Below are 71,939 nucleotides of genomic sequence, written 5' to 3'. Positions count from 1 at the left end.
TTTTTTTTTTTTAATTAAAGATTCAACTCAAGTGCTGTTGTAAGAAGAAATTGCCTTGCTTATTTTTCTTAATTGAGACTAAAGTAATTCCTGCCATTTAGTGGATGTTGCTTCTAATAGACTGGATTTATAAATTTTAAAAAGTGGCATTACAGAAATGGCATAAACAGTGTTCCGTTCCTTAAGAATTGCTTTTACTGACAAGAGAGCCTACTTTCAGCATACTGAAATTTAGAGTTTAAAAGATCCACCAAAAGGAGAATAGTTACTATTGTTTGGGTCATTCTTGTTCATCTTTAGACAGTGTGGCTCAGTCATATGTATAATATTTGCCTATTAAAAGAAAAAAAAAATCTCATTTCACTTCCAAGCTTACTTGAAATCTCTTGAACTGCTGGTGCATGATATGGGTGTTTTAGTGCCAAAGGTAATAAATTCTGTGGTCCTTATGACATGTTTGGGAATAGCTTTAGCATTGGAGACAGAAGGGCTGAGCTGGGCTCTTGTCTCTACTAGGATGATCAGTTAATAAAACTGAAGAAATTCAGTCAGTTTGCTATTATTTTCTGGATACCCTGAATCTCAGCCAGTCTTCACTGATTAAGCAGAGTACTTGTCAAGGCAAACTCTAAGTTAAAGGCTATGCACAAATCCAGTTTGCTTAATGCAAATTGGAAGAAAACACAGGAAAGAAGGAAGACTATGCTCTTTTCAGTGTCATTTAACTTAGGCAGGACACTTAGCATAACTTTAAACTGTTGATTTGAAACCACTTGATTAGCTTACTGCAGAAAACAGTATTCTGTCATCAGTGAACTTAGCAATGACTGACTAGGGATCACTGTATATAGATTTTCTATTTTATTTAAGAATAAAATAATATTTAGATGGATGGATTAATTTGGAACACTGTTGCTTCATCTTTATCTCTAATTGAGATACTACCATGGATTGTAAGGCTCTGGAGTATAATGATTTGTCAGCACAGGACAAAGAGTGGACCAATTTAATAGTTGCTGGAGGGGTTAGGATTCCAACAGCCTTTGATGAAATCTTTTTTAGGTCAGTAACATTTAGAGATATAGAAAAAAAATCAAGTAATTGGAGAGAAACCAGATGGTTTGTGGCTAATTTGGAAAAGTACAGATTATATTGTTGTGCAGCATCTTATTCATTAAATGAAAAGGTTTTAGGATTTTATAAGGGATAGATTAATATTGATAACATGTTATGATTCACACTGTTTAGTGTGCAAACATCAGCCATCCTTTATTTTTTTCTGCACATGCTCAGTGCTATCATTGAAACCACTGTTTCAGGAATTACCATGGTGAGTCAGTAGATGACAGCCTTGTATGTATATTTCTCATTTATGTTTTCCACTGCAGAAAAAACATTTGCATGTCTGTAAAACATGAATTCAAGTATTACAGACGTAGCCAAGTTTATGCATATCATGGAAATAATATGGGTGATTGAAGTTTCATAAACATAAGCTGATCTCTCTGCATTCCCTACCATTTTTCAGAGGATCTTTATTTGTATAGGCTCCTATTCATTACAATTACATCTGTTAAATATATGTTCATTTTTTAAGTTTCTTTACTGTTACATTCTGAGTGAATATAGACACATTAGTTAAGAATTGAGCTGTGTGTTTACTTCAAGATGATAAAGGTAAAATAATTATTCGTCTCTAACTGGGTAAATATTATTCATGTTTATTACAGGGGCTCTGAATGAAATTTCTGAACATTTCATAGATACTGCAAGGGGCAACTTTTGCCTCACACAATTTGTAGCAAAAATAAGCAAGGCAGACTACAGAGTGCATACAGACTGGGAAGTGACTGGCTTAGAGTGACTATATAAGGGAGAGGTAGAACGCAGAGTAGCACCATGTCTGCTGACTGAGCTGTGAGATCATGGTATCTTAGACAAGAAAGTGCTACACTTCCCAACAGTCTTATACAGTGTCATAAAATATAACACATATTTAATACATTAATATATTTTATATTAATGTATTGATCTATATCTGTGTATAATTTTGCGGGTATTTCAAGATGTCATTAGAAATTGTTACTAGTACATTGCAACTAGTATAGGGGATTTTTTTTGGCTCCAATTAGCTTAGTGTTCTTAAGGCCTTAACCTTCTGTTATGGGATGAAGAGATTTAAACTTCACAGCATCTTGCTGTCGCTTGCTGGCATACTTGAGAATATTGTCGGAGATTTTTGGAGAATCCTTTCCATTTGGCAGAGATGTTTGGATACGCTTGTTAGGAACTGAACACTACAAAATAGATGGTCAGCTCTGGAGGGGATCCTTCAATGAGGGAAAAGCTGTAGGAAAACAGTGCCAAACAAGTAACATTTTGCTGAGAGGTTTTCAGAATAACATTCTTGACTTAGAGCCCATTATCTAACAGATGTGTATTGATTTAATAAGCCTCCCTACTGTTTCACTGTAAGCACTTAGTTCTCTCATCTTCAATGTAGAACGTGGAGCAGGAATCTATTAATAAAACGTCTCTCATTCCAGCAAAACATGTTGGTGCCCATATTTGCCAAGGACAGTTAAGTATTTCAGAGCTAATTAAAGCTTCATTTTTTGATTGGGATGCTGCAGGCAAGCCCCTTAGCTGGATATAGTACCTGGTATATGTATTGATATCCTTTTGCATGACCAAAGAATAATATTATAGACTATTTAGTATACTCTAATTTTCCCCCAGTGTACCCCAAAATGATCCTACAAAATAATATGTCTTTCTGTGGCTACAGAATTAAGGAATTGACACCTTGCTACTGTCAAGCTGTTACTTCATTCTCATTTCTTTCTCTAGGTGATGTAATTACTAACTGTATTGGACTCTGCTCCTCCTTTATGTTATTTTTAACATCACAGGCTTCATTTGCCATCTAACAGTAATAATAGTAAAGTTCAAGTCAAAACAAAAATATGAATACATAAGGCAAATCCCTCTGCATTTGGAGTAAAAATGACAGGACAGAATGACATCAGTGCATGAATACAAAGTCTCTGTCTTTCCTGGACTTTAGATGCACTTTCTCTAACACTAAGGCTGGTTGTAGGCTCTGTCTAGATTGACATAAATACTCATATGCAGCTGACAGTGAAGCTGAATATGCTCAGTCCACAACCCAATGTATCTACTACTCCAGAACTGCAACAGATATGACAACGGCTTACCTCTGCTATGTCTCTCTTCCCTTAGGAAGAAGGCAACACCCCAATCAGTTTCCCTGCCTTCCTCACTTTTTTATTTTTTACTAGAGCAAGAGACAACAAACAGGAGGGATAAAAATAGGCGGGATTTGGCACAAAATCTGTTGTGAAAATGTGTAAGTGTGGGAAGGAATTGGGAGAACCAACTCTGCTGCAGCTGCAAAGCTGTCAGATTTAGCAATATATTGGGTTTGTGTGGCAAGGTTTTGGTAGCAGGGCAGCCACAGGGGTGGCTTATGTGAGAACTTGCTAGAAGCTTCCCCTGTGTCTGATAGAGCCAATGCCAGCTGGCTCCAGGATGGACCCGCTGCTGGCCAAGGCTGAGCCCATCAGTGACAGTGGGAGAACGTGTTTAAGAAGAGGGAAAAGAAATCTGCACAACAGCAGTTGCAGCCGGAGAAGAAAGGAGTGACAGTATGTGGGAGAAAGAGCCCTTCAGACCCCAAGGTCAGTGAAGAAGGAGGGGGAGGAGATGCTCCAGGTGCCAGAGCAGAGATTTCCCTGCAGCCTGTGGTGAAGACCATGGTGAGGCAGGCTGTCCCCCTGCAGTCCATGGAGGTCCACAGTGGAGCAGATATCCACCTGCAGCCTGGGGAGGACCCCACATGGGAGCAGGTGGATGCCCGAAGGAGGCTGTAGGAAGCCCACGCTGGAGCAGGCTCCTGGCAGGACCTGCGGGCCCATGGGGAGAGGAGCCTATGCTGGAGCAGATTTGCTGGCAAGACTTGTGACCCTGTGGGGGGCCCACGCTGGAGCAGTCTGTTCCTGAAGGACTGCACGCCGTGGAAGGGACCCATGCTGGAGCAGTTCATGAAGAACTGCAGCCCATGGGAAGGACTCACGTTGGAGAAGCTTATGGAGGACTGTCTCCTGTGGGAGGGACCCACGCTGGAGCAGGGGAAGAGTGTGAGGAGCCCTGCTCCTGAGGAGGAAGGAGCGGCAGAGACAGCATGTGATAAACTGACTGGAACCCTCATTCCCTGTCCCCCTGTGCTGCTCGGGGGGGAGGAGGTAGAGAATTTGGGAGTGAAGTTGTGCCCAGGAAGAAGGGAGGGGTGGGGGGAAGGTGTTTTAAGATTTGGTTTTATTTCTCATTACCCTACTCTGGTTGATTGGTAATAAATTAATTTTCCCCAAGCTGAGTCTGTTTGGCCTGTGATGGTAATTGGCGAGTGATCTCTCCCTATTCTCATCTTGACCCGTGAGCCTTTTGTTATATTTTCTCTCCCCTGTCCAGCTGAGGGGGGGGGAGTGATAGAGCAGCTTTGGTGGGCACCTGGTGTCCAGCCAAGGTCAACCCACCACAAGCAAATACTGCTATGTTGGAATGCAGCTGTGAGGAATGGAGCCAGCTGCCACAGAGCTGGGGATGGCAAGTCATGCTTAGCACTGTACAGCCTTCTCAACAGTTCACAACCCATTGTACACAGAGTCATCTTCTGTCCTACATGCCCACATATGTATGCTTAAAATGAAGGTTGTTACAGTAAGATGTGACCTTATATACAATGAGCATAGGCATTATAATACTCAGATTTTAAAAGCTATGTAAATGATGAGTTAAGCTGTGTGTTTATTCTGATACTTTGCATGTTCATTCATTGCTATCAAGAAGCTCAAATGAAAAAAACAATCGGTTGTGTGTTGAAAAGCAACTAATAATTTTACACTACAGTTCTGTGGTGCTGAGCTCCGAGTATTTTAGAAGAGTTTGTGAGTAGGAAAGCTCTGATTGTTTCTGTCTTCTCAGCCTCTTGAGAAGTATTCTTGATGCTTCCACATGCATATCACCAAAGACAGACATGGAAAAGTAACAAGTCACTTTTGAAAATCTTAGCCTTCAAATGTTGCATTCTTTCCTACAGCTGCCTCAGTTAAAAACACTTGATTTGCATCTCTGTATTCTGTATTTCTCTAGTGTAGTTGTTGTAAAGTTCCATAAGTCCAACATAGGAAGCATCCTATACAACACATCTTTTTTAAGTAAGAAATGCTTGTGTGAGGAGGTCAGCAAGTGTTTGGAACACAGGACCTCTTCTTTCATAATCTATTACTATTTTCTGCAAAGTTTCAAGTAATTTGCTTTTCTGAATCAAGCTATAAAGCTTTTAACTCTAAAATTGATCTCCTCATAAAGTACATGTGTTCTAATGCTGTAATTACCTGAGGCCTGATCTTCCAACCCTTGGCAGCGTAAGTAAGCTTTATTCATCTGTCTAATCTTACTGATTGAATACAGGAGGAGTCAAGTGACCCCAGCCTATCTGCTAGGTCTCTACTCAACTTTCCTAAATCACAATTTGTTTTCGCATGGGTAAGTGACCTAAGTGAAGGGTTAACAGTGTTCTGTCTCTCTTAATTTGAGATTTGGAAGACAATTATAATTCAAAATGCTTCTTCTAGTTGAGACTCCTTAGGAAAGACACACACATAGCCTAGAGCTAGAAGTCCAAATTTGCTTTTAAATGCAAATATTTTAACAAGTATAACACACAGAAGCATGAACTATCAATTATTCCTACTAGGCATATGTAAAACATCTTGTTTATCACAAAGAGACCAAATTAGGCTAAAAATGTAAAATAAAAATTTGTAATTGAAATGTTGCCTGTTCTCCTTTGAAACTGCCCGTTGTTCTTATCAGAAGTAGCCTTCAGGTTGTCTTGATGCATCTGAATGGATCTTTCAATAAGAAAAGATGGGAACTACCAGTATTGGCAGTCTGTGGCATTTGTCATGCAATGAGACTTCCTGAGAAAGGTGTTAGAACAGTGCATTATTTACAGGACTAGCCTGTCAGATAAGAGTAAAGACTTTTCCCCCTTACTTTCATTCTTTAAAGGTCTTACTGGTACATACAGAATGACAGGAGGAAAAGTTTCATGTCAGGCAGAGTGGATTTCACAACTTACCTACAAACAAGAATATAGCCAAAAGTCCATGGAAGTTTTGAAAGTGTTAACTTCAGAAGATTTTTTTGAATCCAACTTTAACTGCAGTAGACTGAAGGCAGATCAACTACAAGTTTAAACAAATGTTGGTTTTAATTTCCAGTATAGTATTGTCTCAGCCTAAATGAAATAAAATTCTCCTGTTTATCTCCATCCCCCAGAAGACTTTGTTCTGAGACAGTAATACCTTGGGGTTTTGGTTGGTTTGTTTCTTTTTCCAGGCTACTACTACCTATCTTTCAGAGCTACAGCTGGATTGAGTCCTGAAGGTGATTTTGTTGCATCATTTTGTAGACATGATAGCTGTTTTACAATTACTTTCCCTTTTTCAAGGGTAGTTGGTAGTTTTTTGACCAAGAAATAATTGTCTTAATCATCCTCTGTGTGTCTTCAGGTTTTACACATGCACACCCAGACTCGCAGGATTAACATGAATGTTAAATATGTACATGGCACAGTCCTGTGACTCTCATGCTCAGAAAACACACCCTGATGATAGTTATCTCTGGAAACTTTCAGTGAAGTTAATGTTATATCGCAGCAGCCTATGCGTTATTTTCCCCTGCCCCCATGTCTTCTGAGCTCTTTTGTAACCAAAAGTCTCTAATCCCTGATGGTTAGTGGACTGTTCTGTTTTGTCCGGTTTTGGTACAAATTTTTGTACATTGGTCTTACTGGTATGGAGAGATTTCAGAGCTCTCTACAATCTTTGTTTCTGACACCACTGGGGTTCTGTATATCACCCCAGCCCCTTTGATTTGCTTGAGATATTTATAGATGTTTTTTCTATATATCAGTTGCATTTAACCTTGGAATTTATAGTGGTTCATAATTTAATCTATTTGATGTTGACAGGATTGATAGAAATTGTTGTTTAATACCTATTTTGCAAAACAATGCATCCAAGTACTATTATTTAAAGATCTATTGTCTACATTGTTTCACAGTTTTGTCTCTGTCCTCCTACTGATGGCTTCTATGCTTTTTAAAGTTCTGAGGTTTTAGGTGTCAGAACACATGCTTTTTTTTTCCTCCAGACTTCTTGGAATGAAAGGAAGCCTACCTCTACACAAGGTTGGTCTCAAAAAGTTAGAAAATCTTTTTTTTTTTTTTTTTGAACATATGCTCCCCCTACCACCACCTAGTTCTGGTTTCTCTAACAGTATATGATTAAGGAGACTCAACTCAGCTGCAGAGACTCTTTCACTTCAACTCATTAAGTGCATGACAACCCCAATAATAGTTACTTCTGTTAAAATAATAGGTCCTCTACTAGGTGCTGTTACATATTTAGACATTTATATATTTATCAGACACTGTATATATATGGTGTCTCATTTAGCCCTTAGTAAAGTCCAACAGTGGAAGTCAGACTTCAAAAGGACATAAAATAGCCTTCACATCTCTGTATCTCTACCCCAAGTTTCTCCTTTTTGTTTGGTTTCTTGCATTAGAGAGGAAGGAGTCTACCTGAAGCAGTCAGTCGTTTCTTGTCTTTGTATTGTTTGATGTGTGATGAGCTTGGTTATCAGATCTCAGTGTGCTACTGAATATGGCTTCATTTGCTACAAAAAGTGCTATTTACAAGGAGGCAAATATGCCCTCTACTGACTTCATCTGTGGCTAGAGCTTAAAAGCTGCTGTCAGAGTGTATACAATGGAACTGTTGTTTGCAAATAAAGCAAATTAAAATAAACATCTTTTATCATAAGAAAGCAATTAGTGTTGATTCGCAGCTTCACTTGGGTTTTGTTTCCTGACCTTGACTACATTGTGATGGTTTTGTGCTTCCTCGGACAGTTTCTACTTGCATCTGCATCGATTAAACCTTGATCTCATTTATTATCTCAGGAAATGGTCTCAAGGTCACAGGGCTGGAAATTTAATTATGGTGGCAGTATATTAAGTGGCACATTTAAAGATGCTGAATCGTAGTAATTAATTTTTTGGATGGTGGTCTCTAGGGAACAGGTTTTCTCTACACTGGGTGTTTAGACATCCATCATGGCCATTCAGCTTGGCAGCTGTCTTTTAGCTTTAAACTGCGTCATTATTCATCTTTTACGACTGACTTTAAAAACACTAGACAACTATATCCTTTTTTATTGTAATATATGTCAGATGCTTGTATTAAGCTATACTTCACCTTTGCTATAAAACATTAACAGAGGTTGCTAGTAGCTACCTGGGCTGGCCTTTAAATTGAGACAACAATTACCCTTCGCTGACATCTAGTGTCAAGACATGAGATATAGCTGGAGTGCTGAATCCATTGGCCTGGAAATCCTGCACTTCCCCAGCGATTCAGGCTCACCCAAGAAGCTGCAGCACTGGACATAATTAGTGGACACGAGGGATTAACTTGGCACTCAGTGTTGACTTTGTAGCAGCGCTAGGTTATTGAATGAAATGCTGCACTGCCAAGGTCTTAAAAAGCTTGTAATGTTTAATGAAGGAATGGTCATTAAACTTGCTGGATCAAATATTAGGCAAGATGGAACTGGGAGGTATTTAATAAAGAGGCCTGAAAATATGAACTAAATCACATATACTCATTTAAACTGCTGGCTAAAACCCAGCATATTTCAAAATTGTTCACTGCTGGTTTAAGCTAAATGCTATGAACTGGGAAGGAGAACAGTAAGCACGTTTTAGCATTCTGCGTAACTTCACAGAAAGTTTTTCTATGGTAGAATTATTTTTCTTAAATGAAACACTTTAAGTTCATACATTCTGCTGGGATTGCAAAGAAATGTTCTCTAGGGAGTGTGAGGATATTGGAGTTCTCATAGTGAATAATATCCACAGATTTTACATGAGGTCTTTCATACTCTTTGTCAAGCTGAATCTTCCAGAATCAAGACCAAAATATTAAACAGTGGGTTTTCAGAATATTGTTAGAAGAGTTGATCCTCACACCAGTATATTAGTAATCCTATTTTTACAGGCTGAGATGAAGAAGAAGAAAATCTCTTAAAGCTGTTGGGACAGTCAGAGAGAATGGAATTAAATACTAGGTACAGAATATTGGGTGTAGCATTCCTCCTGCATCTTGTCACCTCTTGATCTCTGAAGACATGGTTCTCCAGCAGTGAAAGTCTTTGTGCTTGCAGTATTTGATCTCTTAAATTCTTGCCATGAGCCCATCCAGCTCTTCATGCTATTAGGCCTTTCTGTAACAGTAGTGTATCTTCTTCTATGGAGATCAGTTAGATCTCCTTTTTGTACTGTGCATTTTGTGACTAGAATTATGTGATTGTGGTTGAGATGTTTAAATGCTTTCCTGTGCAGTGGAACTGATGAAGACTAGTTTTGCTAGGTGTACCTGTCTTTTGAGGGCATCTTACTTCGCTGAGCTAACTCTAGCAGCACGGTATGTTGTGGCTTAGAAACTAACACCCTGTGGTTCATGTTAATTCAGAGGTTTTACAGGCAGTATTAGTAAATGCTGATCATGTCAATCCTCCACCCATGGTCTGTGTTCCTATAGTTTGAAAAGGAAAATAGCAAGTAGAACAACCAGCATATCATAAGAGAAGTAGAAGAGGGATCTCTGAAGTCAGATATAGAAAGGCATATGGCATTTCTTAGCTTTACTTTGGTTTGATTGCAAACTTACAGGCGTGAAGAACATCTCCCAGAAGTGTCAAACAATGTAGCTATTCTCAAGGCTGGAGTGTGAGAACAGCAGATAATTTTGATAAGGGCAATTCAGTCACATACAAGCCTACCTAGAAATTGAAATGAATGATTGCACACTGGCTTCTTACAGAGCTGCATATGGACCTTTGGAACTGTCTAAATTGGAGAAATAGGCCAGCTGTCCTCATGAAGTAAGGAATGTTCAGGGTATCTGTGCTGGTACATGGGGATAGTTCAGGTCCCTCTTAATGTGTCTCCTCACTTCCTAAAGATGCTTTTCTAGTCGTCTTGTGTGTCCTTTGTGGTCTAGATCTGGTGGCTTCTCTGCATGTAGCCCATAAGATATGTTTTCCAGAACAAGGGAATGATATTTAACTTGGCACATATGACATCAGAAAGGCTTAGAAGCAAGTGAAGTGGGAAGAGGGCCTGTGTCTAGCCAAGAGTCACTTCTAACATAAGTTTGCAAATATAATGTTCATTTAGTCTGGCCAGCTGGTTTCCATCTACATGTGGTTGACAACTGCTTTGTAATTTCCTCTTAAAAACAGCCTATATGCTTGTAAATTAGTTCTCATACTTTCAGATATTGCAATGGAACATATAACTGGGAATAAGGTATACTGATCACTCCTGTGGATCATCATGGTTATTTTCCAAGTGCCCTAGTCTACTCGTACATTATTAAAATTTGATAAATTGCATGTATAAATGGTTGTACATCTAGCCAGGCAAAGCAGAGCAAATGAGGGCTAGTCACCATCCCTGCAGATATTCAAAATTGTGTAGACGGGATACTCCATAACATGGTTTAGTGGGCATGGATGATGGTTGGACTCGATGGTCTTGAAGGTGTTTTCCAACATAAATGATTCTATGATTCTATACAGCTGCAAGAACAGGATAGTCAAAATGGTTAATTTTTTTCCCATGAGTTTCTGAAGAAGGCCCTTTGTTCAGAATCCACTGGATTTTGTGAAGAAACAAACATATCACAATATAAGAAATAAGGAATTGCAGTATTTGATGGAGGATTATACCTGGAGTTTACTAAATACCAAAAAAATTAAAGGGGATATTTGGATATTCTTTTTGTCAAGCTTATGTTTTCTAACTTCTTGTACCCCATTTTAATGAAGAGTGTTTAGACATTTGAGTTGTTATTCTCCATGCTATTGATGGATTCAAAAGTGACTCGAATACATCTGCATGTAAATATTGCCATCAGTATGTATGTATGTGAATATTCACAATGGAATGGGGACTAGCTATATAGAAAGCTTAAATTTTGGAACATGTAGAAGACAGAAAATCAGTATAGCTTAGGTTACCAATGTTGGAAGAGTGATGGATGTATAATAAATAATCCATAGGTTCAGATAAGTTTATGCAAGTGATTAGGTGAGCAGCTGTGCACAATAAATGGAGGAACAGAAGAAAAAAATCATTAATGATCATTTCAGAAGAGGCTAATGGTACCAAATTAAGTATTCATCATGAACTGCTTCTTCAGCTGTAGTCATGATATACATTTTATTCATATTACCTTACTGTTGGACTGTGTCACTGACGTTTTTCTTGAAAACAAGATAGCAAATGTTCCTGCAATTCATGTGGAATGATGTACTGTATGAATGGCAAAACTAGGCTATTTCATGTCTTTTTATGTCAACAAGCACAACAAAACCACTTACTGTTCATGTCTGGAGGCTATTTTATCTAAAATGCTACAGTAGAAGGGCAGCAGTGATAGAAAATGGTTGCACTTTACCTCCCTTTGTAACAGACTTGCATATGTTTGGTCAACCAGAGTTTCTCTTACTGAAAGGCTGGATTTATAAAACCAAGTATGGGAGATTTGGATCCAAGCTGCATATCATCAGAACCTTCAAATGATATATCAGGATTTTTCCTCTGCTTTTGAACCATCTCTTATTAGCATTAAACACCATGTCATTCTTGTAATGACTTCTTGCAAATGTAAAATCTTGTTTGAGTAGAAATTTCCTTAAAACATTATTTAAAATAGTTATCCAGTATTCTTGCTTTACTTTTTTTCTAGTTCTGAATGCCTCAGTTTTAGCTCATATCAGTGTAAGTTTCTTTCATATGAGGTATGCAATAATTGGATTTCTACATAGAAGAACTGTCTTTCAAAACTGTTTCAGTGCATACTCACATGACTGATATCCTCATAACCATCCACCCTGAACTACATTCAACTTTCCTAAATGAGATTTTATTGGAACTGATTATGATTAGATAAATGGGTGACTTCACTAATGTATAATACACTTTTCAATTATAGAGTATGTATGATAATTTACATTTCTTGTTTGATAGTATGATATTTATGTGACATATTCTGGATGAGATGTGCTGCTGTTTATAAAATGGCCTTACTTTTCTCTTAAATTAAATCTGCTTTCAAGTTCTTTCAATATATTTAATTTTTTCAGATAAACAAAGACATTACAAATCCACCTTAATTTACCCTTCAGTGGAATGAAACGTACTGGTGGATAAATTCTGGTCCCCAAATTTGTTGCCTAAGGAGACAAATTCTGTCATCAGATTAACAGATGAACATAACGTAGATTGGAATAGGAATTGTCCCCAGCTATGTGAGTGCAGAATCAAGCAGCCATTATCAAATTGACAGCTGAGAGACTGTTAAAGAAAAATGGAATTTAATGAAGAAACAGTGTTTCTTCTTTCTTGCAGTAAATCTGACTTATGCCTCCTAGGTTAGCAGTTTTCTTTACATGTAGAGATTTTGCAGGATGCATTGCTGATTTTAAGGTATGTGAGAATTAGAGCATCTTCCCTGGCAAAGGACCTTTGGGCAGTGGAAGAAAGAGAAGTGTTTCATGCACCTTTTTTTTTTCTTGCTAATAACCTATACAACTTTTCATCTGGTGTCAACACCCAGAGAGACGGCATTCAGTCAGAAAAGAGAAACTGCCTATGGATATATTAATAGATTGTATCACTAAATAGCTTTTAAACTTTATATTAAAAAAAAAAAGAAAAAAGCTAAAATGAAAATTGTGGGTCACATCTGTAAACTCTAATAAATCAAGAATTTTGAAAACTATCATGTTATACAATTTGATTTCAAAGTGGGCAACATATTAGAGGAATATATTTTTCTAATTTAGTCTAATCTCTCTGAATGTCTCCAGGAGATCAACAAGATTTCCTGAAAGAAAACAACTCAGCATGTAATATAGTGTAAGAAAGTTCAAGATAGAGGTTGGTTTTGTTGGAAACCCATGAATGCTCCATAGCAGTCTTCCCAAAAGAGTTTAAAGAAAAAAAAAACAAAAACCCAAATAAGCCATGCAATTGTGGTGAGGTGTCCCCTTTGTGTTCCATTGCTCAGTGTTGGTTTGTTTTGGAAGTGGCTGTCTTTGGAAGTGGTAGTTTTTCTAGTCATGCACTATTTACATAGCTTACGTGTGACAATACTGATACTGCCAATTTCTGTGCGTGTGTGTATTTATATATATAGTGTATATATATTTACACACACACAATGTCCTAAACTGGCAGAAATTCCAACATCCCTACAACATGTACAATGAATTTATGCTTAGTCAGTATGGAACCGACATATGATACTCTGATATTTGGCTTTTAATTCTTTAAAAGCTTTTTTTAAAAATATACCTGATGCTTCTGCAGAAGCTCTGCAAAGAACTGAGAACTCAAAGCTATGTTTTTAAGAAACTTCGAAGACTGTGACACTTCTTTTATTTTTTTTTTCCTCCCTTAATGACAAACAACAGAGGTAATTGGTAATATATCCACTTCATATTCCAAATTTTCAACTGTTTTGAGTATCCTTCTGCTTTAATCATTCCTGGCTGTCCTGGTTTTGGCTGGGATAGAGTTAATTTTCTTTCTAGTAGCTGATATAGTGCTATGTTTTGGGTTCAGTATGAGAAGAATGTTGATAACACTGATGTTTTCAGTTGTTGCTAAGTAGTGTTTATACCAAGTCAAGGATTTTTCAGCTTCTCATGCCCAGCCAGCAAGAAGGCTGAAGGGGCACAAGCAGTCGGGAGGGGACACAGCCAGGACAGCTGACCCAAACTGGCCAAAGGGATATTCCATACCATGTGACGTCATGCCCAGTATATAAACTGGGGGGAGTTGGCCTGGGGGTGCGGATCACTGCTTGGGAACTAACTGGGCATCAGTCGGTGAGTGGTGAGCGGTGAGCAATTGCATTGTGCGTCACTTGTTTTGTATATTCCAATCCTATTATTATTATTGTCAACTTATTATTATTATCATTATTATTATTTTCTTCCTTTCTGTCCTATTAAACTGTTCTTATCTCAACCCAAGAGTGTTACTTTTTTCACTGATTCTCTCCCCCATCCCACTGGGTGGCGGGGGAGTGAGTGAGTGGCTGCACGGTGCTTAGTTGCTGGCTGGGGTTAAACCACAACACTGGCACAAGTCCACTGGACTTAGAGAAGGAATGAGGCCAGCTCTGGGTTTAGCTGAACAGTAGCATTTTGAATATGGACACTGAAATTTGTAAGGTCAAGAGTTTGTTAATAAAACATAATTGTGTGTACTTTTTGCTTCCATAAAATGTTTCATAAAATGATCACTTTACTCCAGTTAATATTCTTGTTGTGCAGAGGTTTCTGCCATGGGTCTGTAACTTGTAAAAATATGTGAGCTGATGAGCAACTTGCATGGCCTTTGCCAAGTTATTGAGTTATATTAATAGCTGATCACAGCCTACTGTTTTATTAGGACAGTATTTTCTAAGCTATTGACAGATACATTAATGACACTGGCTGATGAATAAACTAGCAGTTTTAGACTGAAGTTAGGAATTCTATTTGTAGAGGAAATTCATTTTTTTCACAGTAAAAAGTTTGTTAGCCCATAGGACAAGGGGTAATGGTTTTAAAATAAAAGAGGGTAGATTCAGACTAGATATAAGAAAGAAATTTTTTTACAATGAAGGTGGTGAAACACAGGAACAGGTTGCCCAGAGAGGTGGTAGATGCCCCATCCCTGGAAACGTTCAGGGTCAGGTTGGACGGGGCTCTGAGCAACCTAATCTAGTTGAAGATGGCCCTGCTCATTGCAGGGGGGTTGGACTAGATGACCTTTAAAGGTCCCTTCCAACCCAAACCATTCTGTGATTCCAACTCACCGTTGATTAATTTGAATGAAGATAGCCATGTCATGCTTTCTGTGAAAGAGGGAGGAATAAGATAAATACTGGGGGACTTCTGTTCATTTAACTGGCACAGCTCTTTGAGGAGGGGCATCCTCCTCCTTCGCTTTCCTAAAACTCCCAGAAGTGTGACGGAAAGACACAGAGCCAAGAAGTGTCCTTGTCTTAAAACTGCTGAAACACACTCAAGCTATGCAGTCGGCAATCCCTGAGGTTTTTCGTTATGCAGGATTTGGATTGGGAAACAGGAGTCCACAAAACATTAAGCTGAGGGGGAAGCTATGCTATGAAATACTGTTGTGGAGGCAGTCTGCATCTGAATTCTGGCGGCTATTCACATGGCTTTCTGCAGCCCAGCAACAGGTTCTGTCCCTTCTAGTTTCTGTAATAGGGAGAGGGCAAAGGCATGAACAAGAGACTGTGTCAACAAGGCTTTTAAGTAAGATGCAGTGCCTGTGGAGAAATGCCATGCAGCACATACCAGTGAGTGGGAAAAAACCTGAACTGGTAGCAATCTGGAGATCATGCTATTATGTCTGCAAGTCCTTCACGTTAAGGTCAAAGACTGTCTTACAGGAGCAAGTAACTCCTAGCTCCTCTGGTATGACAGGTGGATGCTGCCCTTTGAAGAAAAAAAGGGGGGTAAACAATCTAGACTGTGGTTTGAGAAGCCATGAAGAAAGTTTACAGAGAAGGCTCAATCTCATCTTTGTTCTCTTGCTGTAAGGATAATCAAATTGCAGAAATGATGTAATTTTGGACTTCGGTGAGTAAGTACGGAACATCTGCATATGTAGGCTGGAAAAGACAGTTTCATGTATGCTGCAACTTGTACAGTTAGAAGTGGTAGTTCAGAGGAGTGAAAGTATTTTCACCTTTCATTGTGTTTGAAAGTATGGAACTGTGAATAACCTGCAAAGGACCAAATTGTATGTTCTTTGTAATTACACCATGCACCATTATTACACTGTGCACCATACTACAGTGAAACACATAGTTTCTTCTGTATTAAAAAATAAAGTATTGTTAAAATACAGCCAAAATGTCAATGTGTATGACAACGTAAATATATAGAGAACAAAAAGGAGGTTTGGGCATCAACGTATGTTCCGCAAGGGACTGTTCATTTTCTTGGAACATTGAACAGCAGTGCTCCAGAGTGTGGATGGGTCTTCATGTCCGGGGCTTTTACTGTCTAAACAATGATTTGGAGTCATACTGTCATAAGATAAGTCAGGCTGGAATGACTCCCTGGAGGTCTGTAGTCCAGTCTCCTAACTGAAGTAGGATCAGCTGTGAGATCAGACCAGGTTACTCAGGGCTTTATCCAGCTTTGACTTGAAAACCTCTGAGGAATTTCCTGAATCTTCCTCTCCCACCCTTTCACATGTTTGTATTACTTCTCTCAAACTTCACGTGTTTTATTTGTAGGTATTGGGAATTCTCTATGTCGAACAGTGAAAGCTGAAGTAAGCAAGTCAAGGCACTTGCTGTGTGGGGTAACTATAGATGTGCATGCTCTTGCACTCAAGATTTGTGACCTGAAACTGACTTCTCTCTCTAAACTAGTTCACTGCCTTTCAGTAGCAAACTACTGAAAATGCAGGTAACCTGATTATGAAAAATCAACTGCTGTGTAAAAGTAGACTATACACTTAAACCTGTATGAGGCAATGTAGCTATATGAGTCTTCAAAACATAACCATAATTCTCTTCCTCCTTTAACAGGACACCACCTGCGATTTAAGTCACTAACTATTCTGATTATTTTAGACAAATTTCAGTGTGCATTTTCCTTGTGTCTCAGTAACGAGGAGTGTGTTCCAAAATCACCCTACTACAGCTAAATGTGAAAGCATGTGTATTCATATTGAGCTTGGAGTTTCTTGTACTGAAATAAAACAGGAATACTCCCAAGAAGTAAATACTTAAATAACAATAAAGCTGATACAAGTTAGAAGAACACTGAGTCCACAGAATGCATTATTAACGGCATATTAGCATACACATTGGCTGAGATGCATAGGTAGTTGTGCATGCTGTAAATAATTCTCTGGGTGTCAAAATAGTAGTGCGCAAGATAATTGAACACATTGCAGGCAAAATGGCACGACCCATTTTATTTTCTTTTAAAATCATGATTCATTCATGAATCAGTGGATAGCTGTTCTCAGATTTTAACAATCTATTAAAGCAGTTGGGCAAAATCCTTCAGACTGGAGGATTACTGATGACCTCTGTTCCTGTTGTCCTCATCTAAATTGGCATATGTGTGTGTATATACATATATGAAGCCTTTACTATCCATTTAGATTTCCTTTCAGAAATTTCAAAGTGTGGTTGCTTTGCCCTGTTGACTTTAATTTTGTTCTTGTGCTTCTCCACAAAAATAACTTATTTTCTAGCCTATCTTTGACTCTATAAGAACTTCCCAAGGAGCAGCCAAAAAGAAATCTGCTTCAAATTGAAATTCTTGAATTCAGGTATGATCATGCAAACAACCAAGCAGAATTTATTTAACCTTCAGCTAGCTGCTTAACCAAGTTGAAATTATTGATAGCCCATCAGCAATGATCAAGATGGAGAGACTAAATGAAGAGGTGCCTTTTCTTTTTCTCCTCCACTCCCCGTTCCCCCCCCCCTTTTTTTTTTTTTTAAATAAGAGAACCATTGAGCTGGTAACAAGACTTGAAATGCCGTGTCAGTTCAGCTAGCATGGTCAAGGAGCTCAGCTGTAGAAGGGAAATAAAACTGTTAAGTTATGGCTGCCCTCCAATCAGTCACAGGGGTAATGATGTTTGGCTTTAGTCAGGTTATATGTCAGTAAATATACATCTCTCAGACAGCCTTTAAGACAGCCTTAAGATCATGCTTATTGTTTTATATAGATAGGGGTCGGATGCTGATATATGGTGGTCATAGGCCACTGAAATAAATTTCACAACATTCAGCAGGTAAAGTTAATCTCAATAGAACAGAATATGACTGCAGTTTTGATAGAATATTCATTCCATCGACGGTGATGGGGCATTTTTTCTCTGTTAGGTTTTGTGCAAATCAGTCGAATGCAGATGATTTTTTTCCCTGTTTTGATTCTAAACTTATCTCTACCTGAACTGACCAATTACATTGAGTCTTTAGTGAAGAGCCTTGGCAAGTTAAAAATTCCAAATTCCAGCTTATAAACACCACTGTGAGCTATATTCTGTTCACCCACCCTGCTCACAGGAACATATGAATCAAATTCAAAGGTAAGGAGACCTCGGAACTCCAAGTTCTGCCAAGTACTGGAAAATCTAAATGTCATCTCTTCCATGTGCGAGTGATAGTGTGAACTCTGTCTCAGGAGCAAGGGACTGAGACAAGACCACACCAAAACAGATATCTAGACTTACAGCACTATGAATTAAAATCTCACTGTAGACTTAGACAAATATTTTTTACCATATTTTTTCTGATAATAATAAAGTCTTTCACTTAGGCTTACTGCTAAGGAATTTGTGTCTATTTGCAATAGATCATGCCTTCCATTACTGTAGATTGACATTAGTCATTAAAGTCCACTAAGTGTCTCAATAGCATTTGAGAGTTAAGATGCACCACTCCACTTTTTTAATAACATACATTGCGTTGTTATAAAAAGCAGAAGGTCCTATTATGCCAGTCTCTGCTCTTACTAGTATCCAGTATTACCATTCCACAGAGTAAGAATATGTAGAAATACATCCTACATGCATTTCATGTAACACCAATACAATTAGACTGGAATTTGATGAAGCCATATGTGGTATTTATTCCATAAGTAAAACTTGCTTTGGGTCTTAGTGTATAATGTAGTGTTCATTTTTACTTCAGCAAAAATGTGGCTGTAAGTCTAGGGTTAAACTAAAGCACCAAGGTGCCCTATGATGTAGCAGCCTTTAATCCAGATCTAGAATAACAAAACTGTTTTAGTTTCATTTAGTAGGATTTATTAGAGCAACGGCTTAATCCTAAAGTTTTAGTTTGTCAAAATGTCAAATTTAATTGTCAAATATCCATCGAATTAATGGTGAATTTGTCTGGATAAAGACCAAGAGTGGAAAAACAACAAGTAGTGTCCAGGACTTGAGGTACAAATTGTTTATAAGTTGATTATATATCAGGCTTTCAATGTTAAGCTTTGTTGATGTTGTTTTGTGCTTTTTTTTAAAAGTTACTGTAGTCTATGAACAGTCCTTTGACAATGAAAAAAACCAAACACCTCCAGAGATCCAGGTAAGCCCAAGTTTACTACCAGTGAGAACATGGCACAAGCATTGTTTCTATGTTTAAGACGGATGGAAATTTAGAAGGCGGCTGTGAATTCAATTTATATGTGATGCTGAATTTAGTCTTTATAATACTTCTGGATGGCTGATTTATAAGCATGCATGTACTGGTCACAATGTTTAATTAAGTAAGTGTTAAAATGTTTGTTTTTCTATAACTTAATTTCTGGATTGCTTCTCTGAGACCCCCAGCCTGCGGTCTATGGTCCAGCCAATTTCACTGGAAGACTTACTACCTAAAGGGTAGAAATTTGTCTAATATCATTATCTTCTGAAGGAACATTTTTTTCTGTGATTGAGACAAGCTCCACAGCTTTCACAGTGCTGTTTTTCTTATGCATTCCATCTCATGCATTCTAACACCTGAAAGCTTCCTGCTTTAAGCTCCCAAGCAGATGGTGTGGAAGGCATTGCACTCTGAGTTCCACCATGTCCTTATATAAGCATTTCCAATGGGGTCCATTGAAATATGGCTTAAAATTCCATTAAGAAAGAACTTCATGTTCTGCATGCACTAAAATATCTTGGATTATTTGCCTTCTAAACACAATGCAGAATTCTTTAAAATTGCTTCGGATAACTCAGCCAATAACCTACCTACCTTTCCTACTACCAAGACCTCAGATCTTTCAAATCTCCTGCAACTGAAAAAGGATGTATCCTGGTTTCAGCTGGGATAGAGTTAATTGTCTGGCATAGTGCTATGTTTTTGAGCTAGGTATGAGAAGAATGATGATAACACACTGATGTTTTCAGTTGTTGCTAAGTAATGTTTAGTCTATAGTCAAGGATTTTTCAGCTTCTCATGCCCAGCCAGTGAGAAGACTGGAGGGGTACAAGAAGTTGGCACGGAACACAGCCAGGGCAGCTGACCCAAAGTGGCCAAGGGGGTATTCCATACCGTGTGACGTCACTTCTAGTATATGAACTGGGGAGAGTGGGGGTGGGGGGATCGCCGCTCAGGGATTAACTGGGTGTCGATCAGCAGGTGGTGAGCAGTTGTACTGTGCATCATTTGTACATTCCAATCCTTTTATCATTACTGCTATCACTTTATTAGTGTTATCATTATCATTATTCATTTCTTCTTTTCTGTTCTATTAAACCATTCTTATCGCAACCCACGAGATTTACTTCTTTTCCTGATTTTCTCCCCCATCCCACTGGGTGGGGGCGAGTGAGTGAGCGGCTGCGTGGTGCTTAGTTGCTGGCTGGGGTTAAACCACAACAATCAGGAAAAGTAAAACTCGTGGGTTGAGATAAGAATGGTTTAATAGAACAGAAAAGAAGAAACGAATAATGATAATGATAACACTAATAAAATGATAATAGTAATAATAATAGAATTGGAATATACAAGTGATGCACAGTGCAATTGCTCACCACCTGCCCATCAACACTCAGTTAATCCCTGAGTGGCGATCCCCCCGCCCACACTCCCCTCAGTTCCTATACTAGATGGGACGTCACACGGTATGGAATACCCCCTTGGCCACTTTGGGTCAGCTGCCCTGGCTGTGTCCTGTGCCAACTTCTTGTGCCCCTCCAGCCTTCCCACTGGCTGGGCATCGGAGGCTGAAAAATCCTTGACTTTAGACTAAACATTACTTAGCAACAAGTGAAAACATCAGTGTTATCAACATTCTTCTCATACCTAACTCAAAAACATAGCACTATGCCAGCTCCTAGGAAGACAATTAACTCTATCCCAACTGAAACCAGGACACTGATTTTCTCCCCCATCCCACTGGGTGGGGGGGAAGTGAGTGAGTGGCTGCGTGGTGCTTAGTTGCTGGCTGGGGTTAAACCATGACAGGGTGAAAAGATGATGACAATACCTGTGAAGTCAATACCAGTGAAGAATAATGGTTCTGGCCTGATAGAAAGATGTACATGGCTAAGTGTGTCTTCAAGCATAACTGTAATTCCACTGAAATGGTTATGTAAAATGAAGGCAGGCTACAGGATTTCATGAAGAGTAGTTACCTGGCCTTTTCTTTGTTGTCCTCCTTTTATGTCGTATAAGTTGAGTTAGAAGTGTTTTATTCTAATAGTTTCAGACTGCCTTAAATGGACCAACAAATCAGCTCTATGATAGATCAGGTGATTTGATATGAGGAACATCCCATTAAACTTAAGACAGATGTTATTGCCCACTCCCCAATGTTCACTATTTTATCAGAATTTAAATTAAATTAAAATATCGCATTCTTTGATTATAAAATATGCATCAGAAGAAGTATTATTGCATGTTGGAAAGACCCACGTTGGAAAGACCCATGTTCACTTGATTTCCCTGAGAAAAAACAGTGGTCCAAAAATTTAAGGAAATGGTCACGGTGGTTTTGTAGTAGACACTAACTTATTCACTTATTTATGAACATCTGCAGGTTGTGAATTTTTGGTGCATTTGCTGCTCCTTAAAATACTTCATACTACCTTGTCATGTCTTTTAAAATGGCCATTAAAATAAAAGCTACCACAGCTATCCAGTTGTATTTAAAATGTATGTGGTCAGTATGTTGGCTTCCTAAGACATGTTTCCCTGCACATATAGTGATAAGTTTAAAATACCAAATAATATGATTTATAAAAAATTCTGGATCATGTTAAGATTTTTAAAGGAAATACGTCTACATCTTAGGCAAAAATACAGCTTTCCAATGGTCCATGAAACATACTACTTGTATTTTATCACATGCAGCACTACTGAAAGATGAAAAAAGGTTGTTCATTGCCTCTATCTTTAAGAAAGAAGTTTCCCATTTTATTAATCATGCTTGAAAGGCAATAATCTTTACTGGATGTACAAAGATAGATTTTTATTTGTGATCTAATTTGTAGATACAATAAATGGATATTAAGCTTTGATCCATGCTACATCGTGGTTCTCTCAACTGGTAAAGGACAGATGCCATTTTTTTCCAAAGCATTCATATTAGTACCGCATAGCAGTTTTTTCCCCCTTAGAAATACTGACCTTTATGGGTGAGGGGCAAAAATTCATTCAGAAGAGTACGAAAAGATGTATTTCTTCCCTAATGGAATTTTTATTAAAAATGTGTTTCAAGTTGGTATATAATGTTTTGCTATCATGTCCTCCATTTTATTTACAAATGAGTGTAGCATTCGCTACATATCAAGGTGCCACGCTTAGGTCACTGGTCGGCCCGGACCAGGGAAAGAGACAGATAACACACACAGTGTGAGCGCCAACTTCCGGCTTTTATTGCGCAGTTAATTCCTTTTATACTAACAAGGGGAGGTGGGGTTACAGGTACATCACAAAGCTGCGACTAACCCTCTAACTTTCCGTGACAACGCGAGATCTTCCGAACGCCGACCCCTACAATGAGTTCTTTTGATAACTGGCAATATGGCTATGAAACAGGTATTCCTGTTGTGTTGCATTTGTATTAGCATACAAATTGAACAGATTAAATAACTTGACTTAGTCTGACTCCAGCTACCCCCAAAAACATACACTGTACTTCCTGAATCTCGTATCATACACATTTTGAAAACAGACACACTAAAAGTGATCTTGATACCTGTGTCTTTCCATTAATTCCTGATTACAAATCTTACTAGGGACAGAATTTGGAAGCTCCTACATCTACTGCTCAGTTTTATTTCTGCCTCCTCATTCTAAATCTGCACAATTTATCACCTAACCTTGGTCGGGGATTGGAAGGGCAGTTATTAATAGATTCCAGGAATCACTGGTTCCTTGGCACCATGGTTGCCAGCTCAGGGAGGACTTTGGCCTGCCTTTTTCTCAGAGGGATTCCAGTAGAAACAGTTGTTAGGAAAGAAAACGTTCTTCTGTTTTTATTTCCTGTGACAGCTGGAGCTGTATTCGTTGCTCTTTAGGTAACACGTTTCAAACACATCATGAATCTGTTATCTGACTGACTGCTGGTGGGAGAAAGGAAAAGCAGTGGCCCATGCAGCTGCTGCTAACAGTTTCCACTCCTGACACCACCCTGGGATTGTGGATTGGTTTGGCTTTTTGTTTTGTTTTTTATTTTTTAATCTGCTTTCATCATCTGTTATCTTAACCAGATGTCCTGGTTTCAGCTGGGATAGAGTTAATTGTCTTCCTAGGAGCTGGCATAGTGCTATGTTTTTGAGCTAGGTATGAGAAGAATGTTGATAACACTGATGTTTTCAGTTACTGCTAAGTAATGTTTAGTCTAAAGTCAAGGATTTTTCAGCTTCTCGTGCCCAGCCAGCGAGAAAGCTGGAGGGGCACAAGAAGTTGGCACGGAACACAGCCAGGGCAGCTGACCCAAAGTGGCCAAGGGGGTATTCCATACCGTGTGACGTCACTTCTAGTATATGAACTGGGGAGAGTGGGGGTGGGGGGATCGCCGCTCAGGGATTAACTGGGTGTCGATCAGCAGGTGGTGAGCAGTTGTACTGTGCATCATTTGTACATTCCAATCCTTTTATCATTACTGCTATCACTTTATTAGTGTTATCATTATCATTATTCATTTCTTCTTTTCTGTTCTATTAAACCATTCTTATCGCAACCCACGAGATTTACTTCTTTTCCTGATTTTCTCCCCCATCCCACTGGGTGGGGGCGAGTGAGTGAGCGGCTGCGTGGTGCTTAGTTGCTGGCTGGGGTTAAACCACGACACCAGATAAAACAGGCAGTAAAGAAGGATAGGAGGGTCCTTATTCCCTGTCACTTTCCACTTATAGGCTGTTCTCTCTTCCAACACAGCCCCTTAAAATAGCAAAATTGTACCTTTGAGTGTAAAGGACTTCAGTTCCTGAAGAAATTTCTTCAGGAATCTTGAATTTCTTCAGGAACTGAGTACAAGTCATGTTTTCATACTTGCTGAAAGGCACTCCCAATAAATTCCTACAGGAGGCTTACACAATACAACCAATGAATCCAGCTTTAGCCACCTCACCAAAATTTCTTATGGAAAAACAATACTGCAGTATAGGAGGTTTACTCAGGTAGAGTTACCTGGTAAACTTAATGATACCTAGAGCACTTGATGAACCTCTGGGTCTATGCACATAGTCTTATCCTAAACCATAATAAAAACATGTACTCCACCATCAGATCCAGAACATCAAATATGTACCCTCCTCAGTAGCTTGGATTCTTGTGAGCATCGCAATCTGAGTAGAAGCTTCATACCAGTCTCGACCTGCAGGTCAGAAGAGAGACTATATTTTGTGGCTGCAGATAATATTACGGATATTATGGATCTACTACTCCTGGTTGGTGTCCTTTTAAATCTCAATTAAGAACAAACTGAACTGTTGGAGAATATTTTTAAATGTGCTTCATACTTTTACATTTTGTGGACATACTGGTCGTGAACTCTCATCTGGTATCCTTACTTTCTGGCTGCACCTCAGCATCTGTGTCTGGATCACTGGCATTTGAAATAGCCTGTTGGAGGATTTGGAGTTTGTAGTTGCACTCTGAGAGCAGGAGCTGGCCTGCATGTAACACTGTGGTTTCACTAAGCTGACATTTCCTCATGGAATAATGCCCCTTCTAAAAACTTTTGACAGACTGGTCCAAACTCCATACTAGCACCTAGCCTAGCACCTTTCTCTCCCTTGAGCCAGTTATTGACTTCAGTAGGAGAGAAGCCAGGCTAACACTGAACAGTTTTGGAAACCCCAAACTGATTGTATAATTATTGACTCTGATATTTTTATTAAAGGAAGTTCCTTTGTTTGCTTGGGTTTTTATTTACCAGTGATGAATGTAATTTATACAACAGTGGTTTGATTCTATAAATGCATGACCACCTTTTCTTTCAGAAATTTCTTGATGGATTTTATTTATGGTGTAATTGTGTTCTGTAATGTTATCAGATCAGTATGGGGAACAAATATTTTGTCATCAATATCGGGATATTGAAACAAAATTTTCACTAGTCTGATAAATTTGCCTTTAGGTAGCATTTATACAAGTAGGCATTTAAGAAGCAGGCCTTATTCACAAGATTATTAATTTGACAGTTTTAAAGAGTTTTTAGAAATGTTCTATGCTCATCTATCTATCTGATGTTTTTTCTCTCCCTGCCCCATAGTGTTATTAAGAGGCTCTTCAAAGGTAGACAACTGCAGTATATAGATGATACCCATTTGTAAAACCAAGACTGCTGAATTTGCTTCGTATTTCAGGGTATGGGAAACATGCAAACAAAAACAACTTACCTGGTCTACAGCCAATTTGGTTTTGACAAAATATGCTACAGATTATTTAATCTATATTCTATAGCATTTACATTTCTAAGATTTAGAGTTAAGCTCAGAGACTGTAATATTCACAGTACAGCTGTTATATTCGCTAAATGCTGATCCAGATCCTAAGAGAAAATGATCATATCATCAATATAAACATAACAGATTTTACCTTTTAAATCTGCCAGGAGAATTTTTATGATACTCTGAAATGTTGAAGATGCTTTTTTTTTATCTTAGAAGGTATTAACTAGTCTATATTCACTACAATAGGATTTTTAATTTTTTTCTTAATAGCTAATTTTCATTCAAAGAAGATGCTCTAATATTCTGGGCTTGTACAGCACTTTTAAAACAGGTTTTCTAAGACATCACATGTAGTGACTGATATTTCATAAGCTTTTTGATGCAAATGTTATCAGCTGAAAAATTCCAACTATTACCAGGAACCTCATCGTTAAATGAAATCCTTTACGTGTGAAAACTGAGTAAGAAATTAGACTGTTTGTCTGGACTATAAATAGGCATGAAATTATTCGGATACTTTCCATGTGATCATCATGTGTTAACTTTCACCTAGTAAGGCCTGTTTCAGGAAAGCGCTTAGACAGGTATTTCAAGCTATCGACTTCTGTAAGCATGTGATTAAGGGCTTTCCTGAAGAGTGACCCTAATTATCATTCTTATGACTTAAATAAGGTTGGCTATGTCTGCACACCTACTTAACTTAGGGAACAAAGATTCAGCTTTTTAAATTAACATACTAAAGGTTTGTATTTTCCTCATTTAATATATTAAGTTCCTTCCTTCAGAGCAGGAGAAACATTTTTTAACTGTTTTTGAAGAGTTTGTCAAGGACTGCTGTTTTTTAACTCCTCTTCCCCTCCTCGTCAGGTTTAAAAAGCATTAAGTTATAAGTTCCTGAATTTTCTATTACAGATTTTACTATCAGCCAATTCTGACTTTTCTGTTTAATATTTGATCAGTGTCTGGAAAGGCTTTCATCTGAAGGGAACATATGATCAGTAATGACTTTGATATTTTTTGTCATGTTGAAAGTTGGCTATCTTTTAGCAATGCTTTTAAGGCTATGAAATTGCTTCTGTGTTTTGCAGTAATGTACCTTGTATTGAGTTTCAAAAGCTTTAAGTCCATACGTGGTATCCCTAATGTCAATGTTTCCTTATCTTTTTTTTTACCTTTTCTTAATTACATGTATGCTATCATCCAGTATTATAAGCAGTTCTCCTAGAAGCACATTTTCAGATTTAAAAAGAAATGGTTTTTTCCTATTTTTTTCTGTTGATTTAACGAAAACACATTAAAACAATTCTGATGTAAAAAGCAGGTCTCATTTAGGGCATGTCTCTAGCTTAAAAAAAAATAATTAAAAAAAGCTCCTGCTGCTTTATAATGATTTAATGAAAAGTAAAAAAAGTTCCCTTAACATGGATAGGGATCAGCATGATATTTTTACACTGACACAGCTAATTCCCATGAAGGAAACACAAGTTTTTTAACACAAGTTTTTTTTTTTAAAAGTTTTTTAAAGCACCTTTTAAAGCACTGTACCTTCCTGTATGCCAAAATTTTTGCTGGCATGATAACATCAGAAAAAAACCAAGTCACACAAGTCACACCTTTTCCTGTAACTACATTGGTGTGACTGTTCAGTATTGATTATTACTTCTGTGCTGTTATAAATTCTTCATTGCAACATGATGATCTGCAGAAAACCATGGAAATATATATTTGCTTTGTTTCTTACAGCTTATTTTTGAAGAAGAAAATAAAACCTTTTCCAGCTGTTTTTCTGAAAGTATAAACTGTTCCAATGCAAAGATGTCTTCAAGAACTACTAATATAGGTAATTTTTTAACATTTCGTAATAGGCTACCCAAGAACTACACCAATGTCCAGAAAATAGAAGGCAAATAGTCAAGTAGTAAATTTCTAAGTTTACATAAATGATCTGGTAGTATAGGTTCAAATCTATGCAAAAATGATTAATTCAGCATTTTACTGAGGCTGATAAATGAGATCTTAGCAATATCTGTGTATGGGTTTTTAGATTAAGCTTTTTCTACTTCTGTCGTCACCGAACAGATTTTCAACCCTTGTAAGTAAAGTATCTTTTTCCTATTTTTCTTACTGGTGCTTAACAACTTACAGCTTATTCCCATGTCAGGAAAAAAGTATTAAAATATCAGGAAAAAAAATCAGGAAAAATACTTCTTTAATATATATCCGGAATTCAGACACCCTTTAAAATGTTTATGTGGTTTTTTTGTGTTCATGCAACAAAGGCAGGCTTTGTGTCAAGTTTGGAAAGTACTCTGGGAAGAATGGAACTTAGTAACTCTTCATAGTATGTACTTCTAAATACTTAGCAGAAAGCAATTTATTAACTACTTAACATAGAAGTTAACCAAATCACAGCTGGCTAGAGCCAAGACACATATGCCAAACAAACTTTTGCCAACCTGTCCATTTCAAATACAGCTAACTGGTGTACAAATTTATCTTACAACTATGAAGGTGGTAAGCTTCAGCATTAAAAGGAGATATTTTCATGGATTACTGTACAAGTTCACTGTGACTGGTTTTGATATAAAGTATTCCCTGCAATGAATACTTTTGCCCAGTTACTGCTGAAGAATATACTATGAAGATTGGTTGATGATTCTTCTCAGTAAGCACTTCCTAGGCTATCTTTGCAAGAAAAATCAAGTGTCTTACAAGACGCAATTTCTGATTTTGCTTTTAATGTCTAGTGGTCCTGTGGTGATTGGCACAGATTTGGCTTTGAAAAACCACTATTTAAAGATTTCAAATTAAAAAGATCTCATTAAAAAACACATCCAGAGATAAACTGCAGTCTTTAATCACATGGGCATCATTGTGCACACAAGTGATCTTTTGGAATTTAGTGGGATACTCTCATGAATAAAGGTTTCTGGAACTGACCTCTATTTTTCTTGCACTTGATTGCTGAAACATAGAGGTATTTTTATTAATTAAGATGAATTATTCTGATATTTTCCATAAGCAAAGTTTCTGAATGCAACTATAACATTATTTTCCAAGATATTTGTCTTGCCTTATAGCAGGTGTTTCATCACTGTCAGAAAAGCTCCCTGTGTAGTTCCCAATGAAGCCTCACAAAGATTTAAATCCCCTACTAGAGGGGAAGTTGATTTAATTGAGAGTCAAAATACTTTTTAAACCTCACTACCAAAAAAAAAAAAAATCCACAACTTTTTTTTTAAATCAACTCTGGACCTGAGTATGATTAACAGGAAAATCTCTCTACAGCACTACAAGGAATAATTAAGCTGTAAATTTAGTCTGTGTTTGCCAAATGGGAAACAATATTTTTCACCACAGGCTCCCCCCCACCCCAACTTTATCCATCTAGATAAACATAATTAAGTAATGGCTGACAGTTTGTTAGCATTTTATTACATGTGTTTGCAAGGGCATTAAGAATAATCATAAAATGCACAACAAATATTATAGGTATTGAGGTTTTCAGCAGTGGAAAACGTGACTTTTTAAAATCTGGGCTGAAAACATGTATTCCTACAAATTAACTATTCCTCTATGCAGAACAGTAATTGAGATGCTGCTGTCTTAGTTGATTTACATACACTAATTGCTAGTTCCTATTAAGCACTGAGTAGTCACCTGCTCAATAATATTCATAAATTAATATTTTCAGATAGCAGTTATTCAGAAATAGTAAGAAACACTAAATTCACTTTAGATTTTAGCAGTGAAATTGGATTACTCTTTTGTTTAGGAATCTGTTTGCTGCTTTGCTATTCAAACAAAGTGACTTAGTGAAGCTGTCAAAATTTGCAATACTTTGTATGTGTATATTATGTAAATGTACATGTATGTATATATTTGTATAATGGTAAAAGTTTCAAGTGGACAGGGATGGAAATATTTACATTTTTCTGCACTTTGACTAAGTCACATGATCAAAATGTCCCTACTAAAATGACTCATTTATCTGGCTGGGAAATAATTATGTTCATATTTTCCTGCTGAACCTTTAAAGCAGATCTAATTCTCCATATACAGGACCTACAGGAAAAATCCATATTTATGGTTAATGCAGTTCAAAGGAAAATCTGAGCTGGCACTTGTAAAATACCTCACAGCTGAACTTCCCCCAAAATCTATTTAACTGCTTAGTTCACTAGCATATGGCTCATCTGTATCTTAATCAACGCACAGTTGACAAATCAGAAGACAATATTATAGGCACAATATACCTTGCCAGCCTGTGGCAAAGGGAAAGCCATAGACTTTGCAGAAAATGAAGACTGGAAATGCTCAGCCATAGCACAATTGACATAACCTGTACTGGCTTCACAACATCACATGTAAATTTATGTCACTGCATTGGCCTTCATTCAGCAAGGTACTCGCAGCCAGTGAGATTAAAGCACAGCAATAGCCCTTCTGCTTCTGGCTGGATTACTCAATTCAGTATTATACTGAGTTGAGGCCTTTGTATGGGACTACTTTGGGTCCCACTTACCAAACAGATGGCCCAGATTATTAGCAGGCAACAGTGTTAAAAACCCCTCAATTTTACAACACATTAACTGACAAACATTCTGACTCACTTGGCTCTTTTACTTTCTCCTAGGTTTGGTAAAAACACTTCAAGTCCAGGACAGACGAGGTGAGAGATTTGAGTACAACCTTTGAAATATGCTGGGAAAACACACAGAATTCCATGTTCTGCTTCAATGACAGTGTGGAGGGACCGTTTTAGGAACAAGTTCCTCAATTTTAGAGACTCAGTTCTGTATCTGACTTCTGAAGGTAACAAGATAGGGTTTTTTGTTGTTGTTGATACTTGTCATTTAAGAATTTACTGATTTTTCAAAACAAAAAAACCCCAACCCTCACAGTGCCTTTCCTTTCTTTTAAGCAATTCTTGATTCTGTACATATGTAGTTTAATATTCTAGAAAATGAAAAAACTAATAAGAGAAATATATTTTTACCTCTGTTTAGTTCTTTGTGTTTTCAGGTGTACGTTCAGAGATACGAGGGTCTTTATGCTCTTACCAAAGGTATGAACATGTGAAGTATGACAGAGAGAAGCATTAATACCCTGCCATACAAGGGTGACAAATGCAGACCTTAAAAAATGCTTTTAAAGATAAGTGTTATTTTTGTTATGCCAAGACACTTGCTCAATTGAAGAGGCACAAAACCACCACTACTGGAATTTCAAGTGAAACCTCAAATTACTCCTAGAAGTTAGTGATCTTCAGAACCTCATCTGTGGCCAAAGGGCCTGAATTCTGCTCCTGTTGTGTTCCTGCTGACCCCACTGAGAACTGACTGGAGTCCAAGAAGCTGTAATTAAGGAGAAAGGAAGTGCAAATGACCCTACAGGATGACTGAATTTAAGACATTATCGTGGAGTATTTCTGCACAGTTTTGATGATAATTGCTGTCCTGCATGAAGCAAAATAGTAATAACTCCATCTGATGGACGTAATTAGTTCTCTTTTTACTGCGGGGGGTGTGTGTGTGTATTTGTAACAAACACTGTAACTTGTTTATTGCTGTGATGCTTCTAATGTTAATTATTAGCTTGAACAGTACTTCATCCCAAAAAGGTGTGTAGAAGTGTGCATCTATCTTAAACCTGAAAACATTGATGCAAAGATTCTGAATTTCCTCCCTCTCATACAAAGATAAAATTCGAAAGATTTTAAATAACTTTAACGAATAGGATGAAGATAGCAATTGATGACATCACTCAGTTCTGGGGTGTCCTTTCAGAATTCAGTATCAGTTAGCTTCCCCCCAGCTTTAAATGGGTATTACCTTTACTGTTGCGTGAAATGTTTACAACAATGCAAATCTCACAGAGAACCTCTAAATTAAAGCCATTGAAGCCAAGTTCATGGTTCTTGCTGAAAATAGATGAGATTTGATTCTGTTAAAGTTTCATTTTGAATTTGTGCAAATCCAACTCTCCAAGCAAAAATTATAGTGGCTCAATTTATAAAGGGCAAAACCTAAAAGAAATGTTCCTTAGGAGTAGGTGTATTTAATTTACATAGCTCTTTATATGTCTTCGTAATGATAGTCTCTAAACTCCAACAATTACAGTAGTTGATTCGCAAGATCTTTAATGATAAATAGTCATGGCTGTTGTGTTTTGTGTCTCCAGTTCTGAAAATACTTTGAGGTGGATACCTGGGGCTACTGAAGATGAGCACTAGCTTTCAGTAGAGTTTAAATTATATATATATATATATATATATATATATATCTAAAATTTAGGTTTTATCTAATTTTAGGACTGCTAAAATCAGAAGCCCCTTTAAAATAACCCCAAAAATGTAACTGTACATATGTCACCAAACATACTATGGGTTAAGATCAGAAAATAACAAGAAGAGAATTAAGGTGCTTGTCTGTGATTTGCATAAACATTCAGAAGATGTTTTCAATTTTTGTCCTTTTGAAATGCTCATGTGGTAATATAAAGGCTATAAATCATCCTTGTGAGCCAAAATATCATTTGCTACTCTTAGAAGGCAAGTTAACAGTATTACAACTTTGGTGAAATTTGAATGCATTCCACGTTCAATTTTTTTAATAAGAACTGTAAATAACAGGCCATTTTGGAGTATAATAAACGATCCCTTCCAAAATCTAATGATAGCTTACTTTAGTTATAGCCGTTCTTTTATAGCAATAGACAGCTTTAAAAAATCATTCTTGCAGCATACACATAATTTTAAAGAGCTGGAATAAAGTTTTGGAGCAAGTCCATTCATTTAATTTATACAAGTATGACAAGTACTACGAATATCTTTGATGACCTAAATCTCATCTTACACAGGAAACTGCCTTATCTTTTAGGGTTTCAGTTTGCACATAGTATTCTCTTCACAGGTATTTCATATTCTAGAGATTTTTTCTACTCAGAGTATTGCTTATCCTTATTGATCAAATCTCATCAATCAGATGCTAAAGATTTATAAAATAGGTTTAAAAATAATAAGATTTTTAAAATTAATGAAGTCTATACTAAAAATTTTCCTCTGAATTTGAAGTCTCTGAAGAATCGTATTTTCCAGATTTTTATTGGAACCCTAAAGAGTAATATTTAAATATTTTTTTAATTAAGTAAAGCACCAACTCCTACTTTGTCACACACTTTTGGAAGTTGCAAATTTAAAGTAAGATTTATGATATAGTTGAGAGGTCAAAATGATGCAGCCATATTATAAGCACTAACTATTATAAGCATTATAGTGTTCTTTACCTATATTCTAAGCAGATAACTATTTTCAAGCAAACTAAGCTTCAACTGTTCCAAAAAAAATATAGAAAATTAAAATCAAGTCTCCTTCAGAGAAATCCATGCATCTTTCTGCCTCTGGTGAGGCTGTCATTTTGTGTTCAGACCAAGACATAGAAAATAGAAGGATAAAAAATATCACACACATTAACGCTGTTCATCATGAAAAGAAATGATAAGATAAACGTCAGTTTGAAACCACAAATATCTGGCTTAGAAGAAGAAAACAATTGTTCTTTTATTATAATGTTTTGCCTGCTTATTGGTCCTGCTCTTACTGTAGTTATAATAGAGTCCTGTCACCACAATATGTGAGCATGTTATATAGAGACTACAGCCATGCAAAAACTCTCCAGTTATGAGTTGTATCTGAGAAAAAAAAAAGAATGAAAATTGCTTCTTTTGAGTGGGCATTTTTTTCCTTCAAATTTTACTGTGTGGTCAGACTTATTCTTGAAAAGAAAGGTATGACATTCTTGCTTTCCAGCTTTGTGCTACAGGCTAACCATGAACTGGCACAGCCTATGTTGTCCTTTTTGCACCACTGTATTTTTTTACAAAGTTTAACTTTTCATGATAGCTGAAAAGATGGAAAGCTATTTATGGAATAAACAGCAACAAAAGCTAGCCAACTCTGCACAGCATAATGGGATTTTAATGTATTCTTCTTGTCGGCATAGTGTATTTCTGTGATAATTTTATGTGACAGCGTAATTAAACTGGAAAACAATTCCCATTTCCTATGTATTTTATCTATTTATCATCATTTATTTCTTTACTTTCTTGCTCTGCTATAAATATTATTGTAAGGAGAGTTAAATAAGTTAAACCAATGCAATTACTTTTACAGATTGAAATTAACTTCATATATCAATTTATACTGGTTTGTATACAGCACCTACTATTTGCCCTGTACAAATAAATGCATTTGTTGCAGTATATTTATAGTGTCACTATGGTTTCCATGTTTGCACTCCTTTTGACTAATGTTCTATATGTTAAAACTTGACATTTTAACAGTATTTTCAAACAATTTCATTCATTATCAAATAACCATTTATTACATTGCAGCAATTTCAAACCATTTACTGGACCCTCTAGACATTGCTTAAACAATGATTTATCAAAGAGTGTGCAAATTTTAGTGCTTATCACAGCAAATACAAAAGTAACATTAAATAGTGACTTGACAACACCTCTGACTAAATTGTTTTTCTTTTTTAATCTTGATGAGTCATATTTAGTAATAGCAGTTTGTTAATGTGCTGGAAATTGAGGGCAATATTCTAGATTGTTCCATTGTAGAAAGCTCTTTCTGGCTTGCTCAATTTTTTTGCATGCTTGGGGGATAAACTGAAGATCATGGGATGCAACAGACACGTCTCATACTGCCTTTTCATTTTCTTATGATGCCTATGATGGCCCCACATTATCATGTGTGAGATTGCTTTTCACATTTTATTTGACCATGAATCTAACAAAATCCACCTCTAGCCAAATCTGTATTGATTTTTGCTTACCTAGAGTGAATAGTAGTGATGCAAAGGATTTGGAGTTCAGTTTTCAGGAAAAATCTCCTCCTTCCTAAGGTTCTAGCCGACAAATAGGACTGATTTAATTTCATATGTGACCACTTGGTGTGACCACTTGGCTGCAAAATGCTGTGCTTATATCTCCAGTCCTTATCTCCCCTATTTCTGTTGAACTTGAGATCCACAGTATGTCAGTGGGAGAACAGACCGATACCCACAAATGATAATGATGTCTCTGGAAGCATTTAGGTGCAAACTTTGGACAGCAACAGTATTTGAGGGAGACATCCCCATTCTCGGAGATCTCATTAATCATTGCAGAGCTCACACATTCAGCTCAACATTAAGTAAATTGAAAGGCTTAAACATTACAGAGGATATTCATAGAAGGAGTTTCAATGACTTAGCAGTATTCCTCATTTGTGAGGTTCATACATGGACTATAGCTGAACAAATATCATTAACACTGAATTTAAATGATCCCTAAATCAATAGTTTGGTATTGTTGATTTCTACTACAGTAACATTAAGTAGCTCCAGATAAAGCCAAGGCCTCATTGTGCAAAACTAACAGCTTAATATCATCCTTGCCCAGAAGAATTTATATAGTCTACAGTTTGTTTATGAATTGGCATAATAAGGAACCACACCTTAGACTGTGATCTTCCTTGGCCAAGGTAATGAAAAGAGCAGAACTGAAAATTACACACAAATTTTCTATATGTCAGTCTTAATTTCAAAGGCATCCAAAAGGTTTTGATTCATTATCTTTAATTCAGGAGTGGTTATCAGGACCACTTGTTCTGTTACTGCTTCTATGGTAGAGCCAGCAAAGAGAGCTTAATTAACTTAATTAATTAGCTTAACTCATTAACCTAATTATGTAATAATTTAGTTTAATTGCCACAGCTTTCAACTTGTGCTGGTAAGACAGGCTCTAAACTGTAGTAGAAAAGAAAGAGTTAACCTTTTGTTCTGCAGCCTGTGTCATAGCATGGCATCCTCTGCCAGAAAAGCAGAGCTAGGCTTGGTAACTTCAATGGCCAATGCAGCAACAGCCAAGAAGCATCATAAATTGGGGCCCTTATACATGCAGAAACGTAAAATCTTACTTGATTGCTAAAGTTCTCACTACTCCTACTTTAAAGACTTCAGTTCTTTAATTTTACCCATGCATATCCTCTGTGTTTAATCCTAGGATCTCCAAGTTTATGTGTTTACTTGTGATGACAATAGCTAATGTTTGGAGCTTGGGGGTTGTTTTGGTGTTTGGTTTCTTGGGTTTGGTTTTGTTCACCACCATACCTATACTAGTATAGTATTCTGTGAGAGTTTTGCTAGACTAGTAGGATATGACCAAGCCCAAAGTATGTTTACAGAGTACACAAGGAAAGCTCATCTAAAACCAGTAAAAAAAAATAAATAATTAATTTTACCCAAGCAGAACTGCTTACTTGTCTTCTCAAACTTCAGAGAGAATTTTTATAAATTCTTCATCTATTCCTGAATCACAGTAATTCTGAACACGCTACTACTTTAAACAAAACTGTCACTGAAGTCAGGTAGGCCAGATTAGGCACAAAAAGTTTCGGCTTATACCAATCACTTAATTTTAAGTGATGCCATATGATGCCAGAATAAATGAACCATTACACCCATGTCCCCGCTTATTTAAAAAAAAAAAAAAAAAAAAAGTTGTTGGAGAAAATGAAAGTGTCTGAGGACCCCTGAGCAGACAAGAGTAAGCATTTAGTAATCTGAGAAAGTCAAGCTGACTTCAATCACAGGTCAGAGCTGAAGGTCTGCTCAGAATCAGGTACCTCAGATTAAAGCACTTTGGGCACAGATGTGTCTATAGCTAAACACACAAATGACCCTAACACAGGTACTATTGTGTTTGCTTCCTTTTATTTTAATCAGTCTGAATGACAAAGACCTAAGATACTGAGGCATGGTCAGACCCAAGTCTTCTTGATCCAGGAATTGATCCTGAGATGACTGGTCTTGTTATCCCATTTCCAGCCTCCTTCTCTCCACTAGTCCGTGTGCTGGAGATTACTATTCCTTGACTTCCACTAGTTAAACTGATCATTTGGCTTCTTTTTTACCAATGTCTATGAAATCAAGTTTGTTTGGGGTTTTTTTTGGTTTTGGTTTGTTTTGGGGTTTTTTTTGTGTGTGTGTGGTAGGCTTTGTGTGTCAATCCATGGAGGTTCAGCAACCATCAGCTATCAAGTGCCAGAGATTAGGTCTGAAAATGGCAAAAAAATGGTTTTTAATATAATCAGGGTTAACAACACTCCTTCTCAGAATTCAGACATGTAAAAAAAGAATTAGTTTTTCCCCATAATCAAATATATTATTACTATGTGACCAGCAGCCTAGGTGTGAAGGAAGGAAGTCATCAAAGCGAGCTCTTTGCTTACTTAAGGACATATTATACAAAACATTAAACCCAATGAGGGTATCTGTCAAAATCTGAAAGACTCCATCTCTGCTGTTATCTACCTTCCATTGTGGATTAATTTGTCACTAATTGCAAAAATGATTCAATTTAGCTGATCTTCAAAAAATACTGTTTGAAAATTAAAATTAATGGCTAGGATAAAATCTAGGTATTCTAACTGAATAAAAGCTTAGAGATGAAGGGCCAGGGACTGACAGAGAAAGCTTAGATGGGAATTACCTCAAAAAAATTGCATTTAATACATAAAACAACATAGAACCAAAAATGAATTTAAAGAAGAACATGACAGGTACCAGTGGAGGAAATGTCAAAGAAATTGTGTACTGATGGAGAGGGATGGAAAAACCAAATTTGAAACATGTTAGCTCTAAAAAGGACTTTGGGACTGTATTTTGTTAGATCTAAAAAAACCACAAGAAATTACACACTTTTAAAAGTTTTATCTAACTAGCAGAACCTAGAAAATCAAGTATTTATCAACTATGCATGGGACAAACTGGAGAATGTGAGTTTTAGAAGTGGTCATCCTCTCCATATGAGGTTTGTATTTCAAAAGTTAAATTTGCACCAGCAAACTAATCATAGCTTTGTGATGTTCTTCCAAGTCCCTATTTCTGATAAAGACACTGTGTAACATGATAGACTCTCATCTGTACCAGATGGTACAAGTCCCTGATGAATTGTATGCCAGCTGTGCACAGCCAGAATACAACATACTCCAACCACACTTCCTCTTTTCTCTCACTCTCACTGTGCTCCCAGCACAGCGAGGCTATATTGACACGTGGGCTCATGAGCATTCAAAGCAGCAGAACGTGTGTCGGAGGCTCGCTGTATAGTAGGCATGTGAAAGATGACAGCTTCCAGAGCTACACACTTTGTGCTCTTCCTACTAGTCTCTTCCTTTGCCAAACTTAACGCAAAGACAGCCTCCTTTGTCTATTGTGCCTGTTTCATCCAGGAGGTTGGAAGGGTAATGTTCTTCAACATACAAAGAGTATGGTTTCCCTTATCTTTATGTTTGCATTAAATTAAAGGGTGTCATTTCAACAACATCACCACAGTGCCACCAGACTTGCCTTGCTACACCGTACAGTGGGAAATCTAACTGCCCCACCACAGCACTAATGCCTGCTTCCCTTGTGCTCTTTTGTGCTTACCGAATGTAATTAGCAATGAGTACAGCTTGCAAGGGGGAATAAGGTTGATTCTAACACATGGTTAATTAAGATATTACAGTTAGCTATTTGCTAGGCTGACTCAAGGGAGTAGTAATAGGATATGGAGTCTTTCACCTTAAGTTCAGCCATTCTTACCCCCAAATTCCCAGGCAGTGATCAGTAATTTCTCATTAACCCTGGCACAAGATGAATCTGACTCCACTCAGGCATGTGGATGAGTTCTGAGCACATGTCTGTCAACAAGGAGTGTCAGTGTCTCTGATAATTAAATTTCAAAGTGAAGAACCCCACTGCTGTGAGTGAATAGCAGAAGTTGATGCCTCCCTGTGGCATTATTTTAATTCTTGTTGTTGTTGTTGTTGTCTCCAGACTCAACAAGCTATCATAAGCTATCATAATATCAGCAGATACAGATTTAAGTTTTGAAGACTACAAATTGACTGTTGTCCTTAGGTTCCCCTGCAAGACAAACAACTAATAGGAATACAACCATAGAAGCTGGAAAAACAGTTTAAAAAATATCCAACCCAACCCTTAAATTATAATGAATCTGCAAGAGACCCCTAATTTCATGATCCTACCTGCGCTGCCAAGAACTTAAAGAATCATTGGTTCTTGACACCATTCTCTTGCCGAAGGGCAACTACCTCTTCTGTATGCATTGCCTTAATCATGTCAAGTTGTGTCCCATAAATTTGCATGTCTCCCAAGGAAGCACAGTGCATTGCCAGCAGCCTGATAGGCCAGATCAAAACAATTTCCTAATGTATGTTTACATCAGCTTTGGCTCCTGAGCTGCTTTTGCTCTAGTTGTTCCACAAAACAGAGCAAATTCCCTCTCTCTGAACTGTGTGTTGCATCAGGGATAGGAGGCAGAATAAGCAGAATATGGGTGGATACATTGTCCTTACCAGAACTGGGCAATGCTTTCTAGATTAATGAACTGCAAATCAGCTACACAAATGAAACTACATGCTAGATATAAACACAGTCCTCTGAGATGGGCTTGTTGTCACAGTCAGAGAGAGAGAGAGGGAGGGACTGTGCACACACATATGTGTGATGGGGGGGGTGTAATGAATGCCAGCTCCCCTCCCGACTCGCTGGGATACGTGAAGATGACAAATTCTCTGAGGAACAATTCCTTTGACTGGTTTGTTGAGGAAGGGAAACTTGTCATGCTGCCAAGAATAAAACTGCTTCTGGGCTTAGTTTTGAATTTTATAAAGTGAATAAGTGAAAAACGTATACACATTCACTTCAGACCCAAGTCATGAATAATTAAAAGAATATATAATTGTACCCAGTTTTCCCCTCAAGCTCAACCAGCAAAGATATCTTCTGTCCATGTAACAGGGTACTTCATGTTTTTTTCAGAAACTATAAGAAGTGAGCTGAACCAAGTATCACTGAATTCATACTGCATGCAAGTATGAATAACAACGTGACCATCAGAACACACAGAAATGCAAACTGAGAACTCAACAGTTTCATATGAAGGAAGTTCCAGATTTTTTGATTATGCATAAATATTTTCCTGGTATGATTCATCCACACTTGATATTGGATTCGGACACAGTTAAGATAAAAATGATATTACTAACACAGCATTATGGTAGACATCAAGCTGATACTGCAAATGGCAAAGATCAGACATTTTTTATGAGGCACAGTAATATAAGACTGTTTACCATGTCAAAAATACCTATGCAGAAAATAACCTCAGAAAACAGAAGTTATCTGTACCTATGTGTAACTATCTGCTTTTTCTGAGATAGGCAGACTTTCTAGCACATATTAAGGAATGTGAGTGAACGGTATACAGCCACTCGTTTGTCTGCAATTCTGCTGGTGCACTGAAATTGTCTAATGATATTTATCTGGAAGAGGCAGATGCAAGAGATCTCCTATTGTTTTATTTCTCCATGTTATTCCCACAGTTAATGGGTCCCTCAGTTTTCAACCAAAGTGAAACTTAGGATTAATATCTATTTTTCTTGAGGGCATAGTAGTTAGCAAATACAGTATTAATAGCAATGTATTTAGTACCTTTCACTTGCAGATACAGAAATCTTATTTAAATACTAATGAAGAACATCAATAGCTTCTGTAAACAAGATAATCATTATATCCCCCCTCCCCACAAGGGAGACATGAAGATTCTCATGGCTAGCAAGTTGGCTCTTGCTTTCTCTCATACCGATATGGCTGTTTGTACCCAACAAACTGTGATGCTCTCTGACAGGAAAAATATATTAGAAAAACTGAAAATCACATACACAGAGGATGAATAGATTCTCTTTTGTATGTAGGTAATAGCCATTTCCTTGAAATGGCAAAGGTCTGGGGTTTGGTTTGACTATTATGAAAGATGTGCATTCTTTGTGTTTTTGAATGTTTCTAGCTGAATTCCAAACACAAGATCTTCACTTAGACCTGAGTTAGACCTTGACTTCTTTTCAACAAGGTATCGTTCAGAGATAGAAAAAGGCAAAACTTCAGGGAGAAGTGCTAGCAGATGTGAAGTGCAAATCTGCTTAAGAAGAACTAGTCCACTACAGCATCATGGGTTGTATCTGAAGTAGCTCAGGGAGGTTTAGGAGAAAGTACACAGGGACATAGGACTGTGGTGAGGGTCACTTTCTGATCAATAATTTACCCCATGATATGCAAAGAGGATGCAACTATGAAACTCAGCTAGCTACAGTAGCATGACAACTGATTACAATAGAATGGCTTTAAAGAGGTGATGATGCACCCAGCAGGAATATCAGAAGTGAGGCAAAACCTTATGCGCTACCTACTTCCTGTCCGCATATCTGAAAGCTACTACTGCATGTGTTGCTCTTGTCATTTTGTATCACAGGTGTCTAAGACAGGAGCCAAATTATGTGTATGGATTACAAAAGCAGAGGTAAACTACAGTCCAAAGCCTGTATCATCAAAAAAGGGCAAGATAAAGTTGGGAAAAAACCAGTGTTCATACTTTCTGTATAGGGAAAATGGCAAGGAGGAATTCTATACAAATGCAGTCTCTACATCCAACCCCACAGAGACAGACTTTCAAATGAATGTTTTAAAATTCCAACATTTCTGAGCTGTTGCTTGAACCACTTGAAAGGGGGAGGCATTTTTAATCTAGTTGTTGGGTTTTGGGTTTTTTTAGATTACTAGAAAATATTTTTCTAATAGGTAAAATGGGAAAAGACCATGAAAAAGGTGAATGTTTTGTATTCTGTTGCTTTTGATGACTGCTTTCTATTTAAAGGTTAATTGTGAATTATGTGAGACCTGAAATTGTGTAACAGTTGATTTTTCCCATGTACAGGACAAAATTCATGCAACAGAGCATTATTCCTCCAAGCCTGTTCTCTTTGGTAAAGCTTTCATGTGAGAAACTGCTTATATTTGCAATTGTCTGATGTTTCAAAATAGAATTATTCAACATTCCCTAGCAGTTGGCTCTGACCTCTTGTTTGCTTGTTTTCTAGGTTACATTTGAACATTCGATCGATTTCCAGCTATATTGTGCCACCCGGTGTAAGAGATGGGAAATTGCACAACTTTGCTGACCATCATGACACAAGTTTGGCGCTGGTGTCCTGCAGATGACATTGGTGCATTTTGAAGGCAGTTTTGAGTTTATCAACGACTGAAGCACACTTAGAAAAGCATTAGAAGTATTTAGTATGAGACCCAATTTTTCTTAAAACATTAATTTGCTGGAAAACTTTCAACCTTTTGACTTAATAAGTTAAGTCATGGTGGCCCTTTACTTCCTATTGCTCTGTTGAAAGACAAGGAAGATTATCTATTGGGTAATAAAATGATTCTCTACAGCATAATTTAATGTAATTTTCTACTTTATCTAAACCAGGATAGAACAGTACTGATTCAAAATCTGTACTCTGACACTTTGCAAACTTAAGTTTGCTGATAAAATAAAGGGTGTTCAGGCATTAAACTAATAGGCAAGTTTTGATCCATGTTAACTGAGCAGCTCATAAAAGGGAACCTCTCTTTTCTGTAATGCAATGTGCCCCTCTAGAAATCACAGACACCCTTGATCTTTAGACCTCAGTTAGACCCAGCTCATTCTATAATAATTCCAACTGATCACAGATACTCCGAACCAGCAGGCTGAGGCCTCTTGCCATTCAGTCTTCAATACCTAGGCAAGTACCTTACAAACTGATCACAAAAGTCACATAATCGGATCTTCGCTATTAAAAGCTGGGGTGCTACAGGCATAGGAAGTTCCAAAGTAGGTACACTAGTAACATTAATTTTGGTGTGTGGCTGGGAGCAGATAGAAAAATATAATGTCCTTAATATAGAGTATTTTGTCATCCTCTGTTGCATTCTTACTTCCACAAACAACAGTGATAGAACAAAGGTGACAGGATACAATTTTTTTCCCTTTTGCCATTTCCCCTCAATGTTTTACTGCATTTCTCCTACCAGTTGTTACACACCCTTTCTTTATACTTAAGCTAGCTCTTGCTTTACATTTGTACTATTATCGGATCAACTTATGTTACAATAACACCTACAGGCCTCAGGCTGTTTCCTGTGCACGATACTAACTCTTTAAAATAGATTTTCAATGGTCTAATTAATTTACCTTAATAATTGTTTTTTTCCCTGTTTTTCGTAGATTTTATCTTTGCTGGTTGGGGGTGGCTGTGCTTTCTGTTCTTCTTTAGTGGTATTTTTCCTTCTCATGTTTTCCCCCATTCAATTTGTGCCCCCTTATATCAGTTTTTAATTCTTTCCACACTTCTCCACATCTGTCACGTTTATTCCAAGTTCCTTCAGCACCCTACAATAAAACAAACTTTGTTGCTATTGTTGCATTGTTCACCTTTGGGCAATAGATTAGCTGTGATCAAGTTAGTAGCTGTCTGTATATTACAACAACGTGTCAGTGGCAAGTTCTAAACCTTAGCCAAAACCTTCCTTCCATCTTGATCTCCTCCTCCTAGTAAAATTGACTACCATTGCCATTCTTAAGTATGTGAAAAAGATGAAAATGAGATTTATCTAACTTCCTGTGCTTCTATTGGGCATATGTAATATCACAGCATTATGTTATGAAGAAGGACTGTATTTTGGATGCTATATATATATGGCTGAAGTTGTAGTTTCGACTGATGCAGAGATTCAGGTTTTTTGCTTGATAACTCTGCTACCACTGCCTTGCCAGTATGTAATATTGATACTACATGTTCCCTTTTTCCTCACGGAGAAGGTTCCACTCTTGTTTCTGACATTTGTCCCATACTTTCCCAAGCACCTGACGTTCCAGGCACAGCACGCTGGTCAGTACACAGAACCCTGCGAGCGGACTTCACATTTTCCATTCTGTGTCCCGTTTATCGCGGCCCACGACTCGGCCCCTCAGTTACCGTTCCTGTGACAAGCGGCTGCCCTGGCCGGACGGGCAGCGGGGGAGGGAGCTGTGGGTGCCCAGGGACAGCAGCGGCGCCATTAATCACCCGCACCTGAGGGCTGCCCGGGCCGCAGGACTGATCCTCACCGCGCTGCCGGGGGTTGGGCAGCGCTCCTCAGCCCCGGGGACGAGAGGACGGATGAGAGGACGGATGAGAGGACGGATGAGAGGACGGATGAGAGGACGGACGCTAACCCGGGCCCGCCATCTCCCCTCAGAGCGGCACGAGACCCGCCCCGCGCGCGTGCGAGGAGAGAGTGCGCACGCGCCAACTGCCCGGGGCGGGGTGGCAGCGGCGTTATTTGACGCATGCGCGTGAGTGCTCAAAACCTTCCCCCCCCCCCCCCCCCGCCTCACCCCGCCCCGGAGAGGGGCCGTCACGTGAGTCCAGCGGCGTATGCGCTTCCGGGTGAGCAGGGGCAGCGCGGCGGCGGGGGCCCTTTCCGCGGCGGCGGCCCGGGTGACGCCGCGGCCCGTCCCGTCCCGTCCCGTCCCGTCCCGCTCCGCCCTGCCCTGCCCTGCCCTGTCTGTGTCCCGCCAGGTACGTCCGCGGAGGGGCCGATAAGGGCGAGCCGGGAGCCTTGCGCCGCGGCCCGGCCGCGCTGTGCGGGCGGCAGGGCGGGGCCGCGGCCCGCCCGCCGGTGCGCCAGGGGCGGCGGGGCTGAGTGCGGAGCCGTCCTGGCCTGCGCCTCGGGCGTACGGCTCCTCCGCAGAGCGGGCCGCGGCGTCGCGTCGCTCCCGTGCGGCCGCTGCGGGGAGTGGTCGGGGGAAGGGCTCTGGGCGCGGGGGGTTCGCCCTGGCAATCCCTCCTTCCCCCCGCCCCGGTAGGGTGGTCGCACCGGAGCAGCGCGAACTGCAGCCTTATGCCCGCTAATGAGGTTGCCTTCAATTACGGAGATTTTTTTTTTTTTTTTCTTCCTCCGCCTTTCTCTTGTGCGGCTGAATAAGGAGCGGGGAGCGCGAGTGGAGTAACTTTTTCCGATGCAGGTTTAGGAAGTTCGCAGTATGGAGCTGTGTCGCAGAAGTTGCTTTCGAGCGCCTTTTCTTTGGGTTCCTCCAGCTACTAATGCAATACGCTAAGTAGTAATTGACTATTTCTGGTTAGTGTGTGTGCGTATCTAAATCTTACATAGGAATATTGATTGCCTTTAGGCAGGGTATAAATTCTTTTTGACTGTTGTCAGACAAGGTAGTACTTGCCTTTAATTGAGCCTTGGTGATTCAGAAATGCAGATTCTTCTATTGCCCTCGATGTGGAATTTAAAGTAGTATCCTTGGAGATGACAGCAAGAGTGTTTTCAAAGTTTTCTCTTTTAATGGACTGATTTCTCCACGCTTTGATGCTGAGAGAAGGGAGTAAAAGGAGACAAAGAATTGACCTGTTATTAATGAAAGTCTTTGCATCACCTCATTATGCAGACTTGCAAGTGAGAAAGTTTGGCTGTCCGTCTTCAGGTCTGGGAAGTGTTTTCTGGGGTCACGGCTAGTGTGGCCACATTCTAAAAGCCAATGGGGTTATAAAAACATTTAGAAATTATAGTGAGCTGTACTGTGTGGATGTGTGTACCAGAAAAATATACCTGTTCCATAGATTTCACTTGCTGTAAAATCAAATGTGAAAAATACTCTTAGAGGCACCTCTTTAATGCCTGGAACCTGGAATTCACTTGAGTAACAGTTAATGTTTCTGTTGAAATGGTGAAGGTGAAATGTAGAAAAAGTAGGCTAACTTTTTTTTTTTTTTTAAGTTGATTTCCACTTTCTGAGATGGAAACAGCACACTATTCTTTACTGATCAGGTACCTAGTTCAATAGTGTGCTCGTCATTGCAGTTGTGTTGCAAAATAAGCCTTATATTTATTCTACTTCAAATGCTGAGGTGCTGGTCAGAGACTGAATATAGGTCTCTGTATTGGATAGGCAGATATGCCCATGTAAATGCATGACTTCTATTTATTTATGTATTATTCTGAGAACTCAAGAGTGAAAACCTAAAAAATAATTTTTGCAAGGAGTCTTTAACTTCATGAATAAAATGATCTCATGCATTCTGCTGTCTCTTTTTTCTTTTTTTCCCTAAGTATCTGGGACAGATTAGAGTCTCTGTTTAGCTGCAAACTAAATTCTTAAAAATGGCAGTTTATAATAGGCTTCTTAAATATTCTTGTATTTGGTATTCCAGCACCTACCAACTAAGCCAGCTTGGTATTAACGAGAGAACTCTGAAAACTATCCCTTCTTCCAGGAAAAATCATGAGAACACTGATGTTTGACTTCTAGTGCAAGCAGTAATACTCTTCACATGCAAACTTGAATAGGTTTAACCTGGTGTTCTGGAAATGGAAATCTGTTCATTAGCTGCAGTGGAAGAGTAGTGCGCTTCAGTGATGTGTTCCCTTGTGATATTTTTTTTTGGTAGTATTATAACTTGCCTGTTGAGATACTTAGAAATATGAAAGGTGTTGTTGAGAACCAAAGTCCCGTGGTTCCAGTAAGAGAGCAGAACCACATGGCAATCCTGCATCCAGATGTTCTTTGATGTGTTGAAGTTTCTGACCTTTAGATAGCTCCCAATCTTCCAACTCCATTTAAGTAAAATGGAAAATAATGAGCAATGGAGAGTAAAAATGATCAGGCTTGCTGTTCTCAGAAACCACAGCTTTTTGAGTTGTCCATGAAGAGTGCTAGGATCAGGTAGAAATTTAATTGCTTTTATTCTATGTGACTAATAAATACTTGCATTATTACAATATATTACATTTTTCAAGTTAAGCTTTTATCTTTGATTTACAGCTGAATTAAAAAGAGACTTTGGCATAGTAAAAACAGAAGATGTCAGCACCGTCACAGCAGCTGTAGGAAGACTATTTCTAAACTATGCTTTAGTTTGTATAAGCAGAAGTAGTAGATTTTTTCCCTTGCTTTGTAAGTGTTTATATTAGTGATGTAAAAGTATTCAGTAGTTAACTTTAAAGTCAGCACTTTTCTAACTTTCTTGGGATTGCCCTTCCTCCTTAATTTCTCATTCTTCTAGTTGACAGGTGATAGTGCTTTTGTACATAAGACTTTAAGTTGAAACATCCAAAACAACTACTTAGTCTGCATGTTAAGTAGGATGCTGAAAACCTAAATTCAAGTTTATCTGATGTTAAACTTGAAACTTGCCTTCTAAGTTGTTTGCAGTTGTACTATGCGGTATTTAGTGAATGATTGCTTTCAAGTCTACCTTAATGAGAAGTTGCTGATGAGAATTCTGTAAGTAACGTGAGAAGTGTTTTGTAAAAGTGTCTTAAACTTTGGTTACAGCATGAGTAACTTTTAAACTCTGTGCCTGTCTTTAGTGTATCAAGTTTATCTTAATGTAATGGAATACATGCAGCAGGTAGGAATTGCTTCTGCACTGAAATGCTGTACATCTGAAATTAATAGATGTTACTTGGTGTTTGGTATTCTTCAAAAGTGTAGTGAGGAAACTATTCAAGTCTTGAAGCAAAACCCTACTTTAAACTGTCTTGTGAATGCAGTGCAGGCGAGCTCAAGAGTAGCATCTTATAGCCACCAGCACAGTGGTAGGGTTGGTTTGTGGTGGTGTGTTTTTGTTGTGGTTTTTTTTTTACTGTCAGTTTTATTCATTTCTTCATCTGTCCCTTAAGAATGAAGTCATCAGTTTAGATTTTCTCTTAAGTTTAGTGTCTGTTTGCAGTGAACTGTGTATTTGCATCAGATAGTCTGTTCCATACTGATTGTAACCACTGTATTCTCTTGACTGCATAGAGTACTTTGTGAAACTTCTCCTGCTTCATCTCAGTGTCCTGAAACAAATGCATAAAGAACTATGCACATATTCACTGTTACTACTGATCAAAATATGATCAGATCTCCAAGCAAATATTTAAAATTTATTGTTGCAAACACTTAGCAGGTTAGTACTCAGGAGAAACTGTATGCTGAGAATATCATCATCTTGATGAAAAACAGGACATGTTTCACAAGGAAAGTCATATGATTCGAGCAGCAAGAAACTACTCCAAAGAGCGTGTAAGTCAAAAATAACAAAGAGAAAGAGGGAGAGCTAGGAGGACAATTGCTGGGGCAACTTTTTGGAGATTGTGTGTACTGGCACATACTCACAGCAACTGAGCAGTGCAGGGGCTGAACAATTCGAACAGGAGAGTCTGACCCTTAAGAGGAACTAGGCTGCTACCTTACAGGAATTTTATTTCAGTTTTCTGGGTGAGGGAAGCAGGGAAATGTTGGTAAAATAAGCTTAAATTTTAGTCATTGGTGTTTAATTTGTTGCTGGTACTGGAGTTTTACAAAAATCAGTCTTTTAAATTTTTTGTTAATTGGCTTGTGTAGTGTAGCTTTAAGCATTGCAGGACGTTTTAAAAACAGTCTGTGACTGTAATTGGGTCAGGAGGAGAGAAATTGAGATTTGTTGTGAAAGGTGGTCATACAGAACAGTAAGTGTAACATTTCTTTTTAGCCACATAAAAAAAATTTGTTTCTCTGCTTAATTAGCAGTATGATTGCATTCAAACTTTGTATGTAGTAGTGTTCTGTGGTGATTGCTTCTTTGCATTCAAAAATATAATTGTTTCCTGTTTTGATTAGTGTAGATTTTTCTTAATATCTGCATTGATAAGCTTACCTGCTCCTGCCAATTTTTAGAGCCAACGCAGCCAAGACCTTCAACTGGCTTGGACTTTTATGTCAGCAGAATGGTTTATTATGTTCCATTATTGGGGATTCCTTGTTGCTGGTGATGGGTGAGCCTGAAAAAACACAGCTTGACTTGCACATCACAGGGTGAGTTTTCTGAAAACACTTTCTGAAATAGTTATCTTTAAAGAGTGTGATTATTTTTTTTTAAGAACTGGGTTGTGTTTTAGATCTGACCATCTGGGGGGGGCTTCTCAAAATACACACTTATTCAATACCTCTCATAGAATCTAGACAGCTGTCAGGTTTCTTACAGTTTGGAGTGAACTGGTGTAATCCTAAGTGATAGATCAGGTTGCTCAAGGCCTTGGTTTTTAGCTGAGATGTTGATCCTGCTTGAGTCGGGTATTGGACTACATGAGATCCCTTCCAACCTAAATTATTGTATGATAAACCATGCCATAAGCAATTTTGTATGAAAAAAAAAAGGAGACAAATCATAAACTTTTCCCTGTGTTTTTTTGTGGTTTTTTTTCTGCATAATACCTCAACTTGGTGATAAGTGAAAGGATGTGTTGCAAGTATGGGCATTACAATAGTATTGAACTAGCATCTTCTGTTATGTTCCTGCAGCTCCTCTTTAGCCCACTGTCCTGAAGACAAGAGGTTCTGGGTGATCAGGAGTCTCTATTAGCAGTTCAAGTTGGCTGGAGAATGGAAGGTGTTGAGTTTAAGGAAGAATGGCAAGATGAAGATTTCCCAAGGTTTTTAATTTTTTTTTAATAGTAATTAAAATCAAACGCATAACATCCAGAATAAGCTTACCTCTTTATCTTCCTGGTGAACTAACACTCAATAATCTTGAAGTGATTTCCATTAATATAGTCATCTTGAAAAGGTTTTGTGGCATGTTTCTTTATGGTCTGGAAAGGGATCACTTCATGTTCGTGGGTAAGTTAAGTAAAGCAGGCATGCCACTTTTGAAGTTTCCAGTGTTACTAAAGTGAAAATTTGGAAGTTGGGCTTAGTTTTCTGTGGTACTCTTTTGCAACTACATTGTTTGCATGTTACTACCAGTGTCTGAAGGCCCAAATATTTCATTAAGCAACATTTTTGAGCAAAATTTTTAAGTTTGGACTGCTAGTGATGCTTAGGCCTACAAAGAAACTAAAAGAGCTGACTTCAGAGGCTTTCTGTAATAACATGGCTAAACTACTTCTGTAATGTATTTAATGTCAAATTTTCTTAAGCGAGAATATAAGTTTTCTTAAGGATGACACACACTTGTAGCAACCAGTATTTTGGCATTTGTCACATCAACAGATGGTCACCTGCATGCTGTAAAGGAATTTTCTGCTACTTTGCTTTGTTTACTGAAAGCTTGAACTTAGGCTATAAGTAAATTTAGTTCAGTACTATCCCACAGTGGGGTTTTTAGCAGCACGTAAGCCTAAATATTTGGCATTTAGCTGGCTATTTAAAAAAGAAAAAAAAAGTTTTGTAACAGTAGTTTCTACTTTGTGCACCAGGCCCCTGCCAGAGGATGATCCTGTTGAGTCAGATATATTGGCTGCAGCTGGAACAGAAAGTGAAGCTGGTAAGAACATTCCACTCCAGTCAAGCTGACCGCTTCCTACTTAGATGGCTGTTTTAAAACTCTATTTTTGGTTTAGGGTGTTTTGGGGAGTGGGGGTGGTTTCTGAGTCAGGCTTGAGGAAACAGCATTCTAAATGACATTTTTGTTTGTGAAGGGTATTGTAAACATCTTGTCTAGAAAGAAAAGGGTTTGGGAATAAAATATGAGACTCTTCATCCTCTCTGTGAACAGAGCTATCCAGGTAATACTGGACAAAAATGAATAACTGCACTCACTTCCTGACCTGTCTTAAAATCTTGGTTCATTATTTGGCTTCTGTGCATCAGTTAGGGCCTACCTTAGTTTCTCTCCAAATGTCAGACCTTTGTGGCCTTTTAAGAATGTTGCCCATCCAAATGGTCAGAGGGGTAATAATACAGATGCCTTTTTTTTTTACACTTTTAATTTTTTGTATCTTGTCAGTCTGCTTTAGTTGTGGCATTTTCAGTGCTACATCAGTCATTTTATTTTATTCCCTGCTTTCAACTACTGTCGGAATCACACAAGTACTTGCCTTACGTCTCAAAGCATGCTGGGTGTTCCCCTAATAGTTTCTTTAATTTTCTGTCCTCACTGTTGTCTGCCAGCCTTCTGGGTTTTTGCAGCTTGTATATTATTTTTTTATCTCATCAAAGATGGTTATGATGTTACCAATATCTAACAAAAACAAGGGCTAGGGACATGAACTTATTGCATTATTTGCAAGTCTTGCTTAGTATAATATCTAGAACAACTCACAGAATGCTTTGGTATAGCTAGCATGGGTAATAGTTGCTTAGGTGGTGGCAGCACCTCAGGTTTTTCTTCTGTAGGGAGTATGGTGGTCTACCACTGTGATCACAGTGTGTATGCAATTGGGTAAACTTACGGTCTTGAGGACTTGAGAACTTTGACCTCCAAGTGCTGTTCTTTTCACCCTGTGTTTAATTCTTATTCCAAAGATACCTTGTTTAAATTATGGGAATTAATTTACAATGCATTCTGAGAAAGCATTGGGTCTTCTGTCTTGTTAATATGCCTGTCTAAACTCACTTTAGCTTTGAAAAGAAACAATTTGCTTTTTTAAATACAGAGGTTAATGGAACCAAAGTGAGGAAGAAACTAACAGCTCCAGATATTAGCTTAACTTTGGATCACAGTGAAGAATCTGTTTTGTCTGATGACTTGGATGAGAGTGGAGAGATTGATTTGGATGACTTGGATACTCCTTCAGAAAATAGCAATGAGTTTGAATGGGAAGGTAAGTATTCTGTTGCTTTTGTCTGATGCCTGTAAATATTTCTATTTTCTTATGTGCAGGTCAGTAGTTTTTCAGGTGGGAAATAACTATGGCTCAATATTACAAGAGGAAAAATAAAAAGGGAATGATTAGAAATTGGGAATATATGGAATGGATTTTTAAAGAGCAAATCAGACCTTGACTGATTAGTACACAGACAACATAATAATAGCTGTACCTCCAGATAAACTTAGGTGAATGTCATTAAACACCTGTAAGACTCAAAAGTTACGGAAAATCCTCTTTGTTGCGGTATGTTTTTAAGAACCAACCTGGGAAAAAAAAAATACCAAAGGTGTTTTACATGTATTATAGATGAGTTTTAAATAGAGGTGAACCATATAAAGTGATGTAGATTAGCTAGCTGGAAATTGATGAATTGCAAGCCTTTGTATTGAAGGAAGACTGAATGTTATTTTTAAAAATACTAACACCTGATCTCATATCTTACTGTGGTGAGAATGGCAAAAGGTCAGTAGCCTTAGAGTTTGCGTGCTTTCTAGGTTGACTGGAAGTGGTAGAAGAGCCTCTATTTTGTGTCAAGGAATTCTGAAATGACTTGATAGGAAGTTAACATAGCTATAGCCTCACTAGTAATGATCTGAAATTTAAGAAATGAGTAGATGCTTCATCCTATTCTTACAGGCAAAACCTGGAGATTCTAACAAATTTTATTGGAGGTAAAGAAGTTCTGTGTAGGAGTTAAAGCACAAGTTTTATACTTTCAGTTTTAATTATGTTTTAAGGCCCTTTTATGTAAGCCAAGAACTGTTGTGTTGGTCAAACAGTTGGAGTCTAACTTCTGTAAACTTCATGACTTAATGTCTCTAAACATGTAAACTCAATTATAATTTTTTTTTGTTCTGGAAAAAAAATACTTCTAATTCCTGAGTAAACAGGAAGCTCTCTTTTCACTGTTATGTATGAAACACTACCTGTTCTTCATTCCAAGATAGCTTGTAAATGGAGAAAGAAACACTCTTTAGAATAAGGGGGGGTTTAAAATAGCTAAAGACATATTGCAGGTGAAGTTTTTGTAACAGAGCCTGTGGGTTTACCTGTGTAAAAGGATTTTCATCATTTTGGTGAAGAAGAATTGGTATTTAGGGTTAGTTTTGCAATGATGCAAAGGAAATGTTCCGGATGTTTGTGCCTTGTTTTTAAAAGTGGCTGAAAAGGATTTCTGTCTTTTCTTCCTTTAATGCTGCTGCCTTCATTTTCCTGGAAGGATAGTTTCAATTAACAGCTTTGTCTTGGGAGCAGACAACTAACTTGCAGTAGGTTTTTCTCGCTTTGGGTAAGGTCTATGCAACAAAGTCAAGAATCATAATTTAATTGGAGCAAATTGTTTTACAGATTGCTGTCAGCATAAATTTCATATATATTGATTGCACACATTCATAGATTTAATTTCTAAATAGATTTGCCTGCATGTCTGCTTGCAAGGTACTGTCAATGTTTTAAATCATGCTTTTATGTAAATCTGTGATCAAGCAACCTGTGTAATTATCATCAGAGTTAACCACTTTGTCTGTTTTGGTGAGATTCATCAAGGTCTGTATTCTGAAAGCCTACAATTAAATAGGCTTTCTATGTGAATTGAAATTTGTCATGTACTTTAACATAGAAAACTACAGTCAATGGATAACTGCCAACATGGAGTATTTTACTAAAATATGTATGACACCCATGAGATCCTATTTTGTAATGACTGAAGGAACTAAGTCAGCTGATATGTCTGACTGGCTAAAGAACATTAAAATAGATCAGATAGCAAAGTGGTTAACCTGTATTGTAATTGATTGTCACTATACATAGTATTCATAATGGATCTTGAACATGTTTTAACTTTGGCAGATGATCTTCCAAAACCAAAAACTACTGATGTAATTAGGAAAGGATCACTTACTGAATACACTGCAGCAGAGGAGAAAGATGATGGTCGACGCTGGCGAATGTTTAGGATTGGAGAACAGGACCATAGGGTGGACATGAAGGCAATTGAACCATATAAAAAAGTTATCAGTCATGGTGGTAAGGATTAGTGCTGTGCTGAGGGGAACTGTTGAGAAACTTACTACTTTAAGCTAAGTTGGGGTGGCACAGAAAGAGCTTTGGGTATAAAGACTCATGTGATAATTCATTTGTTGCAGTATTAAGGCATATGGTTGATTTAATATTTTTTCCCTATTAAACTAAAGTTCCAAAATGTGCACATGTTCAAATGAAGCTACTAACATGCTTATATATAATAAGATGTACTTAGCTGTTCTACAGTGTCAGTGCTACCAGTATAATTTTTTTGTTTTAAGAGTGTTGAAAGCATTAATTGTAGATTTACTAAGGCATAAGTCAATTTAATGACTCTTCCCAACAGTCTGTGGAGTTTAGTTTGGAAGAAAAGTTGGCTATATAAAAACTTTATTAAATATATTGAGATTCTATACTGAGATGTTGATTTGTAGGTACAGAATTTGATTTACATCAACTTCAGCTATTTCTTTAGATGTAGATGAACTTGAAAAAGAAATCTTCAGTTTTTCTGTAACTATGAATCTGCCTATATAGAACAGATGTTTGTAAGTCTCTTCAAGGTAAATAATGAGAAAGCTTACTGAATATGTTTGACTCTGTGTAAACGTAGTTATTGTATAGTCACCTTTGTTACCACTGTTGCTTTTTCCTTTGTTTTTAGGTTATTATGGTGATGGATTAAATGCCATTGTTGTGTTTGCTGTTTGCTTTATGCCTGAAAGCAGTCAGCCTAACTACAGATATCTAATGGACAATCTATTTAAGTAAGTCATCATCTGCCTCTGAATACTATCTTAATTTCACATTGTGAAAATTAGTATTTTAATGTAAGGCCTACTTCTCTCTCATCTTTTTAATGAAGCTTTTTATATTTCAGATGAGGGAAAAGTAACAAATAGAAAAGCAACTACATCTGCTTCCAGGAGAGGGAAGAAAAATTATTAGATGTTGCTCAACACTTTTACCAGCTTTGTTTTTTTAAATATATTTGAGCACTACTAGGAATTACTGTAATATCCAAAGATCTTTACTTGAAATTTTTTGTTGTTTGTCTCTGCAGGTATGTAATTGGCACTTTAGAGCTGTTAGTAGCAGAGAACTATATGATAGTTTACCTGAATGGTGCAACAACAAGGAGAAAAATGCCAAGTTTAGGCTGGCTTAGGAAATGTTACCAGCAAATTGATAGAAGGTAAGAAACTCTGCAGTGTTTTCTTACAATATTCACATGCTCAGTGATATACTTGTTTAGGAAAAACTGCTGTTTAATGTGGTATCTGGTACCTACTGGATAAGATTTAAGCAAATTGCTTGGTATATTGAAAACCTCTTCCTAAGCTGGACAATGTGAAATAATGCTACAGGCATGCCTGGCTTTTTTGTTGCAGGGTGGTTTTTTGTTTGTTTTAAGTGAAAATAGTAGCGTTAGAATACTGAATACTCTTACCACATAGAATATCCTTAAAACTTCTTGTATTAATACATGATAAGGTAATAAGGGGGGGTCCTTCGTGAAGGACTTCATCATTAGTTGTGTAAAAAGATTCAAAGAAACTTCTCTTTGGAATGTTATTTCCTTATCATTATTGTCAAAATGATACTATATCTTAATTTTTGACTATATGGTTGTGTGTTTTGTTTTTTTTTTTCTTCTGGCAGATGGTAATGCCTAATAATGGAATGTCAGAATACTAGATTTATGTGACAGTTGTGCTTGCAAAAACATACTTATATATTAAAAAAAAAAAAACCTTTGTTGTCATGCTGCCTTTTTGTTCTAGTAATTATGTCCTCTGTTTGAATTCTTTAGGTTAAGGAAAAATCTGAAATCATTAATCATAGTTCATCCTTCTTGGTTCATCAGAACACTTCTGGCCATCACAAAACCTTTTATTAGGTAATACTCTGGAAGCTATTTCTTTGAAAAAAAAAAAATCCTAACAACTGTTTACTTTAAACTTCAAAAACTGTTTTAATATTGACCTATTGAAAACTTTTTAAGTTGTAACTGTACCCTGCATTTGTTCTTCCACAGCTCAAAATTCAGCCAAAAAATTAGGTATGTCTTTACCCTGGCAGAACTAGCTGAACTCATCCCCATGGAATACGTTGGCATCCCAGAATGCATAAAACAGTACGTTTTATTATTCAAACATGTTCTACACTGATCATGTTTTAGAACCAGTATATATTGTATTCAATGATTGGTTTGAATGTAATAATTTGCATTTAATAAAATTTAATTTAACTCAGATCATCGCTGTATTTAGGAGGAGTATCCATGTTTGACCACAGTGCTAACTACAGTTTGGTATGCAGTAGCATGGATAGTGAAATTGTTAATGTATAGGGATTTTCACAAATAGTGCCTTGCGTAATTACCAAATTATGGTGTGCGTGAATTAAGTATTCTAGAGGCAAGGTCTCATTCCAGTTGTTATACCCTTCAGTATGCTAAACTGGCTTGTGAGTGAGAAATTCTGGACGTGTTGATACTGAAGATATTTATAGTATCTTTGGTGTTCATGCTAAAATGTGGAACAAATTAAGTGGTGAAATACCACTTGGGTTGGGATTTCATTTAAAAGAGCAGCTGTGGTGGAAAAATGATGAATCCCTACCCATAATAGTTCTAAAACTACTTTGAAGAGGTGAAGGCAGCATCAATGTCCTTGGTTTTCTCCTCTTCCTTCCCTCCAGATACAAATATCCATTTTAACGTCAGCACAACTTTGCTCTCAAATACGATGATGACGATACTTTTATCAATAGCATTTGTGGGTGCAGTAATAGAGTAGAAATCACAAACTTGGGTCTTAAAAAAGCCAGATGAAAATACTAACAATTTTGATGACAAATCAATCAGCCTATTAGAGGGTATAACATACAAAACCTATAGAGAATGCATCACAATAGGTGATTGCAAACTGGGAACTCCATAAGGAAAGGTGGCATAGTCTCACTGTGTGGACAGAAGGGCACATCCATATTGGACAGATCCACAAATTGGTCCCCCACGCTCCTGCATATGGCTGGTTATTGCAGTAAGCATTCAGCTGGTATCAGTTGCAGAGTTTAACTTTTTATAAAATAGAGAAAACACAGTTTTCTTGGGGTGGAGAGGAAAGACATGACAGTGCTGAAGCAGCCTTGTGCTATCTTTAGAATATTTTTTTACTGGGGCTTTTGAAGGATGTGTTATAAATACTCAGACTGTCTTTCTAAGGAGAGAAAGACTCCTTTCTGTATTGATAAACCTTTTAACTGTTCTGCAAAGGTTGAACTTGGTTGACTTATGGAGTTAATTCTCAGACTTCTGTGGAGGATTACATCTGGCTTCAAACTATTACGAATACAGACTTTAAATTTCAGTGATGGACGTTAATACTGTACAAGAAGTATTGAATTCATATGTTATGCCATAGTAACTAAATCTTAATGCTTCTTGCTTATAAATTTTGGAGGTACAATATATTTTTTCTTAATTATATCATTTTCAAAACTTGGTATGTTTCTACAAACTGTATTGACACTAATACCAGTTTGCAGCTTCTGTTGAATTTGGCCTTCATATGTTATATTTACTGAAATCAAACTTTTCCTCACCAAGGTATGAAGAAGAAAAGTTTAGAAAGAAACAGAAAAGGTATCTTCATATTTTGATTAGGGTTGCATCTAGATAAGACAATTTGCACTGCAACTAACTCCCAGTTGATTGGCTTGCATAAAGGAATAAGCATTTGTAAATATAAACATGCACTAGTGACTAAGTTTTTATGCATGAAAGTAACTATACTGCCTGCAAGTACAATATATCATCTGAAAGAACTCACCCTGGATGTTCAAACAGATATTTGTGAATAGTCTCTACTACATGAGATGCTCACTTCTAAGGGGATACATGTTTCTCAACTGAATCTTCAAGAGACAAAAGTAGTGCATCTTTCTAACAAAAAGTGATGCCTGAAGGAAGAGCTGTTTTTAGGTGCTAAGCTGTAGCTATGCATCAGCAGAGATGGAACTCTGGAAGAAGCTCTAATATTGAATTTTGTATTTTGTACTTTTGGTATTCACTACCTTTTCAGTTATTAACTTGAACAGATGCAATCTAAATTAGTATTTTTAGTGCTGTTTGTATTTGCAGTGCCCATGTTCCTTGCTAATAAACACTGGATTTTCATTTTGTTAATTTTCAGTCTCCTGCTAACTATTCAATCTATTCTAGCAGATGATGAAAATTTTTGAATGGATATGTTACTTTTTTGCTCTCATTAACACATGTACTGAAAGGTTTTGCTACTAACTTGGCTTTTTTTAATTACTCTTCCTGTGTGTGCATAACTATTGAGGGAGACTTATTGTCTAAGAGGAACACTGAGAGATTAAAATAAAAGTAATTTAAATTCTTTCTGAAAGCTAGCAGGTAAAGCTAGTGATAAGTGTTGAACATTCTCCAGGAATTATTCAAATTAAGTGATAATTTTGCAGTGTGTAACCTGAAGTACTAAGCCTGTCAAATTTAAGAAACCCTTCCAGTACATATTTAAGAACAGTTCTGCTTGATTTCTGCCTCCCTCCCACGCCCCACCAGCATGCATAATTCTATATGCCCAATTCCATTGCAAAGCCCATTGTATTCAGGATGCAAACCTGAGACATTCAAACAGTAATGTAAAAACTTTTTAAAGTCTCCAGTACAGCAAGCACTTCTTGGTGTCCCTGTTGATACCGCTTATACTGCCATCACTTTTGTAAAAAGTAGTATGTTCCTAAGTGAAACTTATATGTAGAGGAGAGATCACAGGCACTATTTGATACTGAGACTTTAATCAGGTTGAAAGCAGTTGTAGGTATTATTTATTATAATAGGGAGAAAGGAGATGTGTTGAAGTTTAGTTACTAAATTTGAGGATGGCAGTAGGAATTCCTTGGCTATGTGTATGAGTTGGTTTGGGAGCTAGCATATGATATACCTCTATGGATTTATATTGTCAGCTCTATGTTTATGCATAGCTTGTTTGCATTAGCTTACCGTATTTTTTTACACTTTCTGTTAGTCCTGTAAGCTATGTCAAAATGTGCTTTTCTAAAATACTGCAGTGAGGACAGGGATGACTTGCATCTGCGTACTGTGCAGGCAAAGAGGTATTTGACTAGGACTGTTGCTTCTAGACACGACTGCTCCAGACCTATTAGATCCTTATGTAGTAGGTTCAGTTTTTACAGCTGCAAAAATAAAAGGCAACAAAAAACAACCCCCCAAAAACCAACCAACCAACAAAAAACCCCAATGCCTCCCCTTTATATGGGTTTATGGCCTAGAAGAGCTGTCACTTTTACCATTTTGAAAAACTAGCTGGTTATAGTTTGAGAGACTGGACGGGTAGGTTAGACAATTAGGTTGTTAGAAGACAAACTTGGCCTTAGCCTCTCTCACTTTGGAACTGCTGTTGGTTTTAAAATTAACTTACCTCCATGCACAATTTATTTTCTAGAAGATATAGTTAAGACTGTAGCTTGTTCTTACTGTGAAGAGGAAAAGTACATCTCATGCAGGACTGTCAGCCATCCACTGGTTTCTGCAAAGCAACATTTTGTTTGCAAGTCCTAAGGTGGATTAAAAAAAAAACAAACCCCAAAAACAAAAACCAAAAAACCAACCAAAAAACCCCACAAAACAAACAGTTTTAGCAGAATGATGGTGAATTTTTCCTGGGTAATTACAAGAGTCCTAGAACTTCATAGAAGAAGTATTGCAGTTAAGGAGCCACTTAACTTTTGTTGATCCAACTAGTGCTGTTACCTTCTTGGCTTAATTACTATAACGTTAATGGTAATTCTGTGCTTATTCTGCAGTGTGTGAATTCATCCAAGCACAGTGCTTGACAGTGTTGTCATGTTACCTGTAAATTTATATTCCTGCTTGCATTCATTAATAAAAGCACAGAACCTGCTTTTTTCCTTTTGTAGTTAAACTTCACTTGCACTTTTCAAATGCTTCCTTTTGAATGCTATAGTTATTTAAATGGTTTCTTAACAGTTTTAATTAATTTCTAGGGGGAGGTAGGAAAAAATTTTAAAAAAAAAAGGCAAAGTGTTGTGATGGCATTCAATAAAAATCTTAATATTTATTTACTAAAACTTTTTCCATGTAAAAGCTTTGTGTTTTCCTGTTAATAGTTTTTGCTTAATATGTGAGCTATCAAACTAAACTACTTCTTAACATGGTTTTAATTTTACTGCTTTCTTTAAGCAGAGTTGACCAAGAGCTGAATGGAAAACAAGAGCAGAAAAGTGAACAGTAAGTTTGGAGTCCAAACAAGACTGAAGAATATGCAGATGGAATGATGCTATTTTTGCTCCATTTATAATGTGTTCTGTGTGTGTACATATTATATAACCTGTTGCAAAAGGTGCCAAATTTCTTTGGACTAGCACACAATGGACTGCTTACTGCTGTATTGGTTTGTCTTGACTTTAATAGCTATGTTTATGTAATCATTTCATACTGCTAAATGTCAAAGAACCCTATGTTTTCAGAAGGTGTTCTTGCAGTTGTTTATCTAAATGATGCATGTTCTTCAGTAAAATATTTATATACCTAAATGTTAAAGGAAAGAGATAATATATATTTTTATGACTGAGCAATATATTGTGTGTACCTGCTGAAGGAATTCATCTGCAGGTAGACAAGGCCATAAGTTACTTGTTGTTATTGTATAAATCTGTTTTGCTGTAAATGGTCAAGTGCATTTCTTTGTTGTCACAGAAACCTTAATTTGTTTGGATATTAACAATCACATAATGTAGTCTTTCACAAGTGCAGAGATCCTTGTTTTTGTTCACATATCTAATACAAGCAGTACTCATTTACCTCACTAGAGTGAGCTTGAGCTTTGGTGTCTTTTAGTCCATTTTTGAGAATGCAGAACTGCAGTTCTGTGAACTTCAGTCTGTTGGCCAAACGGTTTAAGCCTAAGCCACAGCAGAAGCTGAACTGTTTGAATGACTAGTAAGATATCAGACCTTTCTCAATGTAGTTGTGAATTTAGATTCTGCTTCAGTAAATCAAGGCTATCGCAGCTACCAGTAGGAAATGAGTTCATTGCAATTCTTCTTGGATAAATATTGGTTGTAGGAACTGTGGTCGTACTTAGAGCTTGGGAGTTACATAGATGTTCTCACCATAATATCAGTTGTTTGCAGAGGTATGGGGAATCTTATGCTACCTGTGTCATCCCTGTAGATGAAACATCCATTTCTAAAGCTCTTAGTTTGGCACATGATGCCAGCACTAATTTCACTTAACAAAAAAAAAAAAAAGGTGATTTAAAGGTTGGTGGGTTTTTTTCCTCCCCACAATGGTAGTAAACTTGTGTCTGTAAGAGATGTTCTTGGACACATAACTAGTGTTTATAGGTTTATCAGGGCAACAGTAATGCACTGGTTGATACATTGTAGAAGTTTGTAACATCTCTTGATAATCATTGCTACTTCCCTGTAAGGACAGGTGCATGCAAATAAATCCATTCAGGAGTTGAGCAATATAATATTGTAGCAAATATTAAATCTTCACTTTTGGTTTTTATTGTGCTCACAATTTTGTCTTAATGTCGAAAATATCAGTTCTTAATTATATTAAAAGTTAGTGTTACACAGTTCCCTTATTTAAAAAAAAAAGTTGTGTTCAACCAGATTACTATGTGACACTGATAAATAGCAGTCACGACTTATTACCAATTAACAATAAATCTAATCTCTCTAATGATGCATGTATAGACTCTGAGAGCATATTCATGTCAGGTGAGGGCAAATTACCCATGTCTCTGGGAGTTTTAATTCTGCAATTCAGGGACTTTCATCTCAAGATCTAGGTACTTTTGTTATAGCAGCTTCTGTATCACAGTTTCAAAGAGATTAATATGTAGGCTGTTCTCTTTCAAGTTGCCTTGCATCCATTTCATCAGGTCTGGATCTTGCTCTGAAAGCAGAACACAAATGTGAACAGTTTCTTTGGGCTGTTTTATCTCCTGCTCCAGTTTCAGTGTTGACCCAGATTAATGTAAAGTTCCAGTCAGTAAATTGGACACTTAGAGCCTGTTTCCTTTTGATACTTTCACAGTGCAGTGTATGAACATGCAAACCTGTAAACCTTGATTTTTACTGATTCTGTGTGGGTCCTAAGCTAGATACTAAGCATTCTGATCATCTCATTTCAAATTTTTCCTGATTTAAAAAAGTATTCTTCTCAGTAAAATCATATTCTTGGTGGGAGGATTGTAGTCCTACATGTCCTGTTGCTTCTTATGTGTATAGTGCAGTATAGAGTAGGCAGTCCTCTGTATAGACCATATTATCAAATGATGGCACTTTTACTGTTGTCTTTCCTGGTGGCTGAGTGATTTTACAGTTTCATGCTACAGCAGTACAATTTCTTTTGGAAATGTGTATGTGCTTACTGAATGGTTTATTTCTCTAGTATAAGTTTTCATGAATGAATATAGAGCACAACAGTTCTGTCCTTAAAGATATGCAGCCTGAGAAACAGGTGTACTAAAGAATTATTCCCCTCTGATCTTTTGCAGCTCATCATTTAAAATGGTGAGGTGGTTGTTTACAAAAAGTGACGAGGTCCCAAGGTTACTTTGAACACAGATGGGTAAATTTTTGTCAAATTTACCTTTTTAAAAATTATAAAATAGTTTAATATATTTTAATATTTAAAAACATGAAAAGTTGGAATTTCATACTTTTATTAAAGTTATTTCAAAACCTGAATCACTTTGTGATAAGATACAATATTTCAGGGAATTCACCATTCAATGGCACTTCCTTCTAAAACTCATGTTCCCAGAATACAGTTTAAGTCCTGTCAAGAAAAGATAATTTCATGAGTACTAACTTACCTTTGATTTGGAAGTCTCATTAGTTTGTTTATATATATATTTGTGGTAATAAGTCATTGGTTATCTTTTGTTATTACTGTGCGCAGCTGAAATAGTGGTTTGGGCCAGTGGCCTCTCTGTGTGGATGTGACATTTTGTAAATTGGTTTCTGCAATAGGGTAAGTGTTCAGAAGTGGCAAAGATTTTGGAGAAAGTGTCATTTAAAAACTGATGCAAGTACACTGTAGATTGCTTGAATGTTCTTGATGTTCTGTGTAGTATGGCAAAGCCATGTTCTGTTGGAAAGTAATGGAGAGGGATGTATAAGGATTTAGTGCTGAAGCAGATTGAAGTCTTTGAGGTTCTGGGATGTTAAAATGGAGAATTTTTGGTTCCAAAAAGCTTAGAACTAGTTAGAATAATATGTAATCTTGTTCATAACAATACAGTTTAGCATTTTTTTCCTTTATTTTCAGTGAACAAGTGAAGAGTAGTATTTCTTGCTGTGAGGAACTTTGTACTGAGAAACAGTAGTTATATTCTGAATTGCACACAATTGGTATATAGTCTGTTAGCATGTTTCAGCAATTTTGTTGCATAATATGCTTAAATGCTTTAATGACAGCTTAAAACCTTTCAACAGCTAATTTGTGTCAGACTTCAAGATCAGATTACATGCTGGTGGTAATGGAATCTTTTATGAAATGACCTCGAAGTGTGTCATAGGGAGGAGAGGGTGGCATTGGTGCCTAGTCATGTCAGCTTCACTGATGTCATCTACTGAAATGTCTGTAGTTAACTGAAAATAATGGAACTACATTGTGAATGGGCACTTTCTAAACTAAATCTGTCACAAAGAAATAAGTTTCTTGGTGAAAAGTGTATTTCTTTCAGTGTCAAATTTTTGTCTGTGTATCTTACAGATTTATACAGTATTTATTACATAGAAAGATGGCTTAAATGCATTTGTATCAAAAGCTGTTGTCTTTGGAGATGACTTTAATTCTCAAGTCATTCCAGTCTCCCTCAGAAAAGTCTTGTACAAGGAACAGAGGGGAGAGGGATAATAGCTTGCGTGCTTTTTGTAACCGCAGAAGTCTTATAAAGCTTTCAGTAAAAATTCTTATTCAGTCCTTGTGGATGCAGGTCATTCTCCAGAGGATTTGTTTCACCGACTGGTTGTCGGAGATGCTTGAAATAAGTGCTTTAATTATACTTTTTAAGGATATCTGGTTTTAGTCAGAGTAGCACTCTGAAATACAAGGAATATTTAAATATTCATATACTGAAAGACAGATTTGGCAGCTTTCCTAGCTTCAAAATTTTAAGTTGAACTACATGGTTTCCTTTATCACATGTTGTTCCGTATATTGAGCTAACAGGAAAAAAGGGCATTTGTGAAGAGGGTGCAGTTGTGTTACAGTTTTTCATCATTCCCTTCAAGCAGGACTGAGATCAGTGAAATTAAAGCCATTCTTTGCTCAACTAGATGTTTTTTCAGTTTTGCAATTTGGACTGCCCAGATTAATCTGATTTAAACATAGGTTTGTTGTTTGTTTTTTTTCCCCAGTATTGCAAATGATCCAAGGAGAAGCTACTGGAGTGTTTTCAAAAAGTCAAGTCCTTATGTTACCATGCTCCTTACTCTAGCTAGCTCCAGTTAGTATTTATGACATGGAATTCCAGGTTAATAATTACAAAAAATATTCATGGAAGACAGATGCTTACGTTCCCAGTGGCTCTGCAGTTCTGCAGTGTTTCTTTTATTAACAGGAAAAGCCCAAGTAGTAGGGTGCTCTACCAGTTGAATGGCAGATACAAGGGTTAAGACACTGCCTATTGGTATCAATAAAGTTATGGGTGATATGGGAAATGTGCAGTGTTTAACAAAACAAAGCTGCACTAGTCATGCAAAAACATAGGTTGTGACTTGTAGGTGGTATAACTGGCTTAAATTGACTATTAATGTTCTTCACAGATGTCACTATTTTCCTTTGCCCCTTTAATATAAAACTATGTAAGTGCAAGACTCTTCACCTACCTCTTAAGAATGTTATGATCCTTTTTTTTAAATGAGCTTCCCTTTTCTGTTTGTGTTTCACAGTGTCATAGAGTAAGGTGATAAACACATTTCTGAATGTGCTAGCTGTTACTACTTGTGGGAAACTTTTCAATTAGGAAAAAAATAAATGCTATATGCAATAAACACCTTTGGAAAAGGTCTGAATGTTTTATTTTACTGCATAGGAATATATTGATAATGTGAGTGTCTTTTATGATTGTATGCACCACCCACTCCCTCCTAAAAATGTGAAATTTAAACACTGTAGGTGCCAGTTCGCTAGTCTCAGTGAAATTCAACAATTATTTTGACGATAGTTTTGGAGTTGAGTATTTAGAAGGTTTTTGACAGTTGGTACAGGTTGGGAATACAACGCTAGAGGAAAATGGGTTCAGCTCGTAGCATAAGGAGGCCAAGGCTTTCAGTCGCTTGAACAGGTAAAATAAACCTAAGCCCGCAACTACACCCCTTTTAAGTCTTCGTTATTGCATAACTTTTTAAAGTCGACCCTAGCCCGCTGCAGCACGACCTCGCTCTTGAATGCCTGTGGCGGGGGCCGCGCCAGGGAAAGCCGCGCAGCTCGGCCTGCGGCCGCCGCTTCCCTGGGCGCCAGGCGCGGTTTCGGGGGCGCCAGGCGCGGTTTCGGGGGCCCCGCGCCCTTGCCCCCGGTGGCAGGCGGCTCTGCCCCCGGCCTAGGCGCTCCGCTCCGCCGCCCTCCCGTGTGTGAGGCGGGGGCCACCGCACAGCGCGACCTCCCTCCCGCCTCCGGGGGAGGGGCGGGCTGAGGCCGGGCCCCGCCGCCGCCCTCGCCGTTCCGGTTCCGGGCCGCGGGGCGGCCGAGGAGGGCAGCCGACCTCTTCCGGCCGCTCGGAGCGGGTGAGGCTGGGGCCGCGGGAGGGGGCTGGGAGGGCGGGAGCCCCGGGGCTGGGCCCGGCAGGGCGGCGCGGCCCTGCGTGGCTCCCTCTTCCTGCGGCGCCGGCGGGGCTGGCCGCCTGTTCGCTGCGGTGCGGCCGCCGGCGCCTTCCCCCGCGTTCGCTGGGGCCGCGGGCGGCCTTGGGGGATGGGGGTGGGGGGATGAGGCCGAGGGGGCCCGGCGCGGGCGGGGCGTAAGGCCGCTCAGTGCCCAGCGCTCGCCTGAAATTCCCGTCGCGGCTTTCCGAAGCGCGCCGGCCGGCGCCGCGCGGGGGACGGGGATGGGTTTGGAAGCCGAACGGGCGGCGGACAAAGACGGCCCCGTTCCGGCGCGCCGCTTCCGTGCCCGTGAGGCACAAAGGCCTGTCGGTGTTCGGCAGGGCAGCGACGCGGCTCCGTCCCTCCTGCCTTCCCCGGCGGCCCGGTTTTCCTGCTGGTCGTTAATGCCCCGTGCTCTTGAGCGCTCTTAATTGTTGGTCAGTGTCTGAGGAATTTTTTTTTTTTTAATTCTGTTTGCCTCTGCTATGCGTTGTTCATTAAGGGCTCCGTTGTGGTTTTTTTTAGATTTTTTCCTTTTTTTTTTTTTTTTTTTTTTTTTTAAATGAGAGCGAGGACATAACGGGCGTCCATTGCCGTGGATGATCAGGAAGGTGTCCAGCCCGTCTCGGTAAGCCATGGCGTATCAGCTGTATAGAAACACCACGCTGGGGAACAGTCTTCAGGAGAGCCTGGATGAGCTCATACAGGTGCGTGTAGGGTTTATGGTCTGGGCAATTAGCTTGATAAAAAGGCTAGTTATTAAAACGGCTTTGTGGTTGCTGTATCGGGGTACCTATGGGCAACGTTTGGAAAACTTGCCGATTGAAATTAAAAGCTATTGGTGCTCCGTTCACATGGGGAGGCTTTTTCTTAACGTTTCAGATGAAGGAAAATGTTTTATGTAGGTGGCATAATCCCCTGTTGTGTGGCCCAGTCAATGAACTGTCAGATTAATCTGCAATGCTGTAATTGAGTTCCTGCTCTTCTGATTGTTTCCAATGAATATTTATCAGAAGAAATCTTTGTGTAGCACAAAAAAATCATATTAGCACATTGTTTCTTCTCTCAGAGTTAAAATAGGAAAAAGGAAGTAAACACAGGAACATAATACTTCTGTAAGTTGTTCTTCTAGAGATCTGCTTTATGTTAACTTTGTTTTGATGTTTTTGATTTTTACTGCATTTTTGAGTTTACTTTGAACCAACTCAAAACTGTTGGGTTTTTTTTTTAAACTAGTCACAGCAAATCACGCCTCAGCTGGCCCTCCAGGTGCTACTTCAGTTTGATAAAGCTATAAATTCAGCACTGGCACAACGAGTCAGGAACAGAGTCAATTTCAGGGTAAGATAACAATATATAAAAGTTCTTCATGAGGTACACCAACTAAGCCTTGATGCAGAACATTGTTAAAAGCTGTGTGCTCTAAACAAAAACTTACGAAGGTCCATTTTGACTTTGCAATAATGACTTTTTACATTTATATTTATAATCTGTATGCAGTTGTAAGGCTTGTTAATCTTATTTTGCCAGGGATCTTTTGAAGGAATGCAAAAATCAGAAACAGATTTGCTGGGTGGATGAAAACAGGGGAGGGGCAAGAGGGAAATGCTCTGATGGGTAGCATTGCCATCCTCAGTGTCTTGCAGATGGGGAGAGAGACTTCTGCTTCTCTTATTTATACCTAGCAGAAGTGAGATGAGGCCAGAATTTCAGCCACATCTGTAACGTGAAGAGAGACTACAGAGTTGTAGATCTACCTGTATGCAAGTCACTGGATCATTTTGTAGCTATTTTCTGTAGATATCATAGAAAAATAGGTTTGGGGGTTTTGCCCAGCCAGCCACCCTAATTAACGTCAGATAGCCAGCAAATTGTTAAATGTCAACTTGGTTGTAATTTTGAGAAAAAAACAAAACCAAAACAGTTGTCCTGTTAACTTATGTCCTATTACTTCCTCTACAGTCTATGCAGAACGCATTAATGAAGTGACGACTTAAGATTTTAAACCATATAGATGCGTTAAAAAGAGCATAACTTTTCTTGAACACGCTTAATTTGCTTTGTCTATGTAATGTGGTATAGAAAACTGTTCAGAATGTGTTTACCGGATAAATTAAAAAAATGTTACTTGGAGCTTAAATTCAAGAGTATCAGTTTAAAATACGTGAAGGTGAAGGCCAAAAGGTTTACATATCAACATCCTCAGTAATAATATCAAAGATGAGGGATACCCCTTTATGTCACATAGGTCAGTTTTGTCATGATTTTGTATTTAAACTATCGCTTTATTTAAACAGTTGCAGAATTCACGTCTTGTTATGATCACTGCTGTAACTGATTTTTCTTATAGCCCATGCTTTAAGAAATCTTTTCTGATACTGATTCTTTATACACATTAGAAAAGTTATAAAACTTCTTAGCGTACCTGTGAAGCTTCCCCTTGGATAGACTATAACGTCCCTACATGGTCTTGAAAATTTCAGCCACTGGAGGGCATTTAAACTACAGTTCTCCTCAGAACTGCTTGCTTGACAAGTTTGTATGTATTCAGGTTCACAGTTGGCTTTATGGCAAACCTAGTTCTAGAAGTTCAGTAGATAGTAAATGTCATATTTTCTGTTACTTTTGGGATGCATCCTATAGAAAATGTCTCTTGTCTTTTTAAAGGGGTCTCTGAATACGTACAGGTTCTGTGACAACGTATGGACATTTGTACTCAATGATGTTGAATTTAGGGAGGTCACTGAACTTGTGAAAGTGGATAAAGTGAAAATTGTAGCATGTGATGGAAAAAGTAAGTATGGAATATAATATAAATAAGCTGAAACACAAGACTTGATAATTTATAGAAAGCTTTGACCAAATGTCTGATTAAAGCTAGATTAATTGTATTATTCAGACAAAAGTAGGGCTCTGCACTCCCTTTAACATATGATGAGAAATGAAACAAAAGTAAGCTGAATGCTTCCCTAACTCATAAGCACTGAAATAGGAATGTGTTAGAGTTCCCAGTGTCGTTGGGAAGTACATACTAGTAGAGCAATTAGAAAGCTGGAAGTAATCTTAACTGAATTTCTCTGTGGTGATTTTTCTAGGATTAACCTGTTTGTTAGAACAGCACCATGTTTTATTGAATTCAAGGAGCGCTTCATCAGCCTGAGCAAGCAATTGTCTGAGAAAACTGTCTAAGCAGTTGTTTGCTGGATTTGATAGTAGAGGACCCAAGCACATGAAAAGCTTGTGCTAGCATTTGCAAATCATATTGTAAGATTTATATATTGTTCAACAGGCCCACTGTATGTACACTGCTTATGGGAGTTTATGTTCCATATCTGCTTGACTGGATTACTTTTGTCAATGTTCCTTGAAATTCTTTACTGGAAAAAGTCATTGAGTGACTTTTGTGGCAAGCTGGTTTATAACTTTTAAGACCATTGATGTGGCAGAAGATTGCTAAAGATGTGTGAAATGGTGCCACTTTTTTCATTCCCGGGGAGTGATGCTAAGAGGAAGAACTGAGAATGGAAAAGGCTTTATTTAAATATACCCTAGACCTCTGAAACGGGTTCTTCATGGCTTCCTGATCCAGGTGTGATTAGAGTAGTCACTTCAAGTGACTTGTAGTTCTAAACAGTTGACAGAATTTATTGTTTGCTCAACTTCTGGTATTAGCCAAGCATATAATCTTACTCTGTTTATTTTTTGTGTGCTTATTGTAGCTAGTAGAAGAAACCTTACTTTCAGAGTACTGATCGTTTTCACTCATGATAAAGTATGCAGATAAGATTTAAAGAACTAGGTGACTTAAAGTTGCTATTAACATTATGGCCTTTTTTTCCCACCAGAATTTGACTTGCTAAAGGGATGTAGTAAACACTGACCTGTCTTTCTGCATATCCAAGTTACCTATTTTTTCCATAGGTCTAAGAACAAGAAAGCAGTAATGGTAGTAATACCAGAAGCTGCACTGGTCTTAATTGGTGTGTCTGCCACAAGTTCAGAACAGAGACTTCCTCTCAGTTATTTTATGAAGATCATGCTCATTCTTGCATCTGTTTCAAAATGCATAATGAACTATAGCCCACACTCCATAGGAGTTTATGCTACTGGATGTGCAAACCCCTTTCTCAGATCATGTGATTTAGCCAGATGTGCTTGTGGCTGACTGCAGTGAAGTGTGTGTGTATCACAAGTTAGAGCACAGCTCCTTGTATTCTTAATGCCTTAATAGCAAATGATGTGTGTGCACAACCTTGAAGTTTTGTGCTGGCCATTTTCAATGTTGCTAACTGAAGTGAAACAGCACAAGCAGTTCATGCATCGCATTGATAGCAGTGGAGGGAACTGGGTAGGTATAGAACATGTTCTAAAATGCTTGGGGAATGCTTTTGAGTTTGTGGAAGGTGTTAGAGAATGGTATTGGTTCTCTTTAATTTATATTCAACTGTAGTGGGGGTATGTGTTACTCACTTTCTTTTTTCTTTCCTAGATACTGGTTCCAATACTGCAGAATGAATAGAATTGTGGTTTGTCTGCAATATTTTCTGTTGATACGCAGCACTTTCTGGAGAGAAGCATGGAAAGGGACTGTGTTCATACTTAATTCTTGTGATGCAGATGTGTTAATCCATACTAGAAAGCGTCACAGAATGACAGTGGAAGAAATACCTGTAGCATTTCTTCAGTTCACCTTATAGGGCATGAATACAATGTTACTTTTTTTTTTTTTTTTTAATTACAACTGATACTGTTGCCTTTTTTGTTCAGAATAACTTCTGTAATAAACTTTTATTTAAAAACTTGTGAATGAGTGATCGTTGGAAAACTTTGTTTAAAAACAATCATTAATATAATATATTCTCCCACTATTGTCTAAGTGTGTTTAGAGTAATGTTGCAAATGCAAAGGTCTTTCAGTTACAGGGTTCTGAGTATGGTTGCACTGATTAGTATAGCAAGAAATGGCTGTTTCAGAATGATGGAGGAGGACATCAACAAAAGCTTAGCAGCTCATGCTGGCCAGTATATTTGTCTATTTTGTTGCTGCATCTTTCTGTCTATAAATTTGTCCATTTGGTACCCTCTGCTAATAATAACACTAACCCAAGTGTTAAAGTTATTGCACAGCTAATCAAATTGAAATAATGAAATTGAGTCTCATAAGATTGCACTATATTCTCAACAAATGTTAGAGCTGCTTGTTTTAGTGTCTTGCTAATTGTTTTTTGTATTTATGTGGAATACATTTAATTGGGCACCTGGCCAAGAAGATTTCAGTGAAAGAGTTGAGCTATGAATTTTGAGATATCAAATAGATAACTTTGTTCTTTTTAGATATATACATTCCACTGAATAACTCCAATCAAGAAACCCTTAAAAATATTTTCTTCACTCTGCGTGTGAATATAATATACTGACAGCTCATTTGTCCGACTTTACAGCAGTGACTGTTCCAGTGTGGTCATAGGAATGCTAGCTGCCTTATCAGTGTCAAATTCATTTATTTTTGACAGTAGGCTACTTATAGACCACTAGAAACTGGAAACCATACAGAAGAAAAGTCGGGGGTAACAGTTTTCAGATCAGTCTAAATCTTTAGTTTGTGCTGAAACTGGAGCATAATTTACATGTTGAAACCTTTACATGTCAGTGGCCCAGTCTATTAAAGTAATAAAGCGTTAGTATCTCTTCTAATACCTTTCCAGGCTGATAGGTTATGGTTCTCTAAATCCTACCTTTGGACATCAAAAGATATATATTTAGGTTTTGGTTAACTTCTGCTTCCCTCACTTCAAGTGAGAAAGGAGTTCACAGACTTGCTTGCTAGACTGTTCCAAGTATTATGTTTACCATTGATTTTTTTTGTCTTGTATCTATGCTAAATGTCCTTTGCTGCAAACTGCAGATCGGTAAGTAACCATTTTTGAAACCAGAAGAACAGACTATTGCTCTCATTTGAACAGCACAGTAAGTATCTGTTGAGGTCATTGCAAATGTGTATCTGTACCATGGTTTTCTTTTTTTCTACATCAGACTCAATCTTGTAGTTTTAAACACTTTTTTATTCCTAATAGTCATGTGGTAAACTGAATTTCAGCCCTTACAAGTATAAAAGTTTGCTGTTCCTACCTCCAACTCTTTGCAGTCTCTTCCTGTCTCTGGACAGAAACTTCTCAATCTCCAGTTCTCTGTAGCCTTTGGACTCCCTCCTAATGCAAATAATTATATATCTGATTTTGTTCCAATTAAGTGTGCATTAGCATATTTACTATAGAATTTTTCCATTAAAAATATTTAATAGAGAAGCACAGTTGTACTGATGATGTGAGGTTACTGTGTGGAATGGATTAACGTTTGCATTTCATTGATACTCCTTTATCAGATTTGTGTTTCAACAGTTGCATACTACAACTGTAGCACTCCCAGGCTTACTGCTACCTTAGCTGTTAATTGAAAGGAAAAGAAATTTTAACTGAAAAAGAAAATAATGTAATGAATATATATATACTAAGAAAAATTACAAATGAAGGGAGAAATTGTGTTGACAAAGATGTCTGCTACTTAGTCATCAGTGAAATTCAAATCAATGTGGGCAGGAACCAGAAATTACTACATTCATAATTCAGGACAACTTTACTGACTTTTTTAAAAAAAGATTAGTCCCATTGAAGCTCTAGACTTGGCCCATTGGAAGGAGAAGGTGATGGGATACTCCCTGTGCTGATGCATAATAGTAATTCTTGGAATTGTATACCCTGCTTATCTGGTGGTTCCTATTTGGCTTAAAAACTGAGATTTGAATATTGCCTTGCCTTGTAAGGAAGCATTTGAAAAGGAGATGGACATTCTGAAATG

The 71,939-nt window shown here is 37.8% G+C and overlaps 2 protein-coding genes and 1 long non-coding RNA gene across 9 annotated transcripts; 2 read left to right on the top strand and 1 right to left on the bottom strand.

The window, feature by feature from the left end:
* Positions 1–22,317: 22,317 nt before the first annotated feature.
* LOC142038520 (uncharacterized) lies at positions 22,318–43,814 on the bottom strand. The gene is made up of 3 exons (XR_012652587.1): positions 43,629–43,814; positions 42,749–42,946; positions 22,318–24,540 (listed from the first exon to the last, which is right to left on the bottom strand). It is a non-coding gene; the product is annotated as an uncharacterized LOC142038520 (long non-coding RNA).
* A 160-nt stretch (positions 43,815–43,974) lies between these two features.
* Positions 43,975–64,295, top strand: BNIP2 (BCL2 interacting protein 2). 4 transcript variants are annotated; one of them, XM_075045473.1, is made up of 12 exons: positions 43,975–44,117; positions 48,248–48,385; positions 48,872–49,002; positions 49,768–49,835; positions 50,947–51,114; positions 53,011–53,187; positions 53,849–53,951; positions 54,248–54,379; positions 54,998–55,084; positions 55,223–55,321; positions 56,798–56,833; positions 59,444–64,295. In XM_075045473.1, exons 3-12 carry the CDS (start codon positions 48,953–48,955, stop codon positions 59,490–59,492), a joined length of 969 nt encoding a protein of 322 aa, XP_074901574.1. In that variant the 5' UTR covers positions 43,975–44,117; positions 48,248–48,385; positions 48,872–48,952; the 3' UTR covers positions 59,493–64,295. The 4 variants fall into 4 exon arrangements, with proteins under 4 accessions (XP_074901574.1, XP_074901572.1, XP_074901575.1 ...); XM_075045471.1 differs by having other exon boundaries at positions 59,441–64,295; XM_075045472.1 differs by lacking the exon at positions 43,975–44,117 and adding an exon at positions 44,262–47,614 and having other exon boundaries at positions 59,441–64,295.
* A 655-nt stretch (positions 64,296–64,950) lies between these two features.
* Positions 64,951–69,888, top strand: GTF2A2 (general transcription factor IIA subunit 2). 4 transcript variants are annotated; one of them, XM_075045467.1, is made up of 5 exons: positions 64,951–65,010; positions 65,611–65,792; positions 66,322–66,426; positions 67,753–67,879; positions 69,575–69,888. In XM_075045467.1, the coding sequence occupies exons 2-5, from the start codon at positions 65,721–65,723 to the stop codon at positions 69,598–69,600; spliced, it is 330 nt and encodes a 109-aa protein (XP_074901568.1). In that variant the 5' UTR covers positions 64,951–65,010; positions 65,611–65,720; the 3' UTR covers positions 69,601–69,888. The 4 variants fall into 4 exon arrangements, with proteins under 4 accessions (XP_074901568.1, XP_074901570.1, XP_074901571.1 ...); XM_075045469.1 differs by having other exon boundaries at positions 64,952–65,010; positions 65,655–65,792; XM_075045470.1 differs by lacking the exon at positions 64,951–65,010 and adding an exon at positions 65,235–65,522 and having other exon boundaries at positions 65,653–65,792.
* Positions 69,889–71,939: the final 2,051 nt, after the last annotated feature.

Source organism: Buteo buteo, chromosome 13, assembly GCF_964188355.1.
Source record: "Buteo buteo chromosome 13, bButBut1.hap1.1, whole genome shotgun sequence".
Classification (NCBI taxonomy): domain Eukaryota; kingdom Metazoa; phylum Chordata; class Aves; order Accipitriformes; family Accipitridae; genus Buteo; species Buteo buteo.
The sequence above is the reverse complement of the archived record's forward strand: the minus strand, read 5'-3'. Positions and strand labels throughout refer to the sequence as shown.

Excerpts from the sequence above, each read along its gene's own strand:
- GTF2A2 (XM_075045467.1), top strand. The coding sequence starts at position 65,721 with ATGGCGTATCAGCTGTATAGAAACACCACGCTGGGGAACAGTCTTCAG. Across the intron at positions 66,427-67,752 it reads GGAACAGAGTCAATTTCAGG|GGGTCTCTGAATACGTACAG; the intron begins GTAAGATAACAA and ends GTCTTTTTAAAG. Across the intron at positions 67,880-69,574 it reads TGTAGCATGTGATGGAAAAA|ATACTGGTTCCAATACTGCA; the intron begins GTAAGTATGGAA and ends TTTCTTTCCTAG.
- BNIP2 (XM_075045471.1), top strand. The coding sequence starts at position 48,953 with ATGGAAGGTGTTGAGTTTAAGGAAGAATGGCAAGATGAAGATTTCCCA. Across the intron at positions 49,003-49,767 it reads CAAGATGAAGATTTCCCAAG|GCCCCTGCCAGAGGATGATC; the intron begins GTTTTTAATTTT and ends TTTGTGCACCAG. Across the intron at positions 53,188-53,848 it reads AAAAGTTATCAGTCATGGTG|GTTATTATGGTGATGGATTA; the intron begins GTAAGGATTAGT and ends CTTTGTTTTTAG.